This window comes from Osmerus eperlanus, chromosome 5 (assembly GCF_963692335.1).
Source record: "Osmerus eperlanus chromosome 5, fOsmEpe2.1, whole genome shotgun sequence".
Lineage (NCBI taxonomy): Eukaryota > Metazoa > Chordata > Actinopteri > Osmeriformes > Osmeridae > Osmerus > Osmerus eperlanus.
Genome location: NC_085022.1, coordinates 15,892,655 through 15,964,743, shown reverse-complemented (window position 1 = coordinate 15,964,743; position 72,089 = coordinate 15,892,655). Strand labels below are relative to the sequence as shown.

At 44.4% G+C, this 72,089-nt stretch overlaps 1 protein-coding gene across 3 annotated transcripts; it reads left to right on the top strand.

Moving 5' to 3' along the window:
• Window positions 1-19,373: 19,373 nt before the first annotated feature.
• lrrc4ca (leucine rich repeat containing 4C, genome duplicate a) lies at window positions 19,374-67,271 on the top strand. Of its 3 annotated transcripts, none has more exons than XM_062461948.1 (3): window positions 19,374-19,494; window positions 54,452-54,524; window positions 62,892-67,271. In XM_062461948.1, the coding sequence occupies exon 3, from the start codon at window positions 62,946-62,948 to the stop codon at window positions 64,881-64,883; it is 1,938 nt and encodes a 645-aa protein (XP_062317932.1). In that variant the 5' UTR covers window positions 19,374-19,494; window positions 54,452-54,524; window positions 62,892-62,945; the 3' UTR covers window positions 64,884-67,271. The 3 variants fall into 3 exon arrangements, with proteins under 3 accessions (XP_062317932.1, XP_062317931.1, XP_062317934.1); XM_062461947.1 differs by lacking the exon at window positions 19,374-19,494 and adding an exon at window positions 25,359-26,963; XM_062461950.1 differs by lacking the exons at window positions 19,374-19,494; window positions 54,452-54,524 and adding an exon at window positions 62,662-62,750.
• The last annotated feature ends 4,818 nt before the right edge of the window (window positions 67,272-72,089 follow it).

Here is a 72,089-nt window from a genome sequence, read left to right as displayed (position 1 = left end):
GCATGCAGCTAAATGGCAGCAGCACTCAAGCTGAGAACTATAATGTTGGGACAGGGCTTGGCACAATAACTACTTTTCAAAAACCATTCCTGTCACATTCTTACCTCTTACTGACACAGATAACCGAGAGCCCGACGGGAGCACTCCTTCACCAAAAAGACAAGGTAATGGAACGTAACTAAAAGCTAGACAAAAGTACTAAACTCAAGTACGTTGGAGTGGCCATTACGCTGCTTGCCTAATTGTGTTAATGGGGATATACTCAGCTGGGACCAGACGAGGATGCCACAGACAGGCCAGTGGCTCTCACACAGGGAGTAATTATCCACGAAACACTTCTGGATACATTGTTCCTGGACGCAGTTCAGAGCCAATCAGTGGTCAGTCCCAAGGCAGCCATGACACCACAATAGCAGTGCCAAAGTAACAGATTTCACTTTAAAAAACTTTGTGAGTTTGTGTCTTTGGTTTTTAACAGGATTGGGCATTTTAAGACTGTATAGGCATGATGTATGCAGATGTGTGTTCATATATTTGCATGTGTCTGTGTGATTCACGTAAAAATACCAATGGAAATATTCAGTAACTGAGACGAATCTCATGTCCCTAGATCTTGGCAATGCAAACTGAAATGATCTCATAATTGGGATGTACCTGTGTATTTGTTCCCTGTTAACATGTAGTAATATCTCATGCCAACCTAATCTCATGCTGGCAAGTTACTTTGTTGATATTGAGCAGTCTGATTCCATTTCAGTTTTTTTTCTTTCTTTTTTTCGTAGTTAGGATTGGGGTTTGGTAAGGCATGCAAACATGAAAAGTTAGCGGTAAATATCAAAATGATAATATTTTTTTTGTCACAAACGGCTGAATAATTTCTTCTGAACTCTACATATTCCAGATGATGCCATTAAACTATAAACTGAGAATAAATCCTATATGGGGTGGGGGGGGGGGCGTCAGTTCACTGTCCTATCCTGGTCATAGATACCACAGGTTTCACAGTCAGTCAACCAGCGGGGGCTGTCCAAATCAAATGGAGCCACCAGGCCAACATAAGCCTTCAGCCCCACCATGATTCCCCCCCCCCCCCCCCCCCACTGCTGTGTATAAGTCAATTCTCTGAATAGCTATAAATGCATGTCATTACGGCTGCTGGATGTATAACATCACTTGTGTAATGGATGCTTTGACAGGCCTGTGGTGGACCTCGGTCAACGGAAGCTGAAATTGGCCATGGCAGGCACATTAGTACAAATACTGTCTTTTTGTTGAACCTGAACACCCACACACACGTTTTTATCATACACACATTCTCATGGCGTATATTACAGCCATTACACATTCCGAAATGCCTCCAACACCATGCGATAACATCTGTGCCGACATTGAAAATTGTGGTCCCTCTTGTAAAAAAAAAACAAAAACTTACATTTCACTTGTCACCTTCCAAATAATGACACAGTCAAAAAAGCACAGTGAGCCAGCAGTGACTTGACAGCAAAATAAATATATAATAACTAAGCAGGTTGTGGTCAGCAAAATCTCTTTCCACTTCCTCCCTCCCCAAAATCGTTATTACTTGTATAGAAGCCCGGAGTGCCTGGCTGTACTTTCTGGATTAAAGGCTGGGCTGTCGGGGGCTTTTCAGTCTCTCGTGGAGGGCCTGGTAGGTAGAGCATCCCACGTAGGCACATGTAATAGCAGAGAGCATTGTGGGAGTAATAGTGGGTGCTTATGTGATTGGAGGTGAGGTAGATGATCCTCGCAGGTGATCCTCTCTGTGTCTGGACTCCGGCATGCTTATCTGGGAGCTTGTTTCCCCTCCGGGAGTGTGGGAGGAGAGAGGCTGAGTTGGCAGTGGTTCAGGTCTGAAAGGCGGGGATGATGGAAAAGAACACACCACTGGGGCAGATCAGGTCCCCCAAGCCCTCATCCTCTCCTTTATGCGTGCATGCATTCAAACAGGAAGTCTTGGAGCACAGAGTCTACCCAATCATTGAACTTGTTTTTTGATGAATTACTTGCAGTTTTTAGACAACTGCAAAACATACAGTTGCTGTTAAAAAGGCAACCCAACAATAATTATAATCTCAACAGAAGATCCTCAGCTATATAATGCAGAGAATAAATATGTTGGGGTGAAGATAACAAGACTCCTTACTGGACACTAACACACTGATCCCTCACTGTCAGTCTGAGGTACATGGCAGGACTTGTTTCATCTTCACGTCTCTTAATTACAGGAAGCATTGTGTTGTCAATTAAACCTGGATCCCCTGTCTTCCTGGGCTGACAGGATCACCCTCTTGGGTTCAGCTGGAGCTTACAGTAGATTTCAAATGCAACTAAATAATGCATGGACATCCTACCGTCGTTGTCAGACACTAGCTGTCATGGGACATGCTGATTGACTCATCACCGAAAGAAAAAGAGACATTTCTCAAAACCGCACAAGATTAAAACTTTCCCGTTAAAGCAAATCTTTCTGTGAACAGTCTGGACGAGTCGTCAAAGGGAAGTGGGCATTAAGGTAATGGCCATGAACACAATGCAAGTACACCAAAGTTCACTGCCCATCTAAATAATTAAACACAATCTCAGTTGATGAGGTGCTTCGTGCATACTCTAAACTCCCATGTTTCAGACAGCCAGGTGGAGAGGTGGTGTGTCTCCAGGCCAGGGATATCATGCTGTACAACAGTGAAGGAGACGCCGGCAAGATAACTGTGGGATGCAAGCACATGATTGGTCCAGTGTTACAGCGATGGGTCGTACACAGTGATTTCACTGAAGGTTTTCTCCTCCCAGGCTTCAGACCGACTCACATTTACTCTCCATGATCCCTAGTCCCTGAAGCTGATTGGACAGCGTGAGCATGTGTCTAGGTGTAGCTGAGGCACCGGGGCATGACGAGCATCGGTGGATATGCTGTTCTATTGCAGTCTTTCTCCTTTTTCTTTGTCTCTCTCTCTCTGTCTTTCTCTTTAATCCCTGTACTGCACATTGCTTACTTGCTATGAACATGTACTGTATCAATGCTAAACTTCCCTCATTCATCATTCATTGTGCTTTCATAATACAAACGTTCCTGTTTGCATGCTGGCATTTCTGCTCAATTGTTCTGGCTGTCTCACACGGCACACTGAGATCCATTTTTCAATGACTAAACCTTCCGACATATCACAGTTCACATTAAAGAGGCCTTTTTTTATGCAACAGAAAGCAATCATGTCCCACCCACATTTACTCCGATACAAAAGCCTTTGTGGTGAAAACAAAGATGACTCCACTTAAGGAGGCAGGGACCGCCCAGTCTCACTGCGGATCCAGAGTCAGTCGAACTCTGCAGCACATCGACGGAAAGTGGGAGCTTGCATGAGTGAAAACGCGTAGGACCTCCTCACGATGGTGGCTTGGCGAGGGTTTACGAGACGAAAAAACCAAGCGCCTCATTTAAAGACGTCGTGGAGCCGTTAGGAGCGGTCGCCCGTAGATCATCCCTGGAGAAAAAAAGGTTTTCTTCTCGTAAAACTAGTTCCAACAGAGTTCCACAATGATTGACTGTGCCTTTAGCCTGCTTGGAAAAAAGTCTCAATCATCAGTGAGCCAGACCCGCCATCAGTAAAAATGACTAGGTCACAACCATTCTACAATTTTTGTTCTTGCAAACAGGGAACATCAAATCAAGCCAGTTCTTTTTTTGGTTGAGGATTGCTCCTGGGTTTTTCCCATTTGTTATGATGTGTTCCAATGTAGGGAGTGTATCAGCAGCGGCAGAGATGAAAAGCAGCTTGTCCTAAAGCCTCCAAAGCTGGAGGGATAGAGTCCTCAGGCTACATCGTCACAAAGGCCCAGTACCAGGTGTTTGCTGCCTGGGCCCCTGCCTCTGCCCCCTCGGTTCCTCGGCTCCCGGCATCCCACACTCCACTTGGGGGAACATGGCCTTTGAGGCTGGCATAGAAGCTGCCCTGTGGGGCAGTGGATGAGTCAGACTGTGGGCTCTGGGAGGCCACGTCCCCTTCGGCAGGGCCTGGGGCCTGGATCCACTTCACAGCCTCCCTGGAGTCTGAGGGCCAGGGAAGGGCCAGAGGCAGACACATGGACTAGGATCGTGCTGGAGTTAGAGGGTGCAGAAGGGGAATGAATGTGGTGAGGGGAAAATCATAACTGACATTGTGTCCCCATCTCTGTTTGCCCATCCCTCTCTCTCGGGTCTCTTTTGTTCCCTATATCTCTCTCCTTCCCTTTCTCTCTCTTTCTCTTTCAAACTGACACAGGCTTGAAACACACGTGCAAATGTTAACTTCTGGTTACCCCAATTACCCTTCTCAGAAATCTACAAAGTTGCATTTCCATTGAGAATGACACTCAGAATACCAGTACTTCATTTGTGTTTTCACATTATTCAAAGACCCCCGAGTTTTTGACTAGCTACATGCTTCCTGTTATATCGCCTTCAATCAAACTTGCCAGCCCTTTTTCCCTATCCAAGCACTGGCTCTTTATCTACAGTCACTGTGGAGTCCCTAAGTGGGGCAGTGACAGGGAAGCAGGGTTGGATGGGCGGTCTGGTCTGCGAGAGGTGTGGTCCGCACCCCCAGGGGTCTCTAGGCCTTTCAGAGGTCCAACTCTGAGGCCGGATAGATCAGCCAATCGCACACATTCAGCGGGGGGGAGGCAGCTAATGATTCCCCATCTGTCAGAGCATTCCAGCTCCTGGTTGGAGTCAGACAGAGTGCGGGAGAGAGGGGGGTGGGCAAAGGGAGAGAAAGAGAGAGAGGGAGAGAGAGACGGAAAGAGAGGGGAGAGGGACAGATGGAAAGCAAGAAAAACATTGAGGTTGGAGGGCAGAGAGAGAAAGGGAAAAAGAGGGGGGAGGTAGAGGGAGAAAGAGTGTGAGAGCGATGGGGTGCCAGATATGAAAGAGAGGATGAGCGAGAGATTGAGGAAAAAGAGGGAAAGTGGAGCAGCGGTGATCACATGACAGGAAACCAGCATGAAGAGGTATTTTAGTTGTACTGCAACCTGTGTTCGCAATGAAAACGTTGTCATAGGTCTTTTTTGGGGTTTTTTACGAAAAAACTTGTATCTACATTTCACCATCCGAGGCACCTGTCACTGTGGTGAGACTGCAGGTTAACTGTAAAGGATGCGATGAATTTGGAGCAGAGAACCGGATTGGACTTGACACTGGCTCTGCCATCTTGATACTTGTCAGTCCACATAGTTTCCTGTGGCGTTCAGCTGCCAGGGTGTGTTAGAGAGAGCTGCCTGGGAGACATATCTTCTTCTGAAGAAAGCACACACACAGACGCAAACACACGTACACAAACACACGTACGCACATAGACACATGCACATGCATAGACAGCCAATGTGCTGTTCATACTGAGTAAAGTAATACATTATTGTGTGTTATATCTGTGCAAGCATGGGGGGGGGGGGGTGAATGTAGCAGTCTAATTGTCATGGGCAGACCATTGTATGTTCTAGTCCAAAGTCATTGGAGTTTGCTATTTCATGTTCCATGATGAAAGAAACATTGAGGCAGCTGAACAGATTAAATTCTGCTCTAAAAGAAAGAAAGGGACTTTTGAAGGTTATATCGGAATCCATTTTCATCCTTATCCCTCAGAGATCAAATGTATTATTGCGTGTGTGTTTCTGTTGGAGAGCCACAGTGGCAGTTGACCTTGGGTGTATTCTGATTTGTCAGGTACACTGTATTGTGTGAATCACACACCTATCAAGTTGTTCACCATCTACTGCAAGCAAGTTCAAAATCAAGTGTGCTTAGACTGAATTTAGGATGCTAGGCTGTTAAGCATTTATCTTGTGAGGAAGAGAGTAAGAGTAAGGAAAAGAGTGAGTAAAGTTTTTGCAAAGAGTGTTATTGTGTTTGACTCAGTACAATGGTTAGGCACTGCAGGGATATGCCCTGACAAAAGTTATAGACTCAAGCACTCTTGTTCTGTACAGCCGTTGTGAGCCTAAAGAGGGTTTTCAAAGGTTGTACTGACAGGGCTATCTGCACCATTAGATATGTGGTGTAAAGATCACAAGCCACGGTACTGAGGGCTACCATGAACGCCACTGTGAATCGCTGCACCGTGGTGTATGGATCAACACTTTGTATTTGAATGAGGAGTATTCCTGTTTATTGATTTCACCTCCTAGCTTGTTGCTGATAGAAAGGTGGAAGCAGCATATCAATGATTACTGATGAGGCTGACTCAGACTCCCAGCTCTCTGCTCCTCGGATTCTATCAGTTACTCTCCTCCTCTCCATCCTTCCATTTCAACCCATCGAACTGCACACCGGACAGAAGGTCAGAGTGGCGGCATGTGCCAAAACTAGGAGGGTTTAACCCCCCCTTTCCATCTTTTCACTCTCAGAAATGCAGATTCCAGACCCCCTAATGAGTGTGTGTTCCTCCCAGATACCATCTGTTCCCAGTGCCCACTGTGGAAATACAAATAAATAAAGAACATGTGAAATCTTTCCAATGAGGCTGATTAATCAAAGTCATGAGGTATTCTCCCTCAGAGGCAGGCGTCTTTTCACAGACCAACAGGTTGGCTGAGTTCTTCTAAGAACAGAGAAAAAAAGCATGCCATTTCATTTATTCACGTGCCAGTTTTTGTCGTTCATTGACTGCCATATTGTTTCTTAGATACAGAGACAACCGCGCTGTATGCGGGCCAACAATATTGGAAGCAACACTTTTGACAGGGTCACTGCAAAGGGAGGAGATTACTAGGGCACAGCATCCTTTAAATCACTGCAGCTACAAATAGAAGGGCTTATTCGATCAAAGGTTTGGAAGATGAAAGACGCTTCTCTCAGGGGTCGGAAATCTCATGGCGGTGACGTTTCTCTGCCCTCTGTCGTTCAAACCTGGTCAAAGACACGCACCCCTCACGTGTCCAATCAAATCATTAAACATGCCATTTCAATCGATTCCCTGACATGCAAGCAGATATTTCAATGTGACTGTATCTAATCACAAAAGGGACTCTTTCATCACAGAGGAAGTGGGACTCATAGCTCAAAGCAAACTGTGACTGCTTGTTTCCATGTCCCCCATTTATTTGCCCTCTTGTTTCTGCAGTGATTGAACCAGAAAAAACACAGAGATCCCTCTCCAGACAGACATTGCTCTCTTGCGCAGCGTTCACCAGTGTTATTCCAATCAAATCTTCCCCTGTCTCAGCACATGAGTGTCACACCAATTCCTAATGAGAAGTGACACTGGAGCGAGCTTCTCTGGTACGCCAATTGGAGAACAGCATTGGGATGTTTTACATTGATTCCCAGTGTGAGGCACGAAGACAGTAACATGGCATTGGGAATCAGGAAGAAGACTCAGTCTTCTTCAAATAATCCCAACCATTTTAACTGAAGCCACCGAACAACTGGTAGATTTTGAGTTGTAGCAAACAATTTGTAACATTTGGTTTTACCGTCTGGATGTGTGGGTTGACAGTTACAGTTAAAATAAATATGTACTGTACTGTCATTCCTTCTTGGGTTACTGTCAAGAAGACAGTTAAACAGTTCTTGCGTGGGTTGCCCTTTACAATCGAGAAAAAGCATATGCCATGTTCTGTGTCGTCTGAACTATCAGTGAGGACTGAATCATTAGCTCAAAGCTTAAGGTGATCTTACAACTGTTTATATATCTAGCCAGCGCCACAACCACCCACAAGCAAACGCCTACACTCAGTATGTATGTCCATGTGCTTATGTCCATGACCCACTTGTTCTTGTGCCTCTCACTGACCACAGGGCTGTGGTGATTCAGACATAGCTTGACACCTGGCCTGTAGTTTTCCCGTCAGGCTTTTGAGGGACTTGCTGACCCCTCCCACCGGAGTGGAAGTCCGTCCTGACGTGTCCCTGAGGGGGTTTTATTACATCAGAATGAGTTTACTTTGTGATCACGAGAATACATTTCATCATTTCCACCTCCATAGAATGACTGATTGCACTGCTACTATTGAATTGAGGATCAATACAAAACTAGATTTTCAGACTTTTCTTTCCTGAACAAAACTATTCCTGCTAGCACTGCATGTCCTTCAAAAAGTTCACATTTCTGCTACTGTGGGCACATAAGTCAATTTGATCAGGCTTGTGGAGAAACTGAGGTGTGAATGATTCCCACAATGTATCTCATAATAAAATACACATAGAGATACAGTACTGACTCAACTCTGTTTGTGGTAGTGCAGCCAGCCTGGGCTACAGCTGGTAAAACATGAATACTCCCACACAGCTCATAAAAAGTGCATATTGTGTCCGGCACCATAGGTAAAAGTGCTGAGGCTTGTGAACAGTGGTACTGACTGCAGTGACTCCTAGCAGGCCTCACATTCTGCACGCTCTGCTGTGGTCCAGAACAGGCCGCCTCAGTAAATAATTCACCCGGTATGAATATCTATCTCCCTTCTGTAAAAAAGAAAGAAAGATCATCAACAGTACCCTCACATGAGCCATGCTGCTCTCAGACCCTGCTGGCAGCCGGGTCTTGATGGAAGGGGCCTGTCCTCATATACAACACTCACGCTCTATTGATCTCTTGCCCCCAGGTGGGAATTCAAGGTCATCATCACGCCAGCTGTGGAGAGAAGGAAACACCCGACAGTGAAAGTAACGCATGGACATCCTGTAATTAAAATGCTGGTTTGGCATGATTTGTCCCCCCCCCCAACACACACACAAACACACACAAACACATGCACACACAAATAGCCAATGAACATGATAGTTGGTGTTGGAAAGGGTTATAATAAGAAAGAAGATGTTTCTCTTCCAGATCTGACCTCCCATCCGTGTGTTATGGCTGAACCTGATTAGAGAGCACAGTGTTCAAGGAAGCTGCTCATTATCAGTCCTATATAGTAATAACTACCTCTCTCTCTCTCTCTCTCTCTCTCTCTCTCTCTCTCTCTCTCTCTCTCTCTCTCTCTCTCTCTCTCTCTCTCTCTCTCTCTCTCTCTCTCTCTCTCTCTCTCTCTCTCTCTATCTCTCTCCCTCTACTCTCTCTCCCTCTCTCTTTCTCTTTCTCTCAACTCTCTTTCTCTATGTATAGCTCCCTTCCCCATCTTCCCCCCTCTCTCATTATTTATCTCCCTTTACATTATCTCTCTCTCCCTCCCCCGTCTCTCTTTCTCCATCTTTACTGTTCTCTCACTCTCTCACCTTCCCTCCCCTCTCTCTTTCTCTCTCCCCACCTCTCCAGCCCTCATTCACACTCTGTCTCTCTCTCTCTCTCCGCATCATAACTAATGTGTCTAGTGCGGGAACAGAAGCAGTAAGCCTGTGATAAGGGCAAACAGTGGACCTCTCTTTGCACTCTCGCTCTCTGTTTCCAGTAATGAGATAACTTAGGCCAACTGTTATAGCTTAAAGAGACAAGCCAGTAAAATGGTAAAACAGGAGAAAGAAAGAGGTAAAGAGAAAGAAAAACTGAAGATGAGAGTCCTTAATTGCTTGTTTATTACCCTTCACGAGCTTGTTGGTTTCCTGGGGTCATGTTAGATATGGAATCAAAGGACACAGGAAGAAGAGAATCAAATTAAAACGACCCCCTTTAAGGGGTCAAATCCGATCCCTGAATGAATCCTGCAAGGTGGACCGATCCGTCATCTTTGGGTTTTTTTTTTGTGCCTAATACTAGTCTAGGAAAATAGACTACTTGGAACAATGAGACCATCCCAAATGCTGGTGGTTCATCTGAAAACAATAACTCATGTATCATTCAACATGAAAAGAGCGGCAACTGCGGAGAACTGAATGCTGAATACTGAGAAATACAAGTCCCCATGTGATGTCATTTACAACCACTGTCTTATTTATGAAATGAAAGAGGAGCAGAAGGGTATCTCTGAACACACAGAGGAAAGACAAAATTACATTTGTGTGACATACTTGTTGACTGGAATGAGGAACAGCGGCCACTGAGACAAAGAACGTGGCAAACAATGAAACAGAGAATAAGTCCATGCATCAGCTTGAAACGTGCTTGTCACATTTGAAACATGAAGGTCGTTTACTCTAAAGGGCATTACTGTAATGGGAGATGAAAGTGTTATAAATGTGGCTCTCGGTTTCTTACCCGAATGCATCGAAAAAGAGAGATTTATATTCATGTTTTGGACATTTCAGATGAATCTGATCATCAGACACATATGTTTAGAAAAGAGACTATTATATCACAAATACATCATTTCAAGTAAGTACGCTCTGGAATATACAGAATACTTTGAAATTCGTATTTCCACACATCCACTGTGTGTTACTGTCTGCATGCAATGTTTGCTTGCTTTGTCATTCCATCTGTCAATCCAACAACCCTTCTATCTGTCTTCTGGAAGAAATATAATTTTCTTCCAATATACTTATGTTCATCACAATCAGCTATTGTACTATTATTTGTTCATGTTTTTTACCCTGGTAATCATTCACATATTGTTTTCCTACTGTGATGCCATGCATATTGTGTGTCAAAGACAGCCTACACAGTACAAAGGAAACCATGTCAGATTTATGATCTCTGAGCTTAAACAAATGGTTTTAAGTGCCTATTTTAGCATAAAACCTTGGGGTCTATCCCTAAGATTTTAGAGCCAGGGTTCAGGGGTCACGCCAACCATTGCAGCCGGCCTTTTTATGCATCCCTGTCCTCCTTAAGGTGAGGATCCTTCCGGAAAATGATTATGATTATTTCTGTCTCCGCCTGCCCAAAGGACACCTGTTGGCTGCATGTTTTTTGTGTTTTGTCTTTTTCACAAAATATTTTGTCCTAGTCTGACCTTTAGGCCTCTGAGAGATTTTGCTAGTATCATAGTGTGTCTGGACTGGTCCATTTTTTTAATGGTGAGATGTGTGTTAAACTCTCTCTCTCCAATCTGCTGTTTGTTAATCCTTCTAAATCCAGAACCTTAACTGATGGTCACAGTGTTCCAGAAGAGATGGAGAGAAGTTTATTTTGGAGTCTATACATTCATCCATCCATCTACACATCCATTGTGGCAACCAAGGGGTATAGCCAGGAGCGAACGGCACAGCACTACTGAAAAACACAGTTGGTTGGTTGAAAATAGCAGGCGTTTATTTAACCAAACAAAACACAAAAATAACTCGGGTTCTTCCTCGGTTGAGGGAACGTTCTGGACTGGTCAGGCGAGTCTCGTCTGCACCTCCCACTTCTTGCTGAAACAACACACAGGAGGAGTTGGTTAGCTTACAACCGTATGTACTACCTGTTGGAGTTCAGCTCCTACTCACCTTTTATGGTGTGGCCATTCTCCATTCCACTCATGAGCTGCACCTGTGCAGCTCGTTGTCTCCTGTGGGGGCGGCACCCGGATGTACCTGCCCCTGATCACCTGACCCCGCGCCGGTGCCGCTGTCCAAGGTGCTGATCGGAGTGCCTGCGGTGCCTACTGGGACGCTGTCCATGGTGCTGTGCCCCTGGGTTGCCGCACCATCCATTCTTGCAACCATCCTTGCATCCGTTTAGCCATCTATGCATACAATCATCTAGTCCTCCATCCATCCATTCATCCATCCCTCCACCCATGTTTCTCTTTAACCCGTACCATTCCCAATGTCTACAGAAGAACAGCCTACACTCTGTCAGCTGACTGGTCTCTGACCTCTTCAGACATCTTGGTCCGTTGACAGGAAATCATGCAAATTGACTTAAGAATTGCATGCTAAAATGGACAGCGAGGAGAGATAGAGAGGATGACATAGTACATCATGTATAACGAGAGAGATGGGGTTGAGGGGGCATATGGTGGTGGGGGGTGGGTCAGGGCTGATCCTTAGGCAGAGAGCTGCAAACTTCTAGAATGGACAGCCCATTAGAAGACTGGTAGAGAAACACTGGAGCTGCATTGCGTACACACCAGCACTTTAGACAGTAACAAACTGTATCTGTCGTATCGCTCACAGATATGCAGTCACCTCTGCAACAGACTAACTATGTAAATTGTTTACAATATAGAAACAACAAGTGCTAGAGCACAAACAGCCAAGTGTTAGAGCACTTCAAACCCTACCATCTGCCCCATTTCCCTAGAAAGTATGTGCTTAATTACGTCTTACAGCAAAGCAACGCCAACACAGCCATTAATTAAATGTGTGTTTTGTGTGGAAGCTGAGCCCATGTTGGTGTAGTATGGTGGGAAGTAGATGGTGTCCTTCCTTGGTAGTAGTTCAGCACAATGGCAGTTCAACAATCTTGAAAATGGAATACATGACTGTTATTGAGCTTTTGCTTTTACTGCTGAACACAAGAGATGAGGGTCAGTTACATTATAAGAAAACACTCAGGGAACCTATGTGGGAATGGCTGTGAACATCACCTCATGAAAAGAAAAATTGATGGCCAGAGAATAGACAAGAAGTATTCCTGGTCTAACATGTGAAAAAAGAATCCCACAGAGACAAACAAAGATCCTAATGGATTACAAATGCCAAACGCATTTTGATATGCTGCACTATTCAAAAAGCATTTATTTTCTGATTAAATCGTTGTCTCACATGTACTAATATCTTTGCATACATAGGCCAAATTCCCAAATCCATTTGGCCTTTGAGGAGAAAGAAAGATCTTCGCCGGTCGATTTGTTGGGATCAAGTGTTGGTGAAACACTGGAAGAAATGGCACACAAACCTGATCCAAACACCTCAGTCTGGTTGTGCTGTGCTTCTTCCTCCGTTTCCCTCTCATTATCTGAGATCCGCAGGCTGCCATTTGGTGGTATTGATTTGCACCGTCTGGGATGCCCGGACACACACACGCACACGCACACACACACCCACACACACACTCAAACCCTCCCACATTGTAAACCATAAACAGACAGCACACCCACAGGAACACACACTCATAAACACTAAAGCCACAAACACATGTAGAAGCACAAACGGATGCAGTTCACACATGCACAGACAGAAACACACACATGCACAAACAGAAACACGCACATGCACAAACAGAAACACACACACACGCACAGACAGAAACACACACACAGACAGGCTAGGCTTTACCTCCACTGGGTGGAATGTCTACAGAAATCCCCCCCTGCTGAAGGCTACAAACTGATTATCTGATGGAATCAAGTTGTCTTCACCATCTGTGTGTGTGTGTATGTGCGCACGTGTCAACATAAGGTTGTATGTGTGTTTTACAGTTTAAGTATGTGTGTATGTCAGGGATTTTGTGCATGCATTTGTCCTTCATTACATAAGAAGCTTAGTGAAGGTCACAGTAACTTTGTCCACAATGTTTGTAGTATTTGAGACTAATACATAAGTGAAGGTATTACATATTACATGAAGTAAAATGTTTCAGTGAAGCACAATCCATCCTGGTATAACTTTCACCTGGGATGTCCAATTGGAAAGAGTTTGCAGAACCATGTCAGACCTCATATACCCTCATTCCCTTCATGATTTATGCATCAAAGGTAGGAATCTGCAATGTTGCCCTGTACCTCTCAACTGTTTGCAACAACCTTTAAAATGTCAAATTGTATATTATTTGAACATATTCCATCCACATGAATCCCTTGAAAATGCACATATATTTTCCCAATTGTATTACTGGAGTTTACAAAACAATGTTGTGATAAGCAATTTATACACACAACTAATCATACCATTATGATTTCATTCACTTGTGACCTGTTTACTCTAAAAGCAGTATTTCATAGATAATGTCTCTGTTTCATCATTATTATTTGAAACACTGAAGAACACAAGAAAAGATTAATAAACAGCCAAATATTTATGTAATTGAAAATGCACTCCCACAGGGTCTAACCTGTAATATTCTGGTGAACAACATGGTGAATTCCTAAATGTCAGGCATCCATTTTGAAATGCCATCTTTATTTTGTACATTGTGGTTGCTGTGCATATGTTTGTCTGTACGTGTGTCTATGTGTGTGTGTGTGTGTGTGTGTGTGTTTGTGTGTGTGTGCATCCATGGCCTGTACCTTCTACAGTATGATTCAGCCCTCCTGTCAGACTGTCAGATGGTTAGTGTGTGACTCTGCAGTCCTGTCACACACATCTAGCTGCATTTGCCCCTCCTCATCGGTAGCTGAGGTAAACGAACAGGAATGAATTTTGAAGGTTGAAGTTGTTAACGGACAGCTGCCTGAGATTTAAAACTATACAAACTACCAGATGACTAAGGATATCCAAGTTGCTAACTGTTTTTAATCACAATGTGCCATGTGGAGTGGGAAAGGTATTATGGATGTCTGAATGAATGTAAACTGTGACTCAGCCACTGTACAGTATGTGTATATCCTCTGAGAACTCAGGGATCAAAGCCAAATTGCATGACAGAACACATCACGATAGAGAGTGATCATGGGCACCTCACACTACATATAGTTCCTGGGACAAGCCCTGGCTGTAAAGGACCAATCATCATCCTTATAGTAATAATCAGTAGAAAGGCACTCAGTGTGGCACTAATCCTCTTGTGTAAGTCTGACTCATACATCCTCTCTCAAAGTTAATTGTCTTTCTTTTGATGTGCCCATAAGGGCAAGCGGAAACACTGGCATGGTTAGACCCACTCCATAAACAAGCAAAAAGAGGCTAACCTGTTTGTCTGGGCCAGCCGCATGTGTTTACTGAACTGATTAGCTTGACTGCAAATGACAGCTCGGAGAGGAGACAGGGCCAGATTAGAAGAGGAACGCTGCTAGGGCTCTGGGCCCTAACAGGCACCCCAGTCTCCCCTCACTCTTTCTCATTCCTCTAAATTTGGAACACCGTAGCTAAAGCTGGTGAGGTGGAAACGGCTAAAAATTGCGTTCCGCGTTGGGCTGTAAACGTTAAATAATCGAAGACCCGAACTAGCGTTCCATCTCAGAACTCCATCTCTCTGTGTGACAGCCTTGATCTTTCGCTGTTCCTGCCTGCGTCTGCAGGATGTGGGGTGTGGTGTTAGTGTCACAGTGACACCTGTCACACACTCGTATAAATGATTCAAGGCTAGCGGATCACTCGGTGATGTGGGAGAGCCGCAGAGGCAGGGGGCAGCCAGGAAACACTTCTGTGGAGGAACACGATGTTTTCGATGGCATGGTCCAGGAGACTGAGCGCTGGGCCGTGCATCATGACTAACCCGGTGAGGCCAGACGCACACAGAGACACACAGTGACACATTTAGTCACCACCTAGCACTCTCCCCATACACATGCACAGTTTGTGGCTGAATGAGTTGTGGTGGCAGTGGTGAGTCTACAGACTGTTTATGGTTCACTGCATGTCTCCTGCGCTGTCTCCAACCGCCCTTCAGGAGCACGGGAACGCATTAACTGAATTTGTGTATGGATTGACTGTGCCTGTTTGACCTCCCGGTGAGTTCATTGGCTAGACAAAACTGAGGAGATTGACTTGCTTGGCAGTTAAATGAGACCTGACCACACTTACCAGTCCTGTCTTATAGAGGGGCTTCCAAACTCTAGTCCAGCCTCAAAAAACAATATTTGTTGCTACATATCATCTGTGACAGATGGAGATGGTCTGTGTCGGACCTAGAGGATAGAAGATGAAGAGTGGAACCAGTGAAGATTTCTCCATTTCCCTTGTCCCCAAGCAGGCCTCGGCCCTGAGGTAGAGCAGATGTTCCAGACCCTAGGAAACACTGGTACCTGGTTCATGCTTGATTTTCAGCTGCTTACAGCCTGTTCTGAAACAGAGAACGTATCTGTTCTGTGTTGTGACTAGGTTCAGTATATGAAATTTCTTGTAGTGAACCAATCCAGTTGAAGAAACCATGAGACAACAATGGATTCAAAATACAGAAGCTTACTGTAACTATCAGCAGTTCATTTATACACGCTTTCCTCGACTCTTGGGATGGAAACAAGATATTTTTCTTGTGTGGGTATGTGCCCCATGGCCTACAATATTTGACCTTTCCATTAAAAAAACTGAAAGCATAAGATGGGGAACACAACCTTACGGGCTTCTAGCACTAATTAAGGGGTTTGTGTGTGTGCATGTGTGCGTGTGTGTGAGAGAGATAAATAGAGAGAGATACAGAGAGAGAATGACGACAGCAATTGAGCTAGCATATGCAAAAACGAGAAGAGAGAAACTGAGTGGGAGTATTCATATTCATTTGGTCATGGCCATGTCTGTGCGCCTGGCTTTAATGGGACAGTTGGTAAAGTTAGGAGATGAATACTGGCTTGCCGTGGGGACTAGATAGATGGTTTTAAAGTCTGCATTACAGTTGGTGAAGTGAACACCTCAGGGAAAGTGGATACTCTTCTGCATGTTACCCTTGAGCCCGAAGTGAGTCTGGGAAGGATTAAGGCAAACAGGGATAGGCTTAAAATACTGGCAGCAAGTTTGGAGAAAGGCTTATGACTAGTGGCCACGGGTTTTCACCCTGCACTACCCATGAAGGCAATGTCTAAGCTCTCCCAGTTAGATGCAGTGGGATTGTGGGGCAGAACCTGGCCTCTGGTGTCCGATTTTTGCGTGTCACTGACCGTGAAACATGGGATTAAAGAGAGCAGACAGACTGTCCCTCTCAGATTTCCAGACATCTTCTACCGTGAGCGTGTTTTTGTGAACTGTATGTGTGATGTGTGCATTCAAGTCTACAAACAGCAGAAGACTTGGTTAAATCATTTTTAACAAGATACATAACAACTGCCGGAGTTGCAGTCCACACAGACCCCTGCTGAATATGTAGATGTTAAAATAGGCCTTTTTCTTTTCTTTTTTTGGGGCTTGCCACTTTTCACTCTCAACAAGGTTGTGTTTACCCGACCCACACTCCCTCTCCTAAACAGAAATGCAAGGTTTTAATATTGATTTTTTATTTATACGCAGAGCAGGCAAAGATCAAGTGTCTTTTTTGCTAGCAGCTCTTTTTCTGGCGGTGTAGCGAAGTAGCTCTTAAGCTGAGGCTAACAGAGAAATGCCTGAGAGCTACCTTTACTTCTCACGCTGGGCACAAGAAAACCTGTCTGTTCGTCCCAGGGGGAAATGTCTGCTCCAGATAGACCATGTGTCGTGTACAAATATACATTACAGAGGGAAAAATCAACGCATGCTTACAGTAATATCTTAGGAATGTGAATTATTTGCATTTTGTCACCTTGTTTGGCTAAAGGCATGGACATTTAATTATTTGGTGTTGATATGTGGGCCTGAACATTGAATGGTTAGGATTTGGGTAAGGGTGAAGCTAAGAGTTGAGGTTAAAGAAAAGTATATATAAACCTGGAGTGAAAAGTTGAAAAAGGATGTCTTGCTAGACTGTCTTGTGTGAGCCCATTTACATTTTACATTTAGTCATTTAGCAGACGCTCTTATCCAGAGCGATTTACCCATTATGGTTTCCTTGGGAGGCAAAACAACAAAGGTGAGTCTCTCAGGCTCGTAGAAAAAACACTTTATGCAACAGTCTTTACCGTATATTGTTTACTCTGAACATAGTATAGCATAGAACCTAACAGTATATATCTTCACCCATCACGAGGCCACTAGCTGTGTGTAATGGTAGTATTTCGTCATATGGGCACTGTGATCTGACATTTCCACCATGTGATCAGAGGGGTGTGAGGAACTCTATCAATGAGAATATCACTCACTTCCAATCATAGGCTCACATCAGCGTCAACATTCTCTTCCTCACTCCAGCCTCTGAAAAAAATAATCTTTCCCCCTGTAGAAAGACAGGGTCAAGGGCAGGCGGACTTGCCCGGGATGATTTCTGCAGCGGGGACTAAGGTCAGGCAGGTGCACTGATGACACATCCTGTCATTCATTCAACAACACACACGGTTAGGGTTCACAGAGCACATCGTAAGGCCAGGCAGACACTGTCATGACGTCTGTCTGTCTGCTTTAGTTTTAATACTCAAAACTTCAGTCTTTATTATGAAAACGTTGTACTGCCCTCTGAAACCATACATTTTCAATTGCAACTTCATATGGTCAATTGTAAAGGCAGAAAAAGAGAGGGGGGAGAGAGAGAGAGAGAGAGAGAGAGAGAGAGAGAGAGAGAGAGAGAGAGAGAGAGAGAGAGAGAGAGAGAAGGGGGGGGAAGAGAGAGAGACATTTTTAAATGGCTGCACTTTGGGCTTTTACCTACTTTCTTCCTGGTTCCAACGGTATACTCTAAATCACTTTTGTTGTAAAAATATTTTAAAACCTGTCTGTCACATGTCTCTCACCTCATAGATTATCAGTGCCTAGATCCAGTGTATCATTCATCATTACTTTGCAATGATTCAATATCTCAAATTTTACAAGTACTGTTAGTTGAAATTGCATAATTCCCCCGTTAACATATAATTGCCATGGCAAGGTTACAGTAGCAAGTTTTGAATGACTTTCCTGGTCATTCAGTATGTTTTATGGTTATATCATGTCACATCTGGCATGTACATTTGTCACCTCATGGTTAATCTCTCTGAACAATTGTTAGCTTGTCCATAAACTATTACTCCAGGCAAATCTAGTTAGGAAAGTCATTATGCGTCCGTCATTAACTTCTTATCGTTATCATCCGTTAGCTTGAGATTTAAACGACCTTCCCAGGTGAAAGATGAAGACAGTAATCACATGTAAGATGAGTCTCTTTGCAGCTTTTCAGGGCTTTTCAACCTTGTGTTTGCTTTACCTCTAAAATACAGTACCTCTGTCTCTGGTGATGGTCTAGCCCTAGTCCCCCTAGTTCCACCTAGCCCTAGTTACCAGCACAAGGGCTGTGCTGGTAATGGTTAGCGGTCATAGCTTACCCTGCCTTCATTCTCATCTTCACCTGCCCTATATAAAGTATCATGGAGATTTCCCTTCTGCAGATGTGTGCTACATTTATAGTTAACCAATCTCAGATGTTCTAAATATTTTATGATGTGTATAAAATGGAGGTGTATTGTACCCTTTCCTAACAACACACACAAACAGACACACACACACTGTCTGGGTGAAAGTTGTAAAACATCGGCCTAAAGTGTTCTTGGAAATAAGGCGATGTTCTTTACTGTACTTCCATCACATTGACGTCATTTAAAGTATGTTCCCACTCTTCTGATGAATAACCTAAGTGCTAGTATGAACACTACTCAACAAACAACATTGCCACAGTAACTTTATTTGACATCATCATTAGCCAAGTGGAAAGATTGTCCTTTCAAACTATGTTTCAAAATTAATTTCAAAGTGTGAAGATACAGATGTTATTTTACTGCATACTTTTCTTAAAGCTGTAGTCACATTTGGTTCAGGTAGAGCCCATACTACAGCATTTTCCCCAGCCTATATTGTAAACTAAACAGTATTTCTTCAATGGCAGGTGATGATTGAGGGCTGTCTTCTCCACTGACACTGTCTGAACACACAAGACACATGGAGGATTAGAAGCTGGATCAGCCGCCTCTTCCAGATGCTACAAATCTGCTCTGCTGCTCACATCTGAATAGGTACAGTATGCTACCGTATTGTCGGGAGCACTGCTTTCTCTACCATAAACCGAAACACAGTCAAGTAAGCAAAACAGGCTGGAGGAGGTTGCGTCACACTAAGTCGGCTATAATAGCAGATTACAAGGTTTACAGTATGTCATGGTTAAAGCGTTCACGTTTGATTGTCAGCAAAGCTTCACCTCAGCAGGCTTCACGTGTTAAGCTGATGTATGTAGCCTCACTTCCATAGCTGTTTACTGTAATAAGCCTGGGGTGTATTCATCTGGGTTGTTAATCCAGGATCCAAGGGTGTAGGTTTGGTTTGAACATTTCCAGGGTCTATCAGTCAATTGCAAAGATGTATATCACCTTGTATGCTTACCTGCCCCTGCTCTGATGATGACATTGGAAGGGAAGTTTTGATGGTCTCTTGACATTGGTAGGGACATGTCCCTACTGTCCGCTTCGTAGCGCTGGACGAAAATGCGGACTATAGAAAGTAGCAGGAAGAAATGTGGGCCTCCAAGTGGAAAATGAATAGAAAAGTATTGTTTGGAAATTGGAGAAAAAAAGTTATGTTACTTCAATGAAACTGACAAGGAAATGCATGCTAAATAACAGAAAATGCAAGCAAAGCAAAAAAGAATCCTTAAGAAACATACATAACTTTGATTTGTGTAACAAAGTGCAAAAATGCATACTATACAGTAGTTGCCTTAATGTCATCTAGTTGCTAATAGCCAACCCTGGGGATGTTATATACCGTTTTCCATGCCTGGGAATTCCTTGGAAGGTTATTATTTATTCTCACAGTTCAAGGAAGAAATAAACTGCAAATGCTTATAAGCAGTAAAACAAAAACAAAAAAAATGCTTCATCTGCATGCTATATTCATAATTGTGAACTGGGGTATTTGTCTTCAATGTCCTTGATTGTTTTGGCAAAAATATGTGAGGCCAGTTTTCTATGACAATTAAATGAAGTGCTCTAATATCAGTCAGGAGTGTTGCTGGAGGCTCCTGATTTGTAGTCTAATTCTCAAGTCTTTTGTTTACCTGTGGAACAGCTGGTCTTGTTTGACACACAAAATTTGAGCACATTTCAGAGGGAATTGTATTCTGGGAGCAGGATGTGTCATTCTGTGTCTTTGAACAAAGGGAATCACAGCCAACAGGAAGTAGGTGCAATGGTGCCCCTGAGCTAAACATAAAACTGTGTAAGTAACGTGTTGCTTAGTTGGACCCTAACCCTATCTCAAGACTTCTGGATCTCAGGGAGATCAATATACTGGGGTAGCAGTCATACTTTGTGTGTAAAGGCTATCAAATACACACAGACCACTTAATATTGAATCCGTAAAAATAGGCTCTTTGTGTTCCTTTAAAAGCGCAAACCAATTACACCCCCATCTCTCTGGGTCCTTTACTTCAAAGAGGATGTGTTAGTCACTGTACCCTGAACATTTTGTGTTCAGACAAGATGCAAAGTGTCATGTTTTGATTTATTTTTTAGCCGTTAACTGCTATGATTTCTAGTGAAGCAAGCCTTATTGCTAATTAAAATACAACTTATAATGTATGCTACAGTAGGGTAGAGCCCTCTGTGCATATGTGCACTTTTTCCTCATTGGAACTATGCCTCAATACACATGTCAGATTGCTTCTGTCAAAAGGTGTGCCGAGCCATCAAAATATAGAACTATCCTTAGTCCTTAAGTGTTCCCTGGAAGAGTTGAAACTACCTCTAAAGTCAATGCAGGACTTTCAACCAGAGTAGCATGATAATGTGCTTAAAGTGCAATCTGATAATACAGGCATATATTGACATTAAAGCTGAAAAACGATATCCTTTTCATGTCACGTTCTCAGCCCCCCACAACAGCAGACACTTATTCATTTTATTTTCATAAAATGGTCCATAGTGTTTATAAAGTTCTGCTTTTAGCAAAATTATTCTCGTGTGATATACACTATATCAAGCATGTAATCTTACTCCAGTTTACCAGACTTCAATAACAGCCTCCTACTATTTCATGGATCTCAGGTACACTACCCAATCTTACGTAGTATCGGCTAAATAGGACGATCCTGTGATTGCATGTCATTTTGTTGACAACATCTGTCCTCATATATGTTACTGATGACAGCACGTCAGCCTGAACCGAAGCTGATAGATGGTGACGATCAATAGGACGATAGTCATTTCAGTGTTCATCTTTCTGCCCCGAGTACCGTCCTCCTTTTCTCCTTACCTCTCAGAGCTGCAGCCAAAATCCAATAACCCGACCAGTCATCTACTCCCCTTCACCTATCATATTGTGAAATTGAAGCAAGGCGGAGGACGTTATTAAGGTGGGTCCTGCTTTGAATTATTCAAATTTGTGGAGATGAAGGGGAGAAGCTGGAGACATCAAGATGATGGCGGCTGAGAGTTTGAAATCGGAGCGTGCTCTTCGATCGCAAGCCCTTTGGGCTGAAAGAATCCTTGGATAACAAGTACAGTGAGAGATTAGTGTGGATCAAAGTGGAGATTAAACAGGATGGAAAACACATTGATGCACCTCATTAGCAAGTCCGTGAAATTTGCTGAATTGCTCTTAATCTCGAAGATGACGCAGAGGTGTTTGTGGAATTTTGCTTGTGGAGTTTTGCCTGCTATAGTACTGCGACATGTGTTCTGTGTCAGATAACTGACAGGGCACACTACATACAACGTGCATTGCGGGGATTTTTTCACGCAACTCAAGGAGGAGGTGAAAAGAGGACTCATTCCATGCTGAAGCAAGTACCAAGGGCAGATAACTGTCATTACAAACTGCAACACGGTAAAACGCAAACACTAAAGTAAAACGAGGCGAAAACGAAAGAAGAAATGGCCGAGAGATGTATGTCTGTGTTATCTGCTGTAACCTTCGCTGACACTGTGCTCGCTGGATTGGAAAACAACGGAGTGACGAGTGGCACTCTCTCAGCAACACACTCTGGCACCTCTCAGAGCTCGGCCCCTCATCCAGCTGTGTCATTTCTCTGTCCCTAAGCTCCTCAAGGACAACAAAAGCGATGCTCCAGACCCTCACGAAACGCCGTGGATATCCATCTATATATTCAACATCAGCAATACCGGGATCGCTCAGGGATTGTCTTCTAGATAGATATTTGTGGAATGGGACTGTCAAAAGTACATAAAGCCAATCCAGGCTGTCCACAAGGCCACATTGCTGTCCGGTGTCTTAAATCACCATGCAGCTCAATGTGCACAATGGTCAACTGTGCCAGGCCTACAACCTGTATTTAGCCACAGACCAGGCTAACAAATACAAAGTCAAACGCACTCTATTGTCAAGACAAAAGATTTTGTCAACATTTTCATCACTACGGTGGCACAGCATCTCCAAAAGACTGTACAGTACTCATCTCCCTAATCTCCCTCCATGTTAACTCTGTTTCATGCTTCAAATCTGTCATTGTCCCTGTCTCCACCACTAAGTGATGATTGTGACACGGAAACCATCAGCAGCGCTATGTGCACGGAATATTCCTTTTGAACGCTGGATAAATCCTACATGGCATACGGAACATGATTATTACATTATCTAATTGCATCCCAACACATGTATTATTCATGGCCTGACAAAGTAGATGCTCTCTGAGGGAGGAAGAGAGGTATGTTCTTATTAAAGCCCTCCATCTGTCATTTTACAATGTTCACCGTCTCCTGTCAAAATACTGTGTTTTTCTCTGAAGTCTAAGTGGACTGTTTAGAATAGGCAGCCTGGTCTCTGTCCGAAGGCATCATATATTGCTGCTTGGAAAGAAGTCCAAGCTCACTGTTCCAACGCAAGCGGTATGGCTTCATTATTTTGACGAATAAGGTCGCGATAGATTTAGATAACCTGCTTTCAGATTTGTACAAATCTCTAACCTTAACCTTCTGTGTCAGAGTTCTATGCAAAGACCCCTAAGGAGCAGCAAAATAGGACAAGAATGGATGAGATCACAGTAGATTACAGCTATGGTGAAAATACATGTTTTCAGCCCATGCTTGTGTGGCAACTACAGTTAAATCACTTAAGTGTCAACGATATTCTCAAATTTATGGATGATGGCATTGTCCATACTGTTCCTGTCTACCCAAGGATGAACTTTCAGTAGTCAGTTAAATGAAGGTCAAAATGTAGTCTTGTTTGCCACTTCAACTATTATCGACCCCATGGGTACTCTTTGAATCTTTACCTCTACAGTATGAGCAAGGACATGTGACAGAATAATATAAACACTCCTTTCACTGTTCCACTATGGACAAGATATTGGTACAGTATTGGTATGTTGTGTGATAAGAGAGAACATTTAATATAAATAAATAAATAATGTGACTTTTCATCAGAATCTTACAGACAGGCAATTGTAATGGTTTACGCTGCTGTTTCAACCAACAACTCTTCAATTATCCCAGAGGAGAGACAAATCAACACAAAAATGGGAAAAGTTATGGTGGCTGGTGATGGCTCCCACAGAGCAAATAATATCTTACGTAAGTAAAATGAAGTGGTTACCACAGATTCACAGGAGGATAGTAAAATAAAAAGCCTTAAATCCAAACCATTAGGCAAGGCTGTCATAACATGGCTGCCATTAATGCGGAGTGCTCAATGAAAGTGATATAAAAAGTACATAGATCCACATGACTTTAATGCAGGGCGATGGAAGACAAATGACTGGAAAAGGTTATGTCCCATTGTACTACTTAACTGTGTGTGTGTGTTACAGAGAGAGAGAGAGAGAGAGAGAGAGAGAGAGAGAGAGAGAGAGAGAGAGAGAGAGAGAGAGAGAGTTGGTGCATGGGGGTTAGAGATCAGAGTCAGTATGTTTGTGCTAAAGTAAGATGGTTCAGCCAAATGCATGCTAGAGGCTGTGGCTCTGAACCTCAGACCACTGCATGGGACCCAGATCACCAGCCAGGTCGACCCTTATGAAGACTGATGAATGTGGCTCCTTCAGGTGTCACAGCGACAGCGTGATGGACAGGTCCCTGAAACGGCATTACCACATTTCCCTAAATCTGCTTTGTCATCTCATAACATGGAGGCACTGATACTACTGGCATTCCTTTCCCAAGACCAGGCTGAGTGAATCTACTTGATAGTTTACATCTTTTATATACAGTAGTTCACATTGTTTTGACTTGAATGATCTTCCCTGAGACCATATAAGATATGTTTTATAATGGACATAAGGCTAGGAGATGGACACCTTTCTAATGTGTTATATCTCATGATAGAAACATCGTAATACCCACCCTTTCACACAAACCTGTCCAGTGTCAACCATCCTGGGGTAGAAGTACTATGCATCCATTTTAGATCTGATAAAGCACCTTTTTTTGTTTTAAATACTCATTAAATGTTGTCTTGACACAGCAAACTGGTGTAGGATTAAAGATGGTTGCATAGGCTTAAAGGAGCCATTCAGTCAATTTCGACTCGATTCCTTCACCGGTAAGAACGTTGCATGGCGATGGTTGTCAGAAAGTGATGAGAAAGCACAGGGTATTCTCGGCTGCGTTGAAGCAGCCAGTGGCTGCTGGTGGTGTCACACAGGGGTAGGGCAGTCGGTAGGTGGCAGTCATGTCCCATCTGCGTTAGTGCTGAACTTGAGAAACTCTTCCGTCTCTCTCTTTCTCTCTCTATCTCTTTTTGCCTCTTTCTCTCTGCCTCCTTGTCTACGTTTCTTTTCTTACCCTATCTCCCTTGCTCAATCGTTTTATAGTCGTACATGCTCAGGTAGCCTACTTTTTGCGCGCGCACACGCATAGTAATACCACGTGAGACCAATCCGCGCTAAAACCACCGCAACATTTGATTCAACTGCATCGATCATAAGAGACCTGTTACGGAATAGTACACCAGATACCAAACATGGCAGTAAACATGAAGAAAATGAGTAGACAAAACTATGTTTTCCTTTAACACGAATTCCTCAGACAGCAGCGTCATTCCACCCGCACTGACAGGCGGATTACAAATTATCATGTTCAGAGGACGGAAGGGGTGGGAGGTACGTTTGAGGCCATCAGTATACCGAAAAAGAGAACCTACAAGCAGCTCATACACTCTCCAAGCGCTCTATGCTTGCGCGTGGTGCTCTGTGATTTATTTTGGTGCGTAAAAGCTGAGCGTGTTTCGTCGGAAGTCTTGGTGTGCTTTAAAATGGGTGATTTGTGATCCAAAAACGCGCTTTATAACTTGACTTTGCGAGGCACACGAGGAAGATCAACACCTGGTGGATTGTGTTATGCCCACCATGCGTGATCTCTGTGGATTTCTGGGATAAGTGCCGTATCTGATTTGGAAGAACCAGAGCGCAGAGAGGAGGCGATGATTGCTGTGTAAGGGAACACTGACAGGTACTGTGGACTGCCTTCGGTGAACGGACTGACATTAAGACACGAAATTTCGGCTACTGTAGTCTACGGATGGAATAGGGGATTTTATTTAACCCGATGGATGAGATGTAATAGATTTCTGTCGTTCAAGATGGTTATAGAAAACCTGCTGGATTTTCCAACTGGCGTGTCGTTTCTCTTGCATCAAACACGGTCCTTATGAAAATAGATGGAAACAAATATGAGGAGACATATCTAAAACCAACGACCTTTGTATTCGTTATTATACCTATTCGCCTTGCGAGTTTATACACAAACTCCGGGACCTCGTCCAACACCATAAACCGTGAAGAAAAGAGAAATAAGCATTTTTAGATCCGCACTGGGTTGTGAGGTGAAATCTAATCAGATTCAAGAAGTCTGGAATATCGGGCAGTTTAAAGAAAAAAGTTATACCTGAATGCGTGACTATTAAAACGACCAGCATCGATATTTCGATTTCAAGGAATTTTGCATACCATAGATTTTGAGATATTTCTGGATGTTATCTACGTGGATATCCTACATGGCTTGCAAGGCGGTGCAAACTGTAGGGTTCCAGGACTGAGGAGATTCGCTTGCGTTTTTCCTTCCAAATAGTTCTGGCCAGAAATGTGCTTTCTCATCCTTAACGATTTGTCGATATTGATTAATCATCGATACAAGACGTGCATTGGACAACATCTTGGGTAGCCTAGAGATTTTCCTCACTAACTGCACAGTGGGGTGTCACTGCATCGCAAGATTAGTTTTAACTGTGGCACTTGTGGGTGCCTCGGCGTCAAGTTGAAAAAATAAATTGGAATCGAGAGATGGATAAATTGGCATTGCAATCAATGTCCCAGTGCTGACGTTCATGATAGATGATGATGGATTAAATGTTGTTTCGTCTTTAATATTGGACCATCTGAAGATGTGCTTGTCGAGAAAGTAAAACAACGGATTCTGACTAATTGCCTGAGATTTGCGGATGTATTATCTATGCAATTTGTTGGGGTGGGAGCTAAGGAAGAAACCGAGGCTGTTGAATTCCGATCTCATTAAAAGATTCACATCTTCGGGGACAAGTAAGTAGGCCTATGCTATATTTGTTTATGTATTCATATTGCTGTAGATTACTTCATAACACCGCCTGCCACTTCGATTCTGTAGCCTAATATAATGCAGCCTAATGTAAGGGTATCTGCATCCACAGTGGTGTTTGGTGGTTTTCATCCTCCATGCCGCTTTTCACACTGACCATTACAAAAGCGGTATGGACGGGCAGAATTGTTGCTTTAACTTTACCATTCTCCACAATCTCGACATTTCTACATAATATAATATTTCATTGTAGGCTATGCTTCACGTGTGGCGTGTGTCATTTGGGAGTGTGCGCGCGCGTGTATGTCAAGTTAGATCAAACGGATATTGCTATTCATCCCCCGACCATGGTCAAAAAAAGGTTTAGACCTCGACTCCCTGTTTTCCTAAATGTTGTTTAGTATTTTACTCTCACTCTCATTATATCACTCGTCTTAATCTGATTATGAAATATAGCGAGATTGGTTCCGTCGTGTCACTGAGACAGTCTGTTGAATGCTGAATTTGATAGTATAGCATATGGTTTTCAAACAAACTCAACTATAACCAATCATAGACGGGCATGAATCCTTACACATCAACCTACGCAATAATGAACAGACGAATAGTCTGCAGTGGCATTTTTCCAAATATTTTTGCAAGGACACCTTAGAGGGCTGCAGCATTACAGTATCCCACCATGATAGTCTTCAGGCCGGTATTTAGGCTATATCTGACATTATTACGAATACAAAACGGACGCATCTTCAATGCGTAGAAGCGAAGCTGTGTCGCTTTGGCCCCACACTCCGTTTTGGCTGAGAGGGAGCTGTCTGTTGTACGCGGTGCTGAAATGAAAAGCTCCTCGCGCGCCTCCAGGTCGCTATTCAGTCTTCTGGCAAGAAACTCAGGAACTCAACCGGGTGACGCACAAGAGTGGTTACTGTTCCGTCCATGGCACGAGTAACTTAACCAGTGGTGTTTTGGATAAGCTCCCGTGATGAATCAGCGAAAATGTTTTTCCAGGCGCTGGCCCATTGAGCTATATGACGCATGAATTTACTGTGCCTCCTTGGCGTTGACTTGCTAGAATTGGATTGGTTTTGAAAAACAATCCATTCTGCACATGCAATGATTCAGTATGTCTTTAGTCTCCCCAGCCCAGTTCAATGGAGGAGTTATCTTCAGGGAAAACAATATTAAATGGACATACACAGTTATGAGACCATCAGTAATATTTGTGTTGTTTGATCGCATGCGGCACAGCATCTTCCTATTGCAGATAAAGCAATCCCACTATTCCTCCACAGATAAAAAAAGGACATGACAGATGTCATAACACCCATTATTGTACCATGATAATGACACTGAGAATGTTCCTCATTAAAAAAATAAGTTAGCATCTGATTGCTTTGATGTAGAGACAGACTACTTTTTGATTTATCATAGCTGTACTATTATGTAAATCAGCCATCTCTCTCTGGAACACTCAAAATGTACCAACTGGGCTTAAATACATCAGAGAGGGTTCCAATATCGGCAGTGACACTGTGTGTGACTCTCTGTGTAGATGTATTTCATATGATCACAATGTCAAACTAATTCATCTTGAACAGTAATGCATTTACTATTATAAAAGTAATAAAAACAATAATAATGTTGCTAGCAGGTCTGGCAGATGGCAATGGGTGTCATTCCTCAGACGCAGTGTTAATCGTATCTCTCCATCACCTGAAATATTGAATGCCCTGGTCCTTCAGGTGAGGAACGGAGGGAACATTTGTCACCCAGTGTGAGACAGCACATCCAAATGATGGAGTGACATTGCCTTGGGGAGACAAATTAGACTGCTCATTTTATGTTCTTCCCCTGTCAAGGAGTTTAGCATGATAAATCTGGCCTACGCTTCCAAAAGATGACATTTGTTTGTTGGCAAATGATGCAGAATGATTCATGCCAACAAAGAGCCTATCCTTTCTCTGTGCTTAGCACTTCTCAAACTTGCCCCCCGGTCCCTCAGATAACTCCACCATGTTGGATATGTAGGCCCTTCAAGGCACTTGCACAGTGCTGGGTGGTCTGGGTTGAACATACACTATATCAATCAATGCAGACCATGTTAGACAGAGAGGGGGAAAAAAGACACCACATCCTCCAGGTGGTGGATATCCTCAGGACGTCTGCACCTTCACCTGTTTGCTTGTTTATTCCATTATGGTGGCGTGACAACAGAGGGGTCCCCAGTGTGTTTCCAGCCTCCTCAACAGAGTGAGCCTGCCTCAGAGCAGGTGCAGCTAAGGGACGGGTGTTTCCTTCCTGCCGCAGCTTGCTGCTAGCACAAATACATACTTCATTGGATCATTTTGAAATCACGCAGACATCTGCTTTGCATCCAATTTCTTCCACGTTCTTGGTCCGAGTTATTGTTTGAGAGTCATGCCAATTCGCTGTATCAGCGAATTAATGTAGTTGTCGGACAGAAATGGCGTACCGTAGCTGTGGTGTGTCGGCCTGTGGAAAGCATCACAGCATATGCCTGTATCCCGTATCCACACCCTGCTTAGCTCTCCTCAGATCATGACTCAGTTCACACCGGGGCCAACACTTTGTGTCCTATAATACATTTTCTTTTTCCTAAATCAGATTAATCGTCTTAAAGCCAGGCTTAGGACACCATTACCATTCATTCCATTAACCACTGGTGACTTGTATCAATAATGGAAACACACTTCCGTCTCTCGTCTTCTTGAAGGTGGTAGGTACTTCTCTTTTCTGGGGATTTGATTCAGAGTGAAAGGGGAACCAAAGCATCTAGTGTTATCTAAAATCTGTACAGTCTGTAATTTTGTTCAGGCAATGGGCCTACTCAAAGCTAGGCAGGGGGTCCTAAACTAATGGACCACAAGACAGGGACTCATCCTGGATGTTGTTTTTGGGGGGTATGGGCCTAGAGGCTGAAATCCTATTGGAAATAATTACAAAAAATGTTTGTCTCTGCTTTGATGTCTCAACTTAAGCCTTGTTGTATTTCACCATGATTGCTGTAACCCATATACAGTAAGAAAACCATGTCCTGGGACTTAGTTTTCTTCAGGGATAGACTTCAAACAAAGATGTGCTGAACACATTTACTGTATGTGAATATTTGGATCTTATTTTCTATTGTTTTTTTGTGTGTGTTTTTGTGTGTTTTATTTTTTGCGTCTATGAGGTTTCCAGAGATTTCACTTAGTCTCGTTTCCTGATAAATTGACCTACAACAAGTTGCAGAAAAGAGCATACATTACGTTTTATATCTCAGCTGTACCTTATCAGCGTCAACATGTAGGATAGGTTCAGGTTGATGCTCATCCGGCAGTGTTCTGTGTCGAAGCTCTAGCATGATGCATCATCTTACTTTGAGTCACTGCTCAACAATTGACATTTGACTGATGCTCTTTGTTTTTGCCCTGAAGGAAACTCATAGTCAGAATTCAACCAGGTGGAGCGTGACATTAGAACACAACAGTAATGAGTGCAGCCAAGCCTCTTGAACCCTCAACCCCCCCCCCCCCCCCCCCCCCCATTAGTTTACCGGTTGGTGAAAATTTGAATCATGCTTCAGATCACATATCAATTGCAAGACTTTATGAAAGAAAAAGTGAAGCAGCTAATTTTACGTGTGTTTTTGGGCAAATTAGTATTTCATAAGACCCACGTGCTGTGAGGCACAGCCAATCTTGGAACAGAAACTCTTTTACAATATCTTATATGCATGTTAAAATCCAATGAGTAAAAAACGACAACAAATAAAGTGAGTCTAAGATAATTGGCTTTGACGATATGACCACAGTAGTTACATGTTTTTTACACTCGTGTTTGGATGTACCAGAGCAGAGCTGACATTGATATAGATTCCTCGTAAGGATCAGTGTGATTATCTGAATCATGTAGCGACCAGGGAAGTCAGCCTCCTTAAAAAACTAGCGCTGACATGGTGTTCTGGATTGTACAGTAATCTAGACTAAGATGACAGTAACATTCCAGGATCTGGCAGGAAGACATACACTATCAGCACACAAACACAATGACATACGCACACACACACACACACAAGCACAGCGTCTGCAGTGGCCTCAATCATTCTTCATCCACTCCAACGTGTCTGTCTAAATGTGGCACCCAGAGAGAGAGAGAGAGAGAGAGAGAGAGAGAGAGAGAGAGAGAGAGAGAGAGAGAGAGAGAGAGAGAGAGAGAGAGAGAGAGACCGCCGTTCTTGGGTACGGTAGGAGCACATTCCTCCAGTGGATGGATTAATCAATCGCCACTGCAGCTCACCCCATCAATCTCAGAGAAGAATCGGAGGGACATCATAAAAGCGCCATTCCCGTCGCACCGGAGGCCAGTGCGTGTTCTTCCTGCGCCCACCCCTCTCCCCCCTTCACTGCCAACATTACTATGAGAACACAAGGAAAGGAAGTGGGTGTCTTACATGAGGTATGGAGAAGTGTTTGCTGCCGGCTTACTGTGGAGCATAATGGTGCTTAAATGGTTTGATAGTTAAACAATAAGGTCCTGCCTGGTCTTTTTGTTCTCCTCAGACTCTAAGAAACAAGGGTGGACTTCCCCTTCATTCTGCTTCCTCCCCCTAACCTCGAATCCCTTCTTTCCCCGCCATGTTCACTCACCATATTTCAGCTTAAAAGCAGTGACCTGGATTCTGACTGCAACATTAGTCACCACTGCCCCTACGTCACCCACCTTGCCAGTCTTGACGAGAAGAAAGGGGGTGCTGGGGTGAGGGGGTTCCTTTCAACGTAATAATCTCCAACTGGCCCCCTCTCTCTCTCTCTCTCTCTCTCTCTCGAACCACGTTCGAATGTGACATGGTGCTAAAGCGAGAGTGGCGGTCCTGAGGTGCTGTTCTGCTGACGTGACAGCTAGGGTGAGGGGTTGCGCACACACACGCGCGCACACACACACACACACACAAGCTAGACATATACGGCAGCAGCCTAGGTGCACTGCAGAGAAGCCTTTCCTCGTGCCCTCAGGGCACCCAGGCAGCGTCTGTTTTAAGTGATACTGGCCCGGGTCGCCACATTAATTCCCGCTGCTAAATTAAAAGGTTAAACGGGCTGGGAGAGGTTGACACGCTGTCGTTCACCTCTTCCCTCCCACTCTCAAAACTGCATCTAATGAAGGTGACACTTTATAGTTCCTCCCTTCAAAAGGGACAAAAAGAAAGACAGAAAGGAACAGAAAAACGGAGGGGGGGAACTGTTAATGACGAGGTCAGAAAGAGTCTGCATTTAATAGGTTTTTGGAAAATGCAAAAACAGGGAGGCTGCAATAGGTGATTGTTCTTATCTGAGTTCATTAATGCAATTTCCTCGTACAATGAGCCTGTGCTGAGGCTTTCAGGCTAAAATAATGACTAAATCACTCAGGGAGAATAGGTTCATAGTGCTCTCGTAATGCGGTTTTGTTGCTTACATTCTCTCTCTCTCTCTCTCTCTCTCTCTCTCTCTCTCTCTCTCTCTCTCTCTCTCTCTCTCTCTCTCTCTCTCTCTCTCTCTCTCTCTCTCTCTCTCTCTCTCTCCAACACACACACACTTACACACACGCGTACGCTCACATGCACTCACACGCGCGCAAACAGCACAACACACAATCACCCATTTCTGGAAAGAGTGGCCTTTTGACTGATTATTTCCAAATTGAGATGGAAGGATTCTGTCTGCCTTTGTGCTGGTGGCACAGTTGCATGACCTGTTACTGCAGGGATACTGTGCCAGGCGTGTGCATCTCTGGAAGGCCCGGTGCGCTCGAGTGATTTCAGATCAAATCATCGTGGAAGCCAAAGACCAAACATCTCATCACGGTCGTGTTATAAATTCACAGTTATGATGCCACCTGTCATGTTGAATTGACTCGGAACAGTTAAACACATATCACCTTTGGAATATGACGTTAGAATACAGAACCTTGGTTGAATAGACTGTTTCAAGGTTGAGACGACAACATCACCACAAAGCTAAAGTTGATCGAATTTGAAAGCGATCAACTTGATTTAATTTGACTTGATCCAAGTACATCATGTTCCTCTCTTATGGCATACTCCAATGTAAGATAATATCACATGCTGCTGTAGACTATAATAAACATGGTCCTCATTTGTCCGGTGTACAGTTGGTTATGTACCGGATCTAGCCCAGTTCCTATTGTACAGTACTATCAAAGTGTCCAAACAGTTTCAACCGATTTCTGTCTAATTACTTTTGGGTTGAATGGTTAAATCAAAATGATCCCTCTTATGGATCCAAACATCAAAGGTGCTTGCATGAAGAATGCATCTCCTAGATCTGTCAGCAGCTCTGCCTCGTCGATTGAATCCGCACGCAGCATAATCAAGGGCAATCGCTGTGGCTTTTCACATCTTGCAGATGAAAGGGTGAAATTGATATGCAGAGTTTATTGGCGAGTGTGTGTCAGAGAGAGAGAGAGAGAGAGAGAGAGAGAGAGACAGTGTCAGATAGTGGATGTGTTTGCGAGTTTGTGTGGGTTGAAGAGCAGCGTGCTTCACCGATGAGTCAAACTCCTACATTACACAACACAGCAGGGATGGCTGAAAATGCACTGGCATTATCGCTGGGCATCATTAAAGAATCACCCTGCATTCCCGACTAACGAAAGACGGGCTATTCATAGCCATGCCTTAATTAGCATCCTAAGCTGTTGTATTTGCTCGGTGACGTGGCCTCTATTCGTCTCTGCTGGTCCTGTATAAACCGTGTAGCCACTGTTTAGGCTCTGCATTCACTGCTCAATTTCAATGTCATCCCCCTGCCAGTATGCTCACTGCTCCTTTTCCTGATCTGTTTCATCCGAGGGAGAGTCGTGGGACGATCCTTGGAAGGAAAATCCTGTAATGACTTCCAAACAAACCCTATGCATCCCCTCGCCCCACCATTTCTTCCCCTTATCTCTCAGCTCCTTCTCCTCCCCCTCCTAACTCCTGCATCCACCCGTTCCTCCTCCCCGGCCCCTTGTCCCCCTTGCTCACTCGTTACTCCTCCTCCCGCTTCCTCCTCCCCCCCAGCCTCCCACCTCCCTCCCTTCCCCTCCCTCCATCCTGTTGGTCTCCACCTGGGTTGTCTGAACACCCAGGGGTGTGGAATGAGTGCCCGCGATCGGGACAGCTGGGTCAGGCTGTGCCGTCTGTCTCCCAGATCTACTCTTTAGCTCTGCGACCCAATCAGACTGGCAATCAGATGCTAGCACAGCTCAGCTTCACAGGAGGGGCCTGGCCCGCAGTCAACAGCAGCACGCAGGAAAACACAGAACACTTTGCTCTAGGAAGCCCATCACCGACACGAGGCTCCCCCATCTTCGGCAGTCGACAAAATGAGAGACGAAGAGATAACACAGAGAAAAAGTCACACACCGACAGAGACGGGAAAAAACCTAATGCCTGTAGGAACACAACCAATGCAACCAAATCACGTGCAAATGCAGGATTTAATAGAAAGACACTTCGATTTGAGCTTCTGAACTCCTTGTTTGTCCCCAGTTTCACCATCTCCTATCCAACCTCAAAATACCCTCTCTATATTTACTACCCTCATGTTTACATTCTCTTTCATCTTGACCCACCTCTCTACAGCTCACTCTTATAATAGCCGGTGCTTGTGGGGGTCGAGCATGCGTGTGTGTGAGCGTGTGTGGCCATGCATGTGTGTATCATACTGGAAGCCATAGTGTATCCAGCCTGTTCCTCACTTTGGCTTTGGATGTCTGACCTTGTTGTGTCAGTCATTCTGCCACCTGCATGTAGCCAGCGTTGGCCCTGGCAGGCCACATTTTGATCTGACAAGAATAGACATGCACATGATTTAATCCTATGTGTCTTTGAAAAATCTCCTGTGCTCTGCTAGTCAGGTCAAGGCCCAGTGACAAAGTTTGCCAGTTCCGTCTCAGACAGCAGGGACAGGAGATAGACGAAGAAAGCAAGAGGCCCGGTTACCCCTGCCCTTTTGTGAGATATTGCAGTATGCCTCCGATCACTCCGTTTACCCAACTCAGTGTATTTAGAGATGGGTCAAAGATCACAGACTTCCCTGTGAGGATCACCTGATATCATCCATCGAACTGTGTTCCCATGGCGTCAAATTCTCTTCCATTTACTGTCATCGTTCTTCACAAGGTTCTTGACCATTGATTGGACAGTGTGGTGTAGCAAGTGTTTGACATTCCAGTCAGGTCGGTGCTGGAGCACGTCTGTGTGGTGTGATCCAGCCCTGATCTGGAGCAGGATGCTCTAATGCAGTGATCATGTACGGAATCAGGGGACACAGGCGGAATCTACACTGACTGCTAATTGAGCTCCAGTGTCGCGCCCCTGCCATATTAATGACCCAGATGTAGCTCTTTGTCATATTCATGAGGGGAGAGGATTGCCTGTGCTTCCTGGAACTGCTAGCACTGTGCAGAGTGGTGTGCTACTTGTGTGTGTGTGTGTGTGTGTGTGTGCGTGTATGTGTGTCAAGTGAGGGGTGCAGTGTGGAGTGTTTGTTTGTGTGGGTGAGGTGGAGTGTGTATGGGTTGGGGTGTGTGGGGGGGTGGGGTTGGTGGTGTACTACTCACTGAATTGATTTATGTTTTCAGTCTCCCTGAAAAGCAGTTACAAAGCTTGTAGTGTTTGAATTATGGGTTTTATCATCTGAAATGAGAACGTGTGTGTCGGTTTGAATCCCCACAGGCACGTTTTGCAAGAAAAAAAAAAGCACCCCTTTGTCTCACTGTGTTTGAAGAAAGGGATGCAAAAGAGAGACCAAAAGCGCAATAAAAATAAATAAAAAATACTTGAGACCAGGTGGTGCATGTGTTAAGTCAGCCTGAATGAAAAGCCAAAGTGAGCTGCTTTTTTAAGGCAGGATCAGACAGAGAGACTCGGGCCTTGGGGAGGAGTGTGTGTTCAGGGGGTCTGTGGCCAGGTTAAAAGGTTTTCTCTGTGTTGGATAAAACAGGTGGGACCCCTGCAGCTATTGGCGTGCTCTCTTTCCCTCTCTCCTCCTCCATCCCCAGCCCCCCCTTACCCCACCGGTTTGTTCGGCATTAGCATAACACGGATCGGTGCATGAAAGGGAACGGGGATCCCTTCTGCATTCATGAGCTCAGGTGGCTTCAGGAGCTTCAGGGCTTCAGGAGCTCAGGGAGTCAGGTGGCTGAGCGGTTAGGGAAGCGGGCTAGTAATCAGAAGGTTTCCAGTTCGATTCCCGGCCGTGCCAAATGACGTTGTGTCCTTGGGCAAGGCACTTCACCCTACTTGCCTCGGGGGGAATGTCCCTGTACTTACTGTAAGTCGCTCTGGATAAGAGCGTCTGGTAAATTACTAAATGTAAATGTAATGTAAATGAGCTTCATCACTTGGCGTTCCTTTCTTGTGTGGAAGCCCTATCACATCCCGACCATCATGTCCCTTTCCCCCACTGTCCAGGGCAGAAATCTGCTGTCCTATTTTCTTCCTTTCTTTTTCCGTCTCATGTTCTTGAATCGAATGGGGATTGTAGTAGTTAAAAGGGGTCATGTGAATGTGAGGTGTCCCTCTGGGGGAGAATGCCTATACGAGTGGAGCGTTCGGTTGGACCAATAGCTTTCTCAAGAGCTGCAGCCTTTTGAGGCAGGATCACCGAGTGCAGGGATTGGTTGAACTGTGGCCCGGAGGATCTCTACAAGGACAGAGCAGTCACATCTCACACATCTCATCGCTGCACTTACGTATCACGGACAAAGCCAGGACTTAGGTTTCACCTCCATGCACCGAATGCTCCGTGCCTCTCTATTTTCTTTTTCTCTGATTTGGTTGAAGTACTGTAATCCATAATAATACCCCTTTAACCACTTTGATTTTGGTTGTTGTGTAACATCGGCACAGAATAGGTCACCCTTCGCCTCAGCTCTACTTCTCGTTTATTTGGCTACTCGTCTGTTTGATTTCTCTTCTCATATTCAAGAGATAAACCTTAATAGTAAATCATATTTCCTTGTGGAGTGCAAAATAGCATTTAATTTCAATATATATTTTTCGGAGCAGGAAAGAAGTGCAGAGGCTCCAGCCTCACAGAGACAAATGAGCGTTTAATGAAGAATGAGAGTGTCTGTGTGGAGTCTGAGGCATGTCTTCTGATTCATCGTGAGTTCTGTGCGTTGATGAGGCATTTATTATACCCATTTAGCAGTGGCAGCTATCAATCCACCAATGAGCCGTATAAGTTATGGGAATTATGCCGAAAGCTTGGAAAGCTCAGCCATAAGTGTCAAAAATGCAAATGGACCTTAATGGATGGCTGGGCGGATGGCGATAGCTTAGGGTAGCGATACCCAACCCCCCCCTCCCCCTCCCTCTCCATTTGAAAAAGCTGGGTTTTCCTCATCCAGTTGATCTGACAATGTGGATATTCATCACTACGGAAGCAAATACATTCTTTGGTGAGTTTGGATGTGTGCTGTGGGGCAGCGGTGGATGATGGTTCTAACTAACGTTGTGGGGTTTTGTGAGCTGATGGTTTTCCATAGAACTAGATGCTTTATGCTTATATTCTTAACATGCCTGTAATGCTCCCTGTATCGTGTACTGAACAACCCAAACAACAGGGGTTTGAAAATCCACAATTTTCTTTGAACTCTTTTAACAAAACTGCCGTTTACTCTTGTTTTCTTCGTTCTAGTCAGGGGCTTTTACAGGATTACCTCTCGGCCTGTGCTTCTCTTGTGAGATTGTCTGGTTGAATCAGACGCCAAGCCAGAGTCTATTAGCCTTGCTGCCCGCTAACCGATGCTGACTTGTCAAGGCTGTGGCAGGACTCTTCTAAACCTGCCCACTGTAGACCCATGCTGGCTTTATTGGCCGCCATTCAACTTCATTAGATGATAATCTGTCTCTACTCTGTTTATTTTACTACTGGAGTACATTGCACTGTAAACCAGACACATTCTGAATACTCATAACCTTTGAGGAAAAGGATTACGTTATTTACTGTGTACAGAAGTATTTTAAGCAATTTCTTCTTAAGTAATCTAATCTTTCAAGTCAATAATTATACAAATCTATTAATTGAATAGATTGTGTAAATCAATATTAACTAGCAAGATTAGATTACTTAACAAAATTGATGTAATCCATTACCACAAATGTTATGAGTGAGTTTTTATTTATTTATTGGGTTTACAGTGTAGGTAAGGTTGGAACAGCTTTTCAGTTGTAGAGCTCCGACGGCAGGTTTCAGGGTAGCTTAGTCTGCCTTTTTAAGCAGTAGAACACGCTTCAGTTGAAGTGTTAAGGGAATGAATTGCTTTGTGGGTGTTGTGTAGTATATCGCTTTGGTAAGCATTTTGATTATGCAGTATGTGTAGAATAACAGGGATTCAGGTTAGACCAGGATGAAATGTAATCATTAACCTGTGTCTTTAACCAGAGTTTAATCAGATGCCTTGCCAGGGCTTTTGGTACAGTACAATGTATACAACTAATCCCAATGATACTAGTGAATCACTTAACCTTAATTATAATTAGGCAAGCCTTATTTACTAATGAGTTAACTGAGAAATTCATTTGTTAAGTAGTAGATTTGAGCAAATGAGGCATACTTGTTTAGGTAACTCTTGGAACAGGTGTATGTGTGCACTGTACTGTATGTGTAAGTTTCTGGAAGGTACTTTTGCACACCTGCATATGATGTGTGTGTGTGTTTGGGTGTGTTACGGAATGTGAGCATGTAACGGCTTTTTCCACAGCCTTCTTTTTAAGTGCAGCTGAGGACTAGTGTCATTTGCCATGTTTTGACGTGTGCTACCCCAGGGTCCTGGCAAGCTTTCATAGCAGCTGAATCAAAAGCCCGTCTTCAGTGTGGTAGTCAGGCTCCTCTATCACACACCTCCTTTTGAAGGAAACCTCCAGGTCTGGGTGTCAGGGGTGTTCCAGGGTCAGGCAGCCACCGTCGACTTGCTGCCAGCCTCTCATTGCGTGCTACAGGGGCACACGGGGACACAGGAGATCAGACCTCGGTTCTCCTCAAACGGCCAGAGCTGTGCTTTTGGGTCCAATGTGGCGTTGCGTTTTGGTTTTCATTTTTTTCTGTCAGTCGAAAGTGTATTTTGGTGTCTTTTACATTCGCACATCCTCCTTGCGCGCGCGCGCACACACACGTACAGAACGCATTCATGCACATGCACAAGTGAACACAATCTCTCTCTCCTTTTCTCTATCTCCTTTTCTCTCTCTCCTTTTCTCTCCCTCCCTCCTCTCTCTCTCTCTCTCTCTCTCTCTCTCTCTCTCTCTCTCTCTCTCTCTCCTTCTTACAATATACATCCCTTCCCGTCTGCACACAACGACACTTACTGAGACTTCCTCTCCCATCTTTATTTACCCCCCCCCGTTCTTCTGTCTGACTAATCTCTATGTGCTGTGCTCTATGCTCAGTAATTGGTTTAGAGAACTGTTTATCCTTGGCCCCCACACTTCCTCACTCATGCGATGCTGAATCTACTCCCCCGTGAGCCTTCAATCAGACAGCCATTCCAGGGAGCTACAATGCCAAGGCTGATTTCCCCGCCGCCGTCCCAACAGGTAACCGAAGAACTAAAGAAGTCAACCGCCCACTGTCTCTCTCTCCTCTCTCGTTGTTGTTCTCTCTCTCTCTCTCTCTCTCTCTCTCTCTCTCTCTCTCTCTCTCTCTCTCTCTCTCTCTCTCTCTCTCTCTCTCTCTCTCTCACACACACACACACACACTCTCTTTCTACCCCCCACACTCCCAAACAAGCATGGGGAAAGAAAAAAAAAGCTCCTCGGGAAATCGAGCGCATCAGTGCTATTGTTAGCACGTAGCGGGAGATTAGCATAGGCTGCGGCGTGTGTGTGCTAGAGGAGCTTGGCTGGGGTTCCATGTGGGACGCTCACCCACCCAACCCCTGCCGCCCCGGCCCCCGTGTCACAATTAGGCCAGATGGCTGCAGACATGATTGCTCGCTCTGGTAGCTGTGCAGGCAATCCATCCTCCTGTCACGCTAATATCAACGCGGAGGAGATCTTGATCAAAGTGGTGAATGCCGAATCCTTCAAATAGGGGCTGTTCACCCAGTGAAATGTACACCTGGCTCTGAATCAAGAAATATGTAAGAGGCATGCTCTGATTTCCGAGGTTAACAAGATCACAGTGGACAGAATTGTGCTGGATAAATAGTCAAGAGGTCTTTTGAGGGATGGAGACCCGGTGGTGAGGCATGCCATTACGTATCCTTGACTTTATAGAACAAGTCTTCCAAAAATCAGTTCAAGGCACCAGGCGGAATGTTAGATGATTTAGAGGAATGAACTAAATTCACATCACTTCCCCTCCACATGACAGGCTTTCCTGTCGTAGTTTCAAGCTGTGCCAGATGCTAACTGTACTAGTGAATAAGCTATGACCCCGCTGTGCATGCCCCCCGAAACATACACCCACACACACAGTATAGTGCACACACTCTCGCTCTCTGTCTCCCGCTCTCCACCTCTCACTCTCACACACACAAACACCCACACACAGATTCGGCAGCTCTGACTGATTAGAGCGCATGATTAATTAGCAGAGAGATTGCTAAATGTCGGCGTGCGCGGTTTGACGTAGTGAGGTAAGTAGTCTCTGTGGAGCAAAAGAAAACCTCTGCCCCCTTTCCATCTCGCTCTCTCTCTCGCTCTCTCTCCCTGACTCTCGCTCTCTTTCAGTCTATTTTTAAGTTCTTCTGGGCAAATCATTCCTAGAGGACACCAGCTAAGGAATGTGAAAGTAAAAGAACGACACACAGCTGTATTCAGAATCAGAATCAGAATGGGATTTATTCGCCATGAAAGTTTGCACAGACAAGGAATTTGCTTTGGCAGGAAGGTGCATACAATAAACATATAGGGACCTAAAATTTAAATATGTGGACTATCTATACTAAGGGTACATAAACTAGCAGTACTAAGTGGAATTAGAATCAAATAAAATCTACAATAAAACAAAATATAAGTTGCCGTAATTTACAATATAAAGTTCAGTCAGTCTCACTTTTTCACGCAGGACGACCACCCCTCTTCACACAACTACGAGGCCTCCTCAACCCTTTCTTTTTTCCTGTTTTGAGTGAGTTGGTGAAATGTTTAACGATGCCTTCCTTTCCCCTCACAGCAGCACTTCCTTTTAGCATATGTGATACAGTCCATGTCTAACAGTGATGGCTGGCTGTATCTGTGTGTGAATGCCAGTAGCGCCATAGCTTCAAGTCTGTAGTAGAAATGAGCCTTAAGTACCTCGAAAGAATATCCCAGAGGAAAGATGAATATATACACACCTTCAGTACACTCACACACACACACAGCGATCTACACATCTACAAACACCCACCATCAAATATGATATACGTTTCTTTTTCTCATTCTCTACCATCATTAGGCATTTTAGACTTCCTACAGTGGGAACATTGTGTTCTGTACTTCTGTACTGGGGTGTTCTCATGTGTTCACATGACATGAGGTCCGTAACTACCAATAATAGCCTGGCCTTTTCACTCTTTGAATGAGTCTGCATGGTGACTCTGTTAATGAATGTGGTATCACGCTGTATGTGATCCGACTGCAAACACAGAGCTAGAGGCCACCCTTCTCCCTATCGCTCTCACACACACACCCAGACACGATGACTCTTGTCTCTGTCTCTCTCACACACACACAAACATGAGGATTTTCTCTCTCTCTCTCTCTCTCTCTCTCTCTCTCTCTCTCTCTCTCTCTCTCTCTCTCTCTCGCTCTCTCTCTCTCTCTCTCTCTCTCTCTGTGGATCCCCAGCTGAACCTGAAATCCCACCACAGAGCATCTTCACACAGTCAAGCTTGAGTTCATTTTAGTGAGCTTCAGTCATACGTCCACCAAAATATAAATTAAGTTTGATAATCAGTGTAATTTCAATCCTTTATCAATTAAATCATAATTTCAATGCATTTAGTGAAAAAATTACATATTCTTTCTGCTGACAAAAAGCCATTGCCACATTGAACCCCAACATGCCTTGCGGCTTGGCAACTGGAATTACCCCTTCCTCCCCATCTACCCACCCCCATCGCCTCGACCCTCCTTCTTGGGTGTAGGTGTGGTGTGCATGTGCTGGGACTGTCTCGTCTCAGGAACACTAGATCTCTGATAGCAGGCTGGCTTCTCTGGGGAATCCTCGGTCTTCCTGTTCATCTGGCTCTGGCGGTGACAATACTATATGCATGTCTTTTTCTTTTCAAAATCTGCGCGTGGGTTTGTGTCTGTCTGCATCTGAGTCTGTGTGTGTTTTTTTTTGCCTGTGTGTGTGGTTGTGTGTCTGTGTGTGTGTCTCTGTGTGTCTTTGTGTATGTGTACAGTATACAGTACGTCTCTGTGTGTGTATCTGGGCAACGGACCCTTGCACTCATGTTACAGGGAAGCTGTGCAGAAGATCATCTTACACCGAATACGTGTTCCTGTTTGACACACGCAAACAGGAACACGCAAACATAAAACAAATCTGTGTGCTCTGTTCCATTCGATGGATGCGTCTGATGCCAAATTAAACACACGAGCTTCAAACCTTTGAGATGTTCACAGTATCCAGGAAAATAATATGCAGGGGCCAAGACGCTTGTCACCACTTCACGGTGAATGGAAGCCATGCGGTGAGGGAACGAGTGTTTTCAGCTCATTTCATATGACTTCTTTCTCATTCTCTCGCTTTCTTTCACAAACCGGTTTATTATGTTCTTGATTTCCCGAGCAGAAGCGGGAGAGACCGCAGGGAGAGAGAGCTAGTGTGTTCGTTCTTTTATTGAATCCCGGTTATGTAAACTAGAAAGTTCCAACGTCGATGATGCATAATCCTGTTGCATTATTTCGTCTAATAGTGTAACAGTTCCTACCTGAACACTAAGAGAACTAGGGAGCGTAGACTGCTTGGAAGTCATTCAATATCAGGACAATGAGGAGTTACGCACCCCATATATTTGTGCATGTGTGTGTGTGTAAGGTGCATAAGGTAAATGTGCAGAAGAACGTCTGTATATGTTTGCATCAGTGTATTTCTGACAGCGGTCCTTCCTGCTTATGTGTCTATTGGATTGCTGTTAAGCTGGCATGAAGGCCTGGTTATGTCACCTGTTAGTGACCACTACCTGTGAACTAACTGACGCTTTGACACCTCTGGCCCTGACGTGACAGATTAGTCTTGCACAGATCCACATAATCAATAACCACAGACAGCCAATGACTTTTGCTTTACAGTGTCCCTCACACACACGCACACCCCCCCACACCCCCCCCCCCCCCACACACACACACACATACACACACACACACACACACACACACACACACACACACACACACACACACACACACACACACACACATACATCCCAATCCATCCCATCCTTGTAGGGAGGAAACCCATTCTCTCTCTCTGAGGCTATCTTGTCTAATTTGTTTCCTACTCTGTCTCTAGTGTTTTTGATTTGATTTGATTTGATTTGGATCACCATTAGCTGATGCCAAAGACACCAGCTACTCTTCCTGGGGTCCACAGTGTTTCCAGCTGAATTATCAAAGTGGTTTGATCTTCTTTAATGAATGCACATGCCAACCAAGAGATTAAACATGCAATCTTAATCACTGTCAATAGCTGGAGTATTTTCCTTGTTGCAGACCTTCGTGTGTTTGATGTGTCACTATATGTGTGCGTGGGTGTGTGGATGTGTGTGCGTGTATTTATACAAGAAAAGTATGCTCGCAGGTTTACAAATGTACAACGTTCTCTAACATACACAACATACCATGACATAATGGCACCCCCACAAGCTCTCTCTCACACATGCACACACACACACATACACACACACACACACAAACACACACAAACACCAAACATGATGAACAGGGTCACAGGAGGCAGTGACCCATAGTGAGAGGTTCTCTTCAAATTTGACTTCATCTCTTTTCCATTCCAGGTTTTTTATTTATTTATTTATTGTGTAATTTAATTTGGCAAGGAAAGGGGACTAAAATAGAGTGCACTTTAAACTCTAATTGATGCTGGTTCCTCCTGAGTGTGCATCCTCAGCATTCCTGCTCCCTCCACACTAACTTGAGGGGGGGGGGGGTAGAGGGAGGAGGAGGAGAGCTGTGGTTGGGCTGGTAGATCATGATGCTGGTGGAGACTGAACAGAGGTATTTTGTCCCCATGTATGTATGTTGATGCTGCTGTTGTTGTGTGTGTGTGTGTGTGTGTGATGGGTTTAGTTGGGGGGTGGGTACATTTGATATCCGTCCATTGTTAGCCTGCGGGTCTGAGAGGCAGTGAAAGCAGAGCCCATTTCCTGGGTGCTGTTGTGAGAGAGATTAGCTGAGGCTGGGTTTGTTTCTATTTGAGGAATAATGAAGAGTGTCTTTACAAACCCTGCACCGCTCTCACAGCAGGTTAGTCTCTTTTCTTCCCTTTCTCTTTCCCTCTGTCTTTCTTTCCCCTCCTCACTCAAGCACTCACTCTCTCTTTCTCACTCTCTCACATGCACATGCACTTTTCTTTCTCTGTCTCACACACTCCCCGTGTTGACACAGCAATCCCACGCTCTGCTGAATAGGCTACAGAGTGCGCAGCGATTCCCTCCGTTGTCTTGAACAAAAACACACACACACACACATTCAGCACAGCAGCACAGGCAGGAAGCTCCTGAGGCAAAACACGCTTGTCAGGTGAGACTTTACCGGGAGACGCTTCTCTTCCTGGGAGCACTTTACCGTAGTGACGATGTCACCTTAATTATGCGTCTCTTCGAAACCTCCACCGACATGTTGGGGACCTAGATCCTTCCCTAGATTACCGCAGGACGGGAGACTGGGCGGAGGTGAAGGGAGGGGTCGGGGGAGGCCTGAGGAGGGACAGGGATGATGGTGAGGAGGAACGTGGCTGGAGGGACAAAGGGGACGAGGATGGGTGGAAATGGAGAGAGGCTGGGTGAGGGTAAGGGTTGACAGGAGGGGAGGGGGGGTGGCGGCATAGGCTTGGGGAGGAGGAGGGAGCTTAGGGGAGGTTTGGGGAGGGGAGAGAGAGGCAGGGGAGAGGGAGGGAGGACGGTGGGCGGCTGGGGGATGGGGAGGAGGTCTCTGGGAGGCGGAGGAAGCATGACGTGGGAAGGCTGGGAAGGCGGAGGGGAATTTTCCAACGGGTAGACTGCGTAGCACTTCAGCACCTTCTCAAACCAGGCTTATTTTTAGCGTCTATATATAATTATCATTTATTTCCTGTGGTGGGGAGCCTCCCCAATGAGCAGTGTGTAAGGGCGCATTCTGACACCTTTGCTCATTAAGAAAAGTTGGGAGCAGGACGACAAGGTATCTGAGGGGCCCCAGGACGACACCAACAGGCCCATGCAGGCCAGGTAGAGACAGCTTTACCCTGCTTAGGCAGCCTACTTCCTCTTCCTCCCAATAACTCACACCGGCCCTTGCGGAGTAAAGATGTCAGCCGAATAGGCCTCATCAAGGGCCGGTCCAGCACCAGGACGGAAATGATGAAAGGATAAACCAGGAGGAGAGAGAGAGGGCGAGAGAGCCGGGTGTTTTAATGACTTTGGAGGATGATGGGAGTGACTGTAATGAGGAGGGCCTGGATGAAAAGATGGGATTCCCACTTAGAGGCTGGCAGTAGTGAGAGGAGCCTGGAGCAAAGTTCTGCACAGCACAGCAGAACACAGTACAGCACAGCACCGCGCAACATCATAGCGCAGTACTGGGGGCCGATAACACAGTAAAAGCCCTGCACAGCACGTAAAAAGACACGGCTGAACAAAGCATAGCACAGCAACCCCCATCGGTCTGGGATAAAGGGAGGGCCGAGTCGGAACGGCGACACGACAGGGGCAGAGGAGCCGTGGGGGGACGAGAAGCCGCCTTCTCCTCTGAGAGAGAGACTCTGGCAGCTCATGGGTGGAGAGATCCCGAAAGTGGAAGATGGAAAGTGAAGGGGGGGGGGGGAGAGAGGGAAGAGAGAGAGAGAGAGGAAGACAGATGGAGTGAGAGAGACAGGGGGGTCCCAGGAGAACACATCTCCAGGGAGTCATTCCGCTGGGGCCTCTCTGTGCTGCTCTTCAGTTTCCATCTCTGGATCGAAAAAGAAATAACCTCTTTAGAGGGGTTCCTTCTTCACAGGGAGAGAAAGGAGAGAAGGAGAGAGGGAGCGGGAGGGAGAGAGGGAGAAAGAGGGAGAGAGATCATTCTATCTTTCCATCTCTCGGTCTCATACTGTCTCCTCTTTCTTTTAACATGTCATTGACATGCACTCTTCTATGTTTACTTATGCATGGGAGCAGATAGATAATCCCGCGTACACACACTCAAAACACTTTTCACACATGTCAAGAATATCTCATGGTATGAGTGCCGCAAGGATGTCACATGCCAGATTTATTACAAGCCTTGACAAACTGACGCCAAGCAGACCAGTGCAAATCTAATTTTACCTCACAAGTCCACAAGGCACTCTCTTTCTCTGTTTCAATCTTTCCCCCTATCTATCTCTCTTTCTCTCTCTCCATCTTTTTCTTGCATGAGAGCGCTTCCTCACTCTCCGTTGCATCGAACACACACACTGAGTGTGAGTAAGGAGTCAGTAATGCTATAGGATCCGTTTTGTCGTCTCTGATCCAATCAGAGGTGTCCGTTTCGCAGCTCCCTGAAATCATCCTACATATACACACATGGCGTCATGTTCCTTCTGCCAGTCTGACAGAGTAACAGGTTTCATTCCTCAGGTTTCATTCTTCATGTGCAAAAGCATATTCCGTGTTCCACGTCCTCACCTCGGCACATGAGCTGTAACACACCCAATCACGTCCTCCAAAGCTCGGAATTGTTTTTCAATCGTTCAATTAGATTTGGTCCCTTCCAGCCATTGTTCCTATCCTCCTCCTCTTGCACCATCTCTCCCCCTGCTCCCGCCATTTCCTTCCATGGTCAGCCCACACGCTTCTGACCGTAGCACACACCCGCATCCCTCGCCACACCTCGGCTATTCAGCATCCAATTACCCAGCTCCGCCTGCCCGTGTGTGTGCTTACAGGATGTGATAGGGGCCAAGACATGGCAGGCCTGCTATCTGATTGTAGTGCCCTCTCTAGTCTCTTCTACAACCCCCCTCCCGCTCCCTCTACGGGCAAGGATGAGAGGCCCTGGCAGCTGGTGCTGGCACCGAGGCTACAGGCAAGACTGGCGAGAGATTGTTCCGGAAAGCACCGGAAGGCTGATGGTCTGGGCGAGACAGAGACGCATGGCCGGCGGTGCGCGGCGTGTACACCTCGTCATCGGCTGCCTCTGCTCCCTGGGCTCTCATGCGAGAGATGAGCGGAGGAGAGGCAAATCAAATATGTCTCTTGCGTCTCTCTCTCTCTCTCTCTCTCGGTCTGTCTCGTTCGAACTCTCTCTCCCCTCTTCTCTCTCGCTCTCGGTCTCTCTTTCTCAATCTGTCGATCTCTTTCGCTCGCTCTCTCTCTCCCTCTCTCTGCACATCTCTCCCACTCACAATCTCTCTATTGCTATTGCTTTCATTTTGTGCGTTCTCTGTTTGCTATTGTTGAAGCACAGAGACTAATGATTCTACCTCTGCTTCTTGTTGCCGAATATGCCACTGTGTGATCATTTGACGTCATCCACATTATTGCCAGCATCCTAATCGCATCAACCTCTGCTTTGCGATGCGATGGTTCACATGACAACACCTTTGTTTTCCTCACATTTCTTCCCCCCACGCAAGGAAAGTACAGACACACACATTACAAAAGTGTGCAGAGTTATATCTGTCATCCCGAGTGCTTTACACACATACATACAAACACATACATACACACGCAGACACAACACACACAGGCACATACACAGAGACACCACACATACACGCACACACACACACAGAGACACCACACACACACACACATACTTAGTGGTGCTGTCACCGCATCAGTCACTGTAGCATTTGAGCAGCCTGTTACTGCACGTGTGTTATCTGCCTCACATGAGTTAACTGACTCAGAGCTCTCGTGGTATGAAGCACATCTCTAATCTGGCCAGCACATGGTTTATAACCCAGCGTCCTCACCTAGCCTGTCAGCGTTTTCTTTCTGAACTACATGGCTGTTGACTTCCTCTCCTCAGCACCTGTAATGAGCACTCTGCTTAGTTGCTGATAGTACAAATCCACCTCAGAAGGCGTTCCAGGCTTCCTGCAGGGATTCCCCTGAGGCGGGGAGACCGCCTTGCGTTGCGGCCCTGCTCCCCCCCTCTCCTCATCTTCCCCATAGGTGTCCTCACCCTCTCCTTGTTGTCATAGAGTTTGTTTGTTTGCTCCTCCTCCTCTCTTTATCTTCATCGTATTACGTCTCCTCCTCATTTCATGCCTTCATACTTGTAGACATTATCAAACTGTGAGTTGTCAAATATGGAACACATGCATCCACACAGATGCACACATGTGCAGTGCACACACACACACCTTTAGAGACAGGTGAAAAAAATCACGCAAACAAACTGAAGTATGAACACGTCTGTTTTGAAAGGGAAGTCAGCATGGAGTGTTCCTCCCAGAAGAATGTCATGGTGGAGAACTTCTGAAGTGAAAAGAAGGGGGCATTACAGCCGATTATTTAGTAATTAGCTATGGCTCCTCGATGGTGGAGCTAATGACTGAGTCATCGTGACCAAATATGTTCGACAGCCACTATCCTCCTACCACTGCACACACACCCACACACATCACACACACTCACACATACACACAGCGACTCACGGTGGAAAATGATTACCGAGCCACCATTTGCCCATCATTCTACTCCTTACTCAGCAGCCTTCCTCAAACAACACCGTTTACCATTCTCAAGCTCCTCTCTTCCCAATCTGCCATATTATGTCTCTTCGTCTCTTTTTCTTCCTCTCCTCTCTCCTCTTTTCTAGTAATCGCCTTCTCTCAGTCTCTCAACTCGCTTTCTCCATCACCCCTCCCCTCCACTCTTTCCTGTCTCATATAGTATCTGCCATTCAACTCACCTTATCTTTTCTTGTATGTTTTTCTTCATCATTTTCTTTGCCAGTGCCAACACTTCCTTTGACTTTTCTTTCACTTTGTCTTCCTTTTTTTCTACCTTCAAATGATTTCATGTTCACCAGCTACAGTATATAGGCCTACATTATACAATAAAACGTCACCGGGCAACTACAGCTGTACTGTTGCTGCTGTTTTATCGGATGGATAGTGTCAAAGAAACTAAACGTCTTCTAGAAGGATTATCAAAAATAGAGTCTGAGACAGAATATCTTTCAAAAGTCAAGATGGCTTGGTGGTTTGTTCAGCAAGGCAGATGCAGCATACACGGAAGGTTCAAAAGGCACTCACATTTCCTTGGACATATCATTATATAGACAGATATGAGGCACAATCCCCCACTGTCTGATACAGTGACGCAACCTTCTAGAAGGTTCTTTAACCCGTTCCTATCCACCCCAAAACTGTGTGCGCATCCCCTGGCTCTTAAAGTGTTGATCAACTTCCTTCACCCCAAAAGCCCCCACTCTCAATGTCCTCATTTCATCTCAAATCTCAGTCTCCATCCTCTCATGCTGACTCACCCTGGCCCCCCTTTCTCCTCACTGTTCTAGGGAGCCTTGCCGGTCACTTTTAAGACATGACTTTGACCCTGGGAGTTACTTTTAGCTCTCAAGTCCTTACTTGTTGATCGTTCACGGTTGTAAGCTATCTGGACCCCCCTCCTTTCTCAGACAGGACCATCCTGTTGATTCATCTAGCAACCCATTGTTGTGCAATAACAGCCCACTCCATTCAAAACACAAACTCTTTTCCCATCCTAAGATTGCCAAACCATTTCCCCATCAGACTTTTCCCTGTTCTGGTTTGATCCTGTTCAGAGTGGAATACTAACTGCGCAGTCCTCAGTCCGCCATCTTAGGCGCCAAAATCTGACCCCAGGTACACTTCTCTGGTTGCCACCTTCCCAATAATCAATTTCCCACCACAATAGTCATTATAATTATTCCACAAGTACATATGAAAGAGGAATCATATCAAATACAAAATACAAGTGGTGTGGATTGGTCTGGAAATGATGGATCTGCCCAAGCACACATACAGCACTGGTATTGTCCAAACACAATTTCTGTAAAGCTGTTGATTTAGTTTCACACTAGTGTGATTCCACATTCACAATGTGTCCTTCTCTAGGGACAAGAGAGAGGTTCTTCCTGTTCTCTCTGTTTTAAAAAAACTACCTAATTTCCAACTTTGGAGTTTGGGTATTGTCTTCCTTTCATCCCTCTGAAGGTACTGTCTCTTAGCGCTCTCATCTGCCATGTCGCTATCCCGCTTAAGAGTCTTCACATGGTTTTCTCATCTTTAATGCCAGCAACTCTGTAAAAATACATCACAATGTCTGCTATTGGAATGTCGTTTTCAAGGGGCCAAACCAATTACCTTTCTCTCTGTGAGGAATAGACAGCTGCTGTGTGTATTAGTGAAAACTTGGGACAGAAGGATGGATATGAATCCATTTCACAGTCAGATGAATCGGAGGAACATTTCCTTGTCAAAAATAATTAATCAAAGACACCAGGCTGGCCTGACTTTAACCGCGAGACAGCATGAAAAGGAAATGTTCTCTTCTGAGGGAAAAGCTTCCAGACATCGGCATCAAGGCATCATTCTCAACCCCTCCCTTCCCCTCTCCCCCTACCTATCCCTCCTCTCTGCATCACTCTCCTCCTCCCTCGCCTTCCCTCCTCTTCCACCCCCCTCTCCATCCTCTGCCCTCTGTGTCACTCCCTACTTTCCCCTCTGCCACTCCCTCCCCTCCCCCTTCCTCACCCTCTCTTCTCTTCCCTCTGTGTCTCCCCCTCCCCTCCTGCCTCCTTGCACACTTCTTTCAAGACTCCAAATGCTAATTCAATCAGCCACTTAATCACACACGAATACCACATCATCTCTTTTTTTCGTTTCTTGCGGGGAGATAAGGAGAGCTTTACTTTTCAGAGTGTGACAAAGAAGTTTCCCAATGACAACAGGACGCATGGTCTGTGAAAAATCTTGCTGCAATAAATGTGCTATGGCATTGTGCTTTTTTTTTTGTTACCGTTCAGGCTTCCTGCCTTTTCATTTGTTTGGTTTAAGAGTGATGTAAGAAAGTGTCTGGTTCACTGCTGTAGAAATGTTTCTTAGCATGACTGCAAAAAAGCCCATGGTAAAGATTTTAAACTTATCCATGCTGAACTTATTGGTGTTGTATTTTCCTGTATTGCAGTGGAGGTCTGGTTGAAGGCAGTACTAATAGAACACATACAGTATACTGGATCCACACAGACATACTGTATAGGCACACGGAAGTGCACAAATGAACACACACACATTCAAGATAGCTTTTAGCGGTCTCAAGCTTTTGTCTACAGACAAATGATGTACAGGGTTGAAAATGTGTTAATTACAAATCATATTAATGGAAGAGATTTAGCTTCTTTTGATATTAATTAAGTCGCAGATCCTGTAACTAAGAGAATTACCAAATTGTATTCTTTGTTCCAGATACTGTATGTTGGGCTTAATGCCTACTTTAGTAAAGTCCATAATTTATTTTATCACATTGTAATCTTCAGCATCTCCTTTAGATATTATTAAGAACAATGTAATACTTGGATATCATTTAAGTTTTTCATATTAGTAAAGGATTATATCCAGCCCTGCATGAAAGCCCTGTATGAAAGTGTGTGACACAAACCTAGTTTAAATGCACGGGTTCCAGAAGGATCTGCTGGGGTTTGGATGAGCAGCGTCGTCATCCTGCTCAGTTTGGCTCTCACATCTTGACATTCAGTCTTCATCCCCCCCGGCCATCCCCCAACCACCAACCCCCACCCCCACACCGCCCCGGTTGTCAATTGAACAGACGGCCTATCGATTGTCGCTGACGTGCGCTCCCGGTCATTTCCACGGGGCGGTGTGGTGTGACCCGCAGGTCAGACGGGATCTGGTGGGGTGCGCGGGACTGGGGCCGGCGGGGCGCGTCGACGGGATCCGGATTTGTTGGACGAGATGCACCTTGTGTCCATGAGTTCAGGAGATTTTTCTCCCCCCTCTTTTTCTTCAGAGGGGGGGGGGGGGGGGGGGGGAGAAACGATTGAGAGGAAGCTCGGTTTTCCTCCCTCCCTGCTGCAGTGTGTAATGAGCTATAGTCTCTGGAGGCCTGCTGGGATAGGTTTTATTAGGTTGTAATTGATGTTGAAAATAAAATGGGCTAAATTAATTCAAGGATCTCCTGCCTGACATGAAATAAGCACATCTTGGAAATTACTTCTCTCTCTCCGTTAGAGAGATAAACATCTGGGAGGAAGAGGGGTGAATCGGGTCACTTGGTTGATGTCCAAAGGATTCCCTGCCATGTCGTTCAAACACAAATCCCGATCGATGTCAGTTATTGTTGCAAGATCCCTCAGGATGTTGTTGCACAGAGGCAACAATGGTGAAATACGCTGAACGCCGTATCCATTTCCTGTTTCCTTTAACATCATGTGACCCTGGAGTTTTTAGACGAGCATGCGGTCGTCTCTGAATGTCATAATGAAATTATGTACAGCTTGGTCTGCGCTCATGTCCGCAGACAGAGTACTTACCAGATAGCTCACTCGATGTCTTGTACATTATGAATATCCGACAGTTAAACCACATCTCCCTGTCATGACTGGGAGGGTTCACTGATAAGGCATCTGGGAAAGAGTAACAGGCCTCTCTTTGTGATGTATTCATGTTTGAATATGTATTTCCTTATGTCCTAATTAGAAGGAACATACATCTTTCCCCCGTTCTGAGACATCGACTCCGGATCTGCAGTTTGCAAATGTGATGATGCCGTGTTTTGCCAAAGCTAAAGGGGGGGAAGGGGGGTGGGGGGGGGGGGGGGGGTAAATAGATTACGGCAGGATTGTTGATGATGACGACCATGATGATGATTACAGTGGCAAAGCCTGTATCCATCATCAGCATCATCTACTTGTGAGCACTCAGGATGTATACTTAGTCACACTCTGCTCACACGTTACAACGAGAGAAATAGAAAGAGAACAGAAGCAGACTGGACAAAGGTTTTTTTATGCAGTGCCCCATAACAACTAAACACACACACACACACTGTGGCTGCTTCAGGATGTGTTTACACAAGGTCTCACAGCCTTTAGCTAGCGGATGCTCTGAGAAAATAACACGATCATGTGACCTAAATACTCAGCTGGCCCTTCAAGGTTGAGAAAGAAAGGAAACGCGAATAAGAGAGAGGGATGGATAGATATGTAGAGAGAAGGTTACAGACAGGTAGAAAGAGAGAGAGACAGGGAGAGAGAGAGAGAGAGAGAGAGAGAGAGAGAGAGAGAGAGAGAGAGAGAGAGAGAGAGAGAGAGAGAGAGAGACAGAGAGAGATTTAAAAACCTTTACCTGGTGTTACATATGCCCCTCTGTCTAAAGATGTTCACACCGGGCTAGCTGATGCTGTTTTATTTTGGAGGATCAAACTCCCTTTTTATTTACTTTCTTGGTGGTGGGCTAATGGATGGATAGATGGAGAGCTGTATCTGTGTGTGTGTTTTAGCCCTGCATCATTTATTTAGCTGGGTCGATCCTCACTACCCTGTTACCCTGTGTGGCAATGTGTTTGTGAGTGTCCCCATGTCTCTGGAGTGTATTGTGAAGCATATATTTTGGCCCAGTTTGCAACTGTCCAGGTTACATAAGGGTTTCTCACAGGGACTGGAAAAAAGAAAATCTGCAAAGAGTGATGGTGAAGTGGTGATGTGGTGGAGCTACAAGCTCTTCAAAGATGCAGGAAAGAGAGAGCCAGACAGAGAATATTGATAGATGTACATCGTGACAAACAGACAGAGGACAAACAATGAGACAGAGAGACCTGAGACAGATAATTGGCAATATATTATATCAGAGTAAGAAGTTGTTGTTGTTGTTGTTTGTTTAGTTGGGTGGGGGGGAGTGGTGGGGGAAGGGGGGGCCGATGCATTATCAGGCTAAAAGCAGATCAGCTTCTCTCACCAGCAAAAGCGGGATTCTATATCTGCGGTGGCGTCCTCTCGTCTTTAGAGCTGGAGTGTTGTGTGCTAATAGGAGTCGCTGCTTTTCCATGCCTATCCTGTAGAACATTTCCATTTGTTAAGCCCCTGCTTTGGCGCTACTACACTCGCCTCGCTTCAACAAAGACCTTGGCACCCTTGACGCGATACCAATGCCCTCCGCTAGCTGCCTTTGCCAAGCAAGCAAGCCTACGAAACCAGTGCCATCCAAGCAGCTTGTCATTGTAAACATGGCCATTCGCTACTGTCTTTTTTAATTTTAAGTATTCATACTTAAACATTTTTGTTCTATTTTCTTTTTAGGGTGAGCCAGCAGCCTACAGCGAGCAAAAACGAAGATGGCCAGAAAGCACAGGCACTGTGAATGAGCTGGCAGGTGAGAGTGCGGTCTAAAGGCTGAACCCAGATCATCCATTCGCTCCGCACAGACTCCTCCACTCTCTAATGAGCTGGCCCGGGGTATGGTTGAGACTCCAGAGCAGTAGACGTTAGACATTAGAGAGGATAGCAATTTCCAACTTAACACAAAAGAGGATGTGCATAGGAACAAACTCACAGTATGTAGGTGTTAACTTAATGCAGATAAAAAGTCAAGAAAAATGTGTCCTAGCAAATTGCAGTTAAATTATCCTGATGGGCGTGCCTTGAATTTTCTTTGGTATGAAATATAAAATAAGTTATTTGCCTTCAATTACAAATACCGTATTCTGATTAAGAAGCTCTGTTATAATTGCAGGCTAATTTCTAGTTCCTGAAAAGTTACAGTAAGTTACTTACAGTAAGTACAGGGACATTCTCCCCAAGGCAAGTAGGGTGAAGTGCCTTGCCCAAGGACACAACGTCATTTGACACGGCCAGGAATCGAACCAGCAACCTTCTGATTACTAGCCCGATTCTCTAACCGCTCAGCCACCTGACTCCCTTTGACTTCCCCCTGACTATTTGGCTATCCCCTTTATAGTTTGTTCTAATAACATGTTTGATTGATATAACTTGACAGAAAGACAGACTTAATCGCTACACTTTTATTAAGGTTGGCAGCTATGTGTTTGACTGATGAATCATAAGCGTGTCCTAAACTCACTTCGACATAATTATTTCCTGGACCCAAACCTCAAATCACCTGATTAAAAAGATAATTAGTCAGTGGGGTAGATTTATCTGTTTTTCTCCCGCAATATGTGGCCTTTTCCTCTAGACCCCAAGAGGGAGTGATTGTATAAATAACAGATGGCAACATTGGAAGGCAAATGTCCTCCATCCCAAGATATCTCAGCCTTTCTGAAGCTTTGTTGAATTTAACAGCATGATGATTAAACTCACACTATTGAACAGGAGAAATATACTTATGCACATCCCCTTTGAGACTTTTATGCTCTTCTAATCTCAGGTTTGCCTTTTGGGGTATTTTTTCCCTGTTGTAAGATTGAAGTGCATTAGCAAGGATACATTATTTTAATCAAAGATGATTTGTGATCTAGTGTGTCCATACCACCAGGCATCAATCCTAACTCATCAAACAAGGTTACCATTTTGACCAGACCTAAAGCTATATTTTTTCAATAAACACATGAGCAATATAATTACATGTATGTGTTGATAACAGCTTATTAGATACATTCATGGAGTTCTCCACCACCTGCAAAAAAACACAAACTATAATGTTTCTTGAATAGAAGTCTTCCAGAGCACATCAATGCTATCCCAGCAGTAGACCAGCACTGGCACCCAAGCAAACCAGCAGGAACACAGGGCACATTAAAGCATAAACACACTTCACCAGGGGGATGGGACATTAGTGGCTGAGGTTGTTTTGTTGACTGTCCTGATTTACATTTGTGTATGTTGATCCACCTGGGGAATCTGAAAGCGAGAGCATACTGTAGTTTGGAAGAACAGTGTAGCTGCACATGCAGTTAATTATATCTTGACGCAGTTCATTTGCTGATGCATCACAGTCAGTCAATCCAGATACAAGTCAAACTAAACTAGCTCTAATCTGAGCTCTAACGTTTCATTCCTCGTCGTACCATGTGTCTGACTGTCTCATTATCTGTCTTGCCGTGCCCTTGGCAGACAGCTGTTCATGTGCATGTGAGCTCCTTGTCAGGCAGCTAGCAGCTGGGCTGTCTGTGGCCTACTAACAGTCATTCACAGAGAGGCAGTTTGGTCACACAGACTGGGTTCACGAACCCTGAGTGGCCTCCTCTTGGTTGGGTCATGGAGGAAGTGATGCATGGTCACCCTGACCTCTGACACATACAGCAGTAGACAGGAGTAATGGGGACAGAGAGAGTATGTCACACAGCCATGAACCGAGTGGCCATTTTCTTTCTCACCGCCTCTTTCGGGGGAACCTTCAGAGAGTGAAGAATTGTTCTCTCAATATTTCTCATTGTCAAACAGCAAGACACAAAAAAAGCACGTGGAAAGCAGTATGCACACATACAAGGACGCACACACACACATCCACCAGCACCCAATACACATCTACGCACGCACACTCCTGTGTCCTTGTCTGATATTTTGTACTGTGGTGTTCCTTGGACATACAGATTGTGAAAGTGCTGATTGATAAAGTGACTGGTGCATCCTGATAGCCATCTCCAACACCTGCTCTTGTGACCGCCCACCACCAATCCACCACAGGATAATCAATAAGATGTCCGATTGAGAGTGCTATTCTTCTTAATTGTGAAAATAAATCAAGTGGTGTCAGTGACACAAGAAGACAACAGTCAACAAAATGGGTTCCTTGATGAGTCAGCTTAGTACTGGAGCTTCCAGGCTTTCATATCTCTATGAAGCTGACTATGGAAAGCGTTCTTCTTGTGTCAATTTGTAGAACACAGTTCAACAAATCATAAATACAGAAACGAATGTGCGGTGAACTAAACATCTGCAAGTTTGGTGCTCTTGCTTTGCATTTGTCTCAATGTACTGTGCTAGTGGACACTGTCGTGTGTGTGCTTATACTGTGTGTGTGCATGTGCGTGCATTGGTGTGCACATGCGTGTACGTGTGTGTGTGCATGTGCCTGTGTGTGCACGTCAGCATTCGCATGTGTGTGCCTGGGTTTGCATCTGTGCCCCTGCCTGAGTTTCAAGGCTAGCGGACCTAAATAAGCTCTTGGTCTGACACCGCATCTGAAGAGGCCAATCGGAATTACTGCGCCTCATTTATCAGGAAAATGTGTCGCTCCGGGGTCATTTCCCGACCGAGGGATAGGCCAATTGCTCCTTCTACGTTACTATCACGGCTCTGTGAAAGTGGCCCATGGATATGATCCGAGCTCATTTGTTTGGTGAATGGGGTGCCCCGCAGACACGTTACATCGTTCTCTTCATGCTCCGCTGGTCACATCGCCGACCCTGGCTCGGGATGTAGGATGATGGTCAGCGTTGACTCTCATGCAGGCAACCTCGGACGAATGCAAAGATCGAGAGAAACCAGAAATTGCCTGGGATGTGAAGACTGGAATGGAGGGTGTGCGTGTTTGTGCTTTTATGCCTGCAGTACCTTGTTGCAAATGTGGAGGGTTCCGCTCCTTCTCATGATTCCTTGATTGATGTTGCTATGCTACAACATTTCAAACGTTAAGGTGTTGTAGATATCCAAGACGACCTGTACTACAGTCATATTAGGCATATTTTAAATATTGCAAAACCTAAATTTGAGAAATGGGAAATCTCAAAGACAGTAGCAGACAGTAACTCTGCTAGATAGCACTGTAAAAAAGAAAAGAAAGAAATAGGAAAATAAATGAATATTTACCTCAGAAATAATTCTCAGACATGGTCACTTTGATGAACTTGGAGAGTGTTAACATGTCAAACTCCCAGACAAGACAAGTAGTCACTAACCCAAATGTTCTAAACGTTTCACTCAGACTTTTAAGGTCTTAAGGTGCATATTTAATGACCAATGTAGGTACTATTTCACCTCTTTTTTTATACAGTATATATGTTTTAATACCATCATTATTGCTAATATCAAATCTAGATGTAAGATACACAAACATTTTCTTCTTTAGTCTTTCTACACTTATTTTACTATAGGAGTCTTTCCCTCAAATCCCAGTTTCTGAAGTACAGTTCTGCAACCCTTTTGTGGTATATTCAAGCAGGAGATACTGGATTACTGTAGGTACAAGGGAAATGGATGGTTGAATTCATTGTAAAGCTTCAATTTGAGTAGAGTTGAGGAAAGTAAATGGTACAATAATTCCCTTCATGTAAGTCTGGTCGTGGTATTTCCTTTTAAGTGTTGGCATAGGCAAGAGAAGACAGGAAGTATAGGATGCCATCTGAAGAATGGTCTCCAAGGATACTCAGAGCAGCAACTTTGTATGCTCCAGTGTATGTGTGTGTGTGTGTGTGTGTGTGTGCGTGTGTGTGTGCGTGTGTGAGTGTGTGTGTGTGTGTGTGTAGTGTATGTGTGTGTTTTCCGTAAAGACATTCACAGCATTAGCAAGGTGTGAGCTCTACATGGGTTTGAGACGTAATTCATTCCCATGCTTCGGATCATGGTGTTTATCAATGTGTTATGATCAGGGTCAGCATTGAAGTATGCACTGTGTTACTCAAAACCACCCTATTTTAATCACTAGACTCTCCCCAAGGGTAAGCTGTGCCAGTCTCTCTTCGCCAGTCTGACATGCTCCATATCCATGCTGAAGATTAACAGCCAAGGAGAGCCTCTGCATATCAAATATGGCCATGCTACTGATAGCATCAGTGTTACAGTAATCCAATCCATTGAATTGGTCACAGTTTGCTATGCACATGTTCCTCTTGTGTTCATGCGTACGTGGAGTGGAAGTAGATTTATGATACAGCTGCAGAAGCGGCAGCTAGCGCACTTAGCCCGGCCTCTCTGAGGGTATCCCGCCCAGTAATCAGTCAGAGAGGGGGTGGGGGCAAGGGATGGGGGGGGGGAGGGTTTGGGGGGGGGGGGGCTGGTCTCCTTCATGGAACGCTGTGAAAAATGGCAGCCACTGCCGGGAGCTGACCTGATTCCGTTTTGCATCTCATTAATTGACACGCTCTCTCTCTCTCTCTCTTTTTTGCTCTCTATGTATATACTGTGTATATGTATACATATATACACATAGATCACGTCACTCTATGTATCTATCCATCTCTCTCTTCCTCTCCCTCTCTATCTGACTCTCTCCATCTCTTATTCACCCCACACAGTGTCATTATGTCACTACGATCTCCCCCTGGGAGGAAGGCAGACTGGTAGAAAATGGAACAACACCTTCCATTTTCCTAGATCCTCAGTCCCATCCACATCCCAAGCCCGATATCAGTCGGAGCCAAATCATGCCACAGTCAGCCATTATAACAACCTTATTATGAATGGCCACTCAAGCGAGGCCTGGGTGAAGAAAGCCACGGCCACGTGTCTCGCCAATTCCCTCTCCCTCTGCTTCCTGTTCTATGGCAGGCATGAATAAGGCAGTGGTGAAGGAGGACAGATCATGTTTATGGCCCATGGGAAGAGAGAGAGAAAATCGTGTTTCTTTGTGCTCCTCGCCCAGGGTAGAGTCAGACACCTTTGACTCTTTTATCTGCTGCGAGGGCTGAAGGGATGGTGTGTGTGTTTGTGTGTGTTTGTGTTCTTTTTATTCAGAGGGGCGGGGGATATCTGGCTATCTGTCAAGCCGAGCCAAGCTATCTTTAAGAGGCAGCTTTTGTTTGCAGTATGAATCCCTCGCCTCCTCTGCGATCCTATTGATTTGTTGTATCATGCAAAAAGATGGGCCTTTTGTTTTCTGAGGCTGCCAAAGTCTATTTTCTCTTGGTTACCTACAGTTGCTCAGTTGACAGGTTCTCAGCTTGCCTCCTATCATGTTCAAATAAGAAAGACCATAAAGAGGAGGGGGGAAGGGGGGGTTGCAGTGTCTGGTGAGCTCATGCCAGGGTGGTTAGGGTGAGTTTACTGTACTAAACTGGTAAGGTAAACTGCTCATTAGTTCAAGGCGGTTTGTGACCAACCAGTCTAGAGTTTCAGTGACAAGAAACATTCAATTATCAATGCATTTAGTTTTTTTTGTTTTTTTTAATGAAGTAATCATGTTTATTCAGCCAAACGACTGAGAGTCATTAATGTTGTTACTCACATGTCATGCAATGCATTGTTCATTAGAAAAAGAAAACAAGTCTATTAGCCAAGTGTGTTGTGTCACATGAGGGTGAAGCAACTGTGAAGTAGTGATAAATTGCTGATGGGGTTTGCGGTATGAGTGATGAGGAAGAAATCAACTTAGCTTGTAAGTGAACTGTCTGTATGATTTTTTTTAAAGCAAAAACATTTCTTGTTTTGTACTTTCTCTGGAATTGCTACCACTCATGAACAGTCTTCAAGCTTTGGCTTAATGTATTTAACTGTCAAATTATATTTAAATTTCCACAACCGTGTACAGTCTAATCAGTCACTGAACATGAACACATTAAACTTTATTTAAATAAAACTTTTTTTAAAGCAATATCACAAAAGGGTTTTGGAGATATCCACAGATCAGTTCTGCATTGCTGCTTGTCAGTTTGGGGAAGAGGTCAAAAATGTTTCTAATCCTCATTCTAGTTCATTTTCATTCCTGAGGCTGACTGATAATTACACTCCACAAAAATGCTGTTGCCAACAAATGCATTTCTCTATTAACCTATGGCATTTATTTAGTACAAATTGCTAGCCAAAAAGTTTCGTACCACACCCTACCCCATTCTCCTGACCAGGTGACTGCATTTGCCAGTCTGCCAGTGAGGGTACCAGGGCAATTTATGTCTGCAGTAGAGCTCTGACTAGGATCACATCTCAAGACCACTCAGTGTTGACATTGTTTAACTCCTTTTACAGTGCTATCTATTGTCATTTGAAGACAAGGATGGAATGGTTTCAAGAAAGAAACTCTTTATGCTGAAGAGCACATATCCCCCCCCCTGTTGTCAGCCTTATTGTCATTCACTTTCCCATACACAAAACAAATGCATTCACAAATGTTGCATATCTAGCCTTTTCAATTGGCTGCATTCCTGAGCCAATCTGGGTCGCGCTGCAGACGTTTCGTTCGCTCTGAGACAGCCAAATAGGCAGCCAATGCTGCCAGTTCATCATCTCTTAGGGGGACGAAAGTAAAGAAAAGAAAAAAAAGTGTATTCATTTCTTAATCTAATTTAGTTTATCTTTTTTTTCTCCATCTAATTCTCTCTATGCTCTAAATCCAATTTTGCTGCTTTCATTGTCATTGGGTAGACAGATTGCTTGGGAAACTTCGTGAATTGTATTATGTTGGTCTGATTTCATTGTTTATTTCTTTTCATTGGCTTGATTTGAAAAAGAAAAACACAGGAGGAGGAAACTTCTGGATCAGGAGAGGAAAAGGCTTGCAGGCACTTCTGAATAAATAAATACAAATAGCTTTGTACAGAATAGGTGGATACTTTATTCCCAAATGAGTCTGAGCCGATGTGCTCAGACACTGTATCTCAAATATAAAGCTATAAGACACTTAATAATGTATTTTAGAAATACAATTTGTACTGTATGTCTTTATTTTTCTTAATATACTGTCAGCTACATCAGTGAGCGGGAGAGATCGTTGAAAGAGTCAAGAAAAGTCATGCTGTGCCCCAAATTCTAACCTTGGTCAATTGCTTTCTGCAGGCATGGCTTTAATTCTCAACAAATTAGAAGAGCCGTAATGGAATGTGATTTTCAGCCTAGTGTGTGATCCCTGTCACATTTGCTTGGTCGCCTGTACAGAAACACTCGTCCCCAGCCTCGGGCTTTGGGTGCTCAAAATTGGGCGTTTGTAATTAAAGAATTAATGGCCTCAGTAATCATACAATTAATCGGCAGTTACAGTAATAGCCCGCCCATTCTAAAGTGAAAAGGGGAGCTTTATTGTTCAGGAACTGGCCTTGTATGGTTGGACGCACAATCATAATACACTTTAAAACCCAGAAGAGCACTTACTGCCAGAAGTAACTACATACAAGAGGCAGCTCAACTGGAGTCACTTGTCATGTTTAAACCCTGCAGGATCACCGAACCTTTCGTGAACATGGTGTCAGTCAAATAGACATAGAAGTAATAGATGTATCGTAGAGCAATATCAATGTATAGAACTCTTGGAAGGTGCTGTGAAACTAATTATAGGTTGGTGGTACTGCAGACTGGGGGGTTACTATTTCAGAAATAATTACATTCAAATATAGTGCATGGATGAAAACGGAGTTCATTAAAGTACACTTCTAGCATGCAAGCACACAGCACAGATACATGAAAGCACAAACAAGACAGGTACAACTGAAAACATGCAGTCCCATATGGCATGTACTGTAACAGAGGATCCACACAGATGCTTTATCCTGTCCCTTCTGCCAAGTCTTCCTTGTTCTTTATGTTCCCCTGGTTTCCAATATAAATCACACAACGCTTCCCCCTCCTGCTGTAGGGATACGGGGGAGAAGTTTAGAGGCACAGTTGTGAGATTGTTTTATGGGACTGAGATTGAGAATGCAGGGGGAAGACTGCACCCAGAAACTGAAACAGATATAAAACACACTCCCAAGGTTACTGCTGGTTGATACCAGTGGGTGAGATTGGGATTGTGTGCTTGCATTAGGATGTCAGCATTAAGATATTTTTAAGGTAACCTCTCAATAACATTTCACAGCCCTCCTCCCCTAACCTCTTCTCTGTCTCTTTTTTTTTGTTTCTCTTCTCCTTCCAGCCTGGCCCAATCCTACTACTTCCGAGGAGTGGACGACCAGCCAATGAATTATGAATGTTGAACAAGATGACCTCCTCTCGGCAGCTGCAGATGATGAGAGGTCCTAGGTGGAACCGGGCCCTGTCCGACCCTTTATTTGTGCTTCTCCTGGCCCTCCAGCTACTGGTGGTGGCAGGCCTGGTCCGTGCTCAGACCTGCCCCTCAGTCTGCTCTTGCAGCAACCAGTTCAGCAAGGTCATCTGCACCCGCCGCAGCTTGCGAGATGTCCCAGATGGCATATCCACCAACACGCGCTACCTGAACCTGCAAGAGAACCTTATCCAAGTCATCAAGGTGGACAGCTTCAAACACCTGCGGCACCTCGAGATTCTGCAGCTTAGCAAGAACCACATCCGTACCATTGAGTTAGGGGCCTTCAACGGGCTGGCCAGCCTCAACACCCTGGAACTGTTTGACAACCGCCTCACCACCATCCCCAACGGGGCCTTCGAGTACCTCTCCAAACTGAAGGAGCTGTGGCTGAGGAATAACCCCATAGAGAGCATCCCCTCCTATGCGTTTAACAGGGTGCCCTCGCTACGGAGGCTGGACCTGGGGGAGCTCAAGCGCCTCACATATATATCAGAGGGGGCCTTTGAGGGGCTTAGCAATCTGCGCTACCTGAACCTGGGCATGTGCAACCTGAAGGAGATCCCCAACCTCATTCCCCTGGTGAAGCTGGATGAGCTGGAGATGTCAGGGAACCAGCTGTCCGTCATCCGGCCTGGCTCCTTCAAAGGTCTCATCCACCTTCAGAAGCTGTGGATGATGCATGCTCAGATCCAGACCATAGAGAGGAATTCCTTTGATGACTTGCAATCCCTGGTAGAGCTCAACCTCGCCCACAATAACCTCACCTTGCTTCCCCATGACCTCTTCACCCCCCTGCATCACCTTGAGAGGGTGCACTTACACCACAACCCCTGGAACTGTAACTGTGACATTCTTTGGCTCAGCTGGTGGCTCAAGGAGATGGTGCCGGCCAACACCAGCTGCTGTGCCCGCTGCAGTTCACCCTCCAGCCACAAGGGGCGCTATATCGGAGAGCTCGACCAAAACTATTTTCATTGCTATGCGCCCGTGATCGTGGAGCCCCCAGCGGACCTGAACGTGACGGAGGGGAGCGCGGCGGAACTGAAATGCAGGGCCAGCTCTCTGACCTCGGTCAGCTGGATCACACCCAACGGCTCCATCATGACCCACGGAGCCTACAAGATCCGCATCTCCGTCCTGAACGACGGCACTCTCAACTTCACCAACGTCACCATGCAGGACACGGGCACTTACACCTGCATGGTGAGCAACTCGGCGGGCAACACCACGGCGTCGGCCACGCTTAACGTGTCGTCCACAGACAGCAGCTTCAGCTACTTCACCACGGTCACAGTGGAGACCATAGAGCCACCGCATAACGAGGGCCAACCCACTGTGCAGCTGAAGGTGGGTCCCACCGCATCTGCCGGCTGGGAGTCGGTGTCGTCCACCTCCACCACGACCACCACCGTGCGGACGCCACTCTCCACCAGGGCCACGGAGAAGACCTACACCATTCCGGTGACGGAGCTGGGGGGGGAGGGCTCCCTCAACGGCCTGGATGAGGTGATGAAGACCACCAAGATAATCATCGGATGCTTCGTGGCCATCACCCTCATGGCGGCGGTCATGCTGATCATATTCTACAAGATGCGCAAGCAGCACCACCAGCAGAACCACCACGCGCCCACCCGCACCATTGAGATCATCAACGTGGACGAGGACTGCGTGACGGGGGGTCCAGCCATGGAGAGCCACCTAACGCTGCCCCCACTGGAGCATGAGCACCTCAACCACTACAACACCTATAAGACTGCTTACAACCACGCCTCCACCATCAACTCCATACACAGCTCGGCGCACGAACCCTTGTTAATCCGGGCCAGCTCTAAAGACAATGTACAAGAGACCCAGATATAACACTCCTTTTCATAATGAGACAATATCAAACGGAAGAAATGACACACCTTATGGACTTTATTGACTGTTGGTTTGTGAGGACAATTGTTAAGAACTGTGTACGGCTAATCAGTGGTTGGTGGTGTTTATTCAATGACTTTGGGAACTAGGGTATGTCTACTGTTTCAAAAAGTGTCTTTACAAAACAGAAGTTATTTATTTAAGAAAAAAATCTATTGTGGTTTAATCAAGAAAAAACTGTATTCTGCAATTATTTTTTCAGCACTTAATTAATCATACCTTTCGTTTTTTCTTATGGCGGTTTACTAATATGCTTTCAAACTATATGTGAAGGACATGCTACAGTAAACATCCATCAAGTGAAAATATTCATTTCTGGTTTTGCCCTCGATTTTGTCTAGTACTGTATGTGATAGCAACCCATTTTTAACCCACAGACTAAGCACTTCAGATTTTGTCAGAGATTTGCTCCTGACATAAATTAATTGATGGAATCTTTTGTGACCATCTGTTAATTTAGATGGATTAAAAGCTTGGTGTTTATCTGAGGGTGAACACCGGGACTGTCAGTGATGACATTTTAAAAATAACACAATATTTCATTAAATCTGCCACTCAAACACATTGGACACAGCTGTACTGTGAACTGTGAGCTTACCACCAATCCTCTGGAGACTATGCAGGCAGGAAATGAGAATCTAAATATACTGTATTATGAGCCAATGCAAACTGATAGAATGCTTTATAATGCATTTGGTCTCAAATTGATGTCATACAACACGTTCTGAGTATTTACCTTCAATAAAATATGAATAATTTTTAGACAGGCCCTTTACCAGTTCCACGAACTGCTTTATCTGCATGGTTCTGTCACATACAGTATGAAGCTTTAGAGGCACATGAACCTCCCCACAACCCCTCATCCCTGGCGCTGCGCTTGCATAGCGACGCAGCGTGCAGCAGGCCCAGGATCTGGGGCGAGAGGGGGAGACCCTGGCTACAGCTGTCTGAGCACATTGTCCGTCATCTGCGTGCCATTCACATGTGGGTACATCACCCCCTCCATTCACACCAGGGCCGTGCCAACATCAGAAAGAAGAGAAGAAGGTGCCAGAGGTTATGCTGTGAGAGGCTGTGAGAGGCTTTAGAGATGAAGCACGTGGTGCCAGGCGGCAAGCAGATGTTCAGGTTGCACCTGCGTCCCATTGCTTTAGCAGCAACGCCATTTCCATTTTAATGGATGCGCCCACAGGCTTTGGGTGGACACAGCCTCAGGCACACTCATTCCCTGGATACTGTTCAAAATCCCCCATGGTGAAAAAGGGGCCTCGTAAATAAAGAGGCCAAGAAGGTACCTTTCACATCTAAGACTTAGCCAGATGCCCCAGGTGTCTCTTTATAGATTAAGTGAACTGCTGATCTATATATTTTTTGCTCTCGCTTACTCCCTCCAGAATGTCAAACATCTAAGAAAGGTTAGGAATCTGTCCATCTTTACTTTGTTCTGTTTGTAGTTCATGAAGAGTAACGCTATGGTATCAATTTGAAATAGTCTTGAAATATGTAAAAGAAAGAAGTCAAACCATTCTATTTTGTATGGTTGTCACAAATAACAGAATATAGAATATATTGCCACTGATCAACATCAGGCAGTGGGCCAAAATTCCCTGATGTATAAGTAGTTACTCCAATCTCAAACACACTGGACCATTATATTTATCTGAACTTAATTTGTAATTTATTTAATCACATGATACTTGATTTCTCTATGACATGATGATTTGCAATACTGTAGAACTTCACCGAAAGGCACAGTAGATATGTCACATGTCTGCAACTTTGTCACATGCCTGACAGTTACAGGTATAGGCTTTAGCAGTAGTAAACAATGTTTTCACTCCTTATGTGTGGCTTTTAGTCAGTGTTTGGGTTGACAGTGCTGGGGTTTGATCTAAGTAGCTTGAAATGACAGTCTATTCATCATTTACTTTTTTGTGTCAATTATTTGTTGAAATTTAGTCAAACCATCTCATCTTATGTGTACAGTATCTTTTGTTTAGGTGGGAGCAATATTCTATCTTTTCCTATTTTTTTCGTTCTTTCTTTTCTCTGAGAGGGAATGCTGTTCTAGTGGTAGATTTATATAAAATACATTTTGAAAATAAAACAAAAACAAAAACAAAAACTTTTTAAATTTGATTTTACATGTGCCAACAAACTGTTCTAAAAGTGAAAAAGAAAAACATGGTGTAAAAGAATAAGAAATTGATTTTCATGTAAGCATACTTTCATGACCTTTAAAAAAATATGAAGATCGATTATAGAAAACAGAGTTTGTAGTTCATACACAAAAATAAGGTTCAAAATAAACTATTGTTGTTTTTTCTGTATGGTCTGATTCGTTTTTTTTCCACTGTTTTCTGGTGAAGATGGATGAACATGCAGTGTGTCATTCAGAGAACATGAAATCGCCACTTTTCAGAGCCATGACAGTTGAATGCTACAGAACAATTATTTCCCTTTCCTTGTTCAGTAAATCATAATTACAGGGTTTCCAACAGTTTATCATGAGTAATGCTCTTATAAATGGTTGAGTTTGCATGGGGAATGATTATGAAATTAACACTATCACCTTTTTTTGTCAAAAGTCATATTACAGAAATTGATACGAACCAGAAAAGTGTGAAAAATGATGGCCATTATTCATTTTAATTGTAGCACAATCTGTTGAGTTATTTGTAAAGTACATTTTTATTGAAAATAATTGTATGCCTCATACACTTTACTGTGGCTATATGTTTCTGTAGTAATTGGTAACACTTCCCCATGCCTTAAACCGCTTCAATCAACAGTAAGTTCCGATGTGCTTTGTAGGTGCTGATATCCGCACACTTTATTCCCGGATGCTGGTTGCTCTCAATTCTCACACCATGGTTTATAAGCCTTCAATTAATCACAAAATCTGATTTTAATTCCAGATAATCTCTGGAAGTCTATTGTTAGCAAATTTTACATAACGAGGGGACCTGATTTGGGTAGGGGTTGGGGGAAAAGAAGAGTTTATGAACACCTTTATCAGGACACAAAGATGCAAATGTAATACATTTAAGGAATTGTATTAAAACAAATCTCTAATGGCAGTTCTAAGACAAACATTAATTTAAATTAGTTCTAACATTTTGTGAAATTACTGTAAATATTAATTATACATTGATACATTTCTGTCAAGTCACATAATGATTTAACCATTAATTCCAATGGAAATAGGTTTGTCTTTGGCAGTGTGGGTAAATCTAAGGGGGAACTCCCTACCTTGGAGCATAGCTAGCTTACCATAAGTACATACAATAACATGGCGGGGAGCATAGGATATAAGATTCCCTGGTGGACAGGAATAGTTTCAAACAAGTAGACTTTTTAACAAACAAGTCAAAAGCCTCACAGAACATTAACAACATCTAGTAGTGACAATAAAGAATACAGTATGGAGGAGCTGACGAAGGTGGAGGGTGGCAGAAATGACATCATATACAGGTTCACAGCAATGTAGGATTTGTGAGCATGTGTGTCCGGGTCTGTGAATGCATGCAGTATTCGAGTCCTCTAAAGGGGGAGGCCTGGATCTTCAATTAGCACACCTGTAGTTGATTGCGTGAGTGACATCAGCTAATGACGTGATGCGCTGCCCAAGTGCCATGCCAGAACAAGCTCCAACAATTTAAAGTGTGTAGAATGATTTCCAATACACTTCAAAGTATACTAAGTAGTAACTGGTAAAGTACAGAATATTGGCCACTGCTTTTTTCCATGCTAGGATTACATATTATGTGTTGACATAATATATTGTTGAAAAATTATTTCAGTTCTATATTATTTCCTCCAGCGTATGTGTCTGAGAGGTTAAGGAGATACAGTATGTGTAGGCTGGAGTTGAGTTAGTGAGACTGCAGAGTATCTGCGGAGGTCAGAGGTCATGCATCTGCCTATGGATGAGGTGACCAACCAGGGGAAAGGGAGGATGGGATATGCTGTACAATGAAGGTGGTTTAAGGACAATGATCAGCTAATAACCCCCTAAGTGGCTAATATGACAACAACAACCATTGAAGCTCACATGAGGAGGCTCATGATACATTAATGTGATGTCAACTTTGGACTGCCTCAAATAAGTCACAGAATATTGTATCAACATCCAGCCAACCCAAACAAATCAAATCTGAAGGTCTAACCCACAATGTCTGCTACTGACATCTGTCATTCATATTCAGTAACTAGAGACCATCTCGGTATCATATTAACATACAGTATTTTGATTGGCCAGAGAAACTACAGGTACACATGTTCACCTATAGGAGAGGTGACAGGATGATCTGTGTCAGATCAGGATAGTTTACCCAGCTGAAGGAACGTGCCCAACATGAAGACAAAAGTGACAGGAAAAAGACATGATGGCTCCCCATGTTTGTATTGAGCTCCCCGACCGCATTTTTTAAAACTCAGATTTTGGCCCCAGGTTAGAATCCACTCACCTCTGTATATTTACACGAGATTGATATTTTAATTAAGAAACTCACTTGCTCGTAGCTCGTTTTTTTTTTCAAACTAGACTTTAAAACAAATATTTAAATATTGGTTGCCCTATATTACAAATAATATCCATATATATTTGTTTCTGTAGAATGAGAGACAGGAAAATAAACTCAAGCTTAGGGGTTTTGCAGTCTTGCATGAATCTATTACTTTCAAAGTACTGCTGCAAACCAGATATAGTGTGGTTTGCCAGCAGTTAGAAGGCATAACAGTAACCACAGCAATCTCCTCATAGTAGGTCCTATTCTATATCAACAATGTAAAAATGGATTACGTACCAACACCTTTGATCAGCAACATCTTTATGGTCACTCATGTTTTTCTTTATATTTTTAATTTAATAAAATCTTTACTGGCAAAGCATCAATTCAGCAATGGTCTGAATGAACATTTTGCTAACTAAAGGGACATCCAACAATTATAATTATTTTTTTACAGCAGCAACTTTAACAATGAAACCTATTTTATTATGAAATGCATGACATGTTATGTACATTTACCATACATGCTGCAGCAGTCAAGTTGCATCATGTGTTGTACAGAAGCAATACCTTGATGGACATATCAAATTCACAGAGACAGAGAAAGAATGAACACATTTTCAAAAAAGTTTGTGAGCCACATTGTATTCATCCCCAAAAAATAGGTATGCATACGTCATTATACAGTACATACGGCCTGTGTTCCTGAGTTGCTATATTTACAGAAGTGAGGTTTCTTGTAATCCAGCCACTGGTAACCACCACTGAGTTCCACACTAAGTAGGTACACCTGCCTCACTTTCCTGCAATGGAACCTGTACTTCAGACGTGTGTCAGTTTAAATGCAAGTCCACAGACTGTGTGTGTGTGCGTGTGAATGGAGTATGTAAGTGTTTGCCTGACTCTGTCTGTGGATCCATTGGTGATGTGGAGTGTTAAAATGTTACGTAAGACACCCAACATCTGCTTCTTACTGTACTGTTTCCTGACCCAGAAACAAAAATGAATGGGAATCTACTTAGGTCTTACTTTTCAACTTTCAACTTCTCAATCGACAACAGCATCAAGGTCCAGTGAAACCATGAACACAGGAACAGGATCATGGATAGGATCACGGATCCATGTAACTGAGAACCTGACATGGCGCTACTGCGTCGTTATGTCTATCAGACATACACAAACACAGCCCATGCGCACGCTTCTACTAACAATGTCTTGACTGATGCCGACCTCATTCCGTTTGATCAAGGTCAAGCGTGTCATAATTATTATTCAGAACAGCAATCTCTTCAAATCTACGGCCATGGTCCGTGGTTCCACTGGTGACTCCCTAACAGGCCATTACCACGCTCCCTTGTCTTCATACCTCTTAGAGGGATAGAGGAACTCATGATCCATGCCAGGCCATTGTGTCCCATTCACGTGTGTCTCTTTCATTGTACAATACAGTGTCTCTCTAAAGTAACCTTTGGTGACAGAAAGCACAGATCACCACTGAAGTGTACCCTGTGCACACTTTTATTCCTCTTCTAAGCAAGCAGCTTTACATGTCGTTATACAACCCTGCTGAAACACTGGTAATCTCTCTTCCTTGTCTTTCTGCAGTGCCATCAGTCCTGTTTGTCACTTGTGCTTTTAATTCATCAATCTTGGAATCAAGCCCAATGGACAATTCATTACTACAGGCTGCAGTACACACACACATACAAAGACACAGTACTGTATTTGAGCATATGGCCATTACATTTCTTGTATAATAGTATGTGTTAAGATGTGCCAGAAGCAAGGCGAGGTATAAAAGAGGGAAGCTCTGAGAGATTTTCTCCATGCTCATTAAGAGAGGGGTAATGAGTTTATACCAGACAGAGTCTGGGAGTAATTAGTCCTTTCTAATTGTGTGAAAAAGACCTGGAATAAATCCATCTTCGAGATACATCGGAGAAGAAGAAAAAAACACTCAAAGGCAGACTCGCAATTTGATGGAAGAGAACAAATAGATAAAGTGCCAGTTTGACAGCAATGTGATGACACCATTCAATAGAAATGCATCAAGACAGTAATTAAGATCACCCTCTAACCAACGTTGGTGTTATGCACTTATCTTTTGTTGTCAAAATGGTCTGTTCTACATCAGGTTTGAGGAAAACGAAGATAAACGATTAGTCCAACGATGTAACAATGATATTTGTCTGAAAGACTTTGGACATCTTTGGACGTCTTCAGCAGTGTAACTTAGCCATTTCTACTCAGACATTTTCATGAGAAGACAGGTTCAAAAATAGAAAGACAAGCAGAAGAAAACAAGATTTGGCAGCGTTGTGGCTGTGTTCGGGGGGATCCATGTACAGGTAGTGATTGTAAGACGGAGATGGAGATTGAGGGTGGATATCCACATGCTGCCTGGGATTGATAGCACTGGAGCAGGACGTGTGCTGCCTGCCATTACTCTCCAATGTGGTTATACCAGTCGTTCACTGTGGGGCCATCCAAGAGTATGTTGGTCCACAGAAACTGGGGAGGCTGATAACTTGGAAGGGAGAGAAACCAGTGGAGGAGATAGTCAGGGAGTTCTGAGCGAGGGCAGGAACTTGCTCAACTCTTTTTCGTTCAGTTTAACTGTCGGATTGGGGTCGGT

Bases quoted from the DNA above. Each gene is read 5' to 3' on its own strand.
- lrrc4ca (XM_062461948.1), top strand. From the start codon at position 62,946: ATGTTGAACAAGATGACCTCCTCTCGGCAGCTGCAGATGATGAGAGGT.